The sequence below is a fragment of the Dipodomys merriami genome, unplaced genomic scaffold (genome assembly GCF_024711535.1).
Source record: "Dipodomys merriami isolate MVZ:Mamm:240054 unplaced genomic scaffold, mDipMer1.0.p SCAF_368, whole genome shotgun sequence".
NCBI classification, from domain to species: domain Eukaryota; kingdom Metazoa; phylum Chordata; class Mammalia; order Rodentia; family Heteromyidae; genus Dipodomys; species Dipodomys merriami.
The window spans coordinates 208,161-279,056 of NW_027205248.1; the positions used below are offsets into that span (position 1 = coordinate 208,161).

A 70,896-nucleotide genomic window follows, 5' to 3' on the forward strand; every position below is an offset into this window, starting at 1 on the left:
AACACTCAAAGGCTTCCAGTTTTAAGCAGAAGCATGACGCTTTCGGGGTGGGAAACATGGCTCAGCTGGTAGAGCACTAACCAATGAGCAAAAGCATCAGGTACTGAGTTCAAGTCCCCAACTAGGACCAAAAAGAAAAAGAAAAAGCTGTAACACTTTCAGCAGTAACCTGTCCCTAATACTTGTACAGCCTGGTAACCTTTGCAATGGGGGGGGGGGGGGGGGAAGGGGGACATTTGCCTCTCTGAAGTAGCCTAAGGTCTGAACTGCTGGTGAGCATCAGGAAGCCACGGAAAAGGCCAAGCATTTGTCTTCCCTGTTGCCAGCCTGCTGCAAAAGGACATCTCAGGAAGCAAACTTGCTTCTACCTTCACTCTCCAGCAACAGTATTCTCAGCAGTGATCAGCAGATCACAGCGCTCATCACATGACCCCAGTTCACGTATGCTTCAGTGAGGAGCGAGTGAGAACAAGAGTTTGCCTCGGGACACCCGTGCTTACCACCAAACTTTTTACTTTTGCTTGGTGATGTCTGAAGGTGTCCACCGATGTAAATGATGAGGGAGGGAGCTGGGGAACCTGGGCACTTACACACACACACAATTTTTACTTTTGGTTGTGGGGCTTGAACTTGGCGTCTGGGCTCTGTCCCTGAATTCTTTTTTTTGCTCAGATAGTAAGTACTTCAGCATGTTGAGCACTTCCCATTTCTGTTGGTTAATTCGAGATGTCTTACAGATTTTCTTGCCTGAGCTGGCTTTGAACCACGATCCTCAGTTCTCAGCCTCCTCGGTAGCTAGGATGACAGCTGTGAGCCACCAGTACCCTTGAGGAAAGGAGCTTAGGGACAGCACCATAAATGTATGTATGTACTATACGGTGTAGGTGTAATTAGTTCTACCTAGTAACCTTTCAGAAAATGTAAGAAGCAAAACATGCTCAAAAAATCAAGAGGTCAAGTTATACTTTGGATTAAATCACCAATAACCCTAGAAAATTGTCAGTAAGGGGAAAAAAAGTCACAAGGCAGTATTGAAGTTTCTAAAAGTTTCCTGTTTAGACAACCCCTGCAAGAAGAAATGCAAGCAAAGCCGGGCGCTGGTGGCTCACACCTGTCATCCTAGCTACTCAGGAGGCTGAGATCTGAGGATCGCGGTTCAAAGCCAGCCCAGGCAGGAGAGACTGTGAGACTCCTATCTCCAATAAACCACTAGAAAACCAGAAGTGGCGCTGTAGCTCAAGTGGTAGAGCACTCGCCTTGAGCTGAAGAGCTGAGGGACAGCGCCCAGGCCCAGAGTTCACGCCTCACAGCCAACCAAAAAAAAAAAAAAAAAAAAAAAAAGAAGAAGAAGAAATGCAAGCAGGACACAGCTTTAAGAACCCATCACAGGAGTGACACTGTCCAAAACAGTTACTCATTACCTGACGTAGGCAACGGTAACTTCTGCATACCACCAATCACAACAAAGACAAATTAAAAAGAACCCGCCCTATCCTTTCCCAGTGGACACCTCAAGACGTGTTGACTGGATATAATCCAGGACAAGGGATGTCTCTAACACCCACCCATGCTGCAAACACCCCTTGGCAGTCCATAGCTGACGCAGTAATGGTATGCTTTAATGTGATTTCAGATGGGTGCTGGGGTGCCACCTGTAATCCTAGCTACTCAGGAGACTAGATCTAAGGGGTTAAGGTTTGAAGTCAGCATAGGCAAGAAAAGCCCATGAGACTATCCTGTTAATCACCAAAAAGTTGGAAGCGGAGCTGTGGCTCATCTGGCAGAACACCAGCCTTGAGCAAAAAAGCTAAGGGACAATGCTTAAGACTTGAGTTCAAACCCCAGAACCAGCACACATGCACACAATTTTTTTTTTCAAAGTATACTGAAAGACCTCCCACCAAAGCAACTTTCTATGTATAACTGAAGCTAATGAAGCTTGAATGAACTGCTCAAATTTCCCACAATTGTAATTCACAAATCGCACTCCGATCTGTTATTTTCTCCTTTTTAAAAGCAATCACATTCTTTGAAAGAGAGGCCTTCTTACCTTTTCCTTTTTATCTACCTGTTTATGTACTGGCTGATCTACAAGTGTATCACAGAATTAAAATCCTGACCATTTCTATTTGTATAAGAACTGTATCTAGAATATAAGAAAAAAAAACCATCAAGCCCAGCACTGGTGGGCAACACCTGTAATCCTAGCTGCTTAGGAAACTGAGACCTGAGGATCACCGTTCAAAGGCAGTGGGGTCAGAAAAGTCCATGAGACCTTTTATCACCAAGTCATCACAGAAAAAAACCGGAAGTAGTGCTCTAGTTCACATGGTAGAGCGCTAGCCTTGAGCAAAACGAGCTCAGGGACAGCGCCCAGGCCCAGAGTTCAAGGCCCAGCACAGGCAAAAAATAAATAAATAAATAAAAATCAGCTTCTTAGGTACCTACTAAAAGACAAAAGTCAAGAACAGGAGAGGCTGGGAAGGTGGCTCAGTGGTAGAGCACTCACCTTGTATGCTTGAGGCCCTGGGTTTGATTCCTCAGCGCCACAAAAGCAGAAAAAAAAAAAGCCGGAAGCGGCGCTGTGGCTCAAGTGGTAGAGTGCTCGCCTTGAGCTGAAGAGCTGAGGGACAGCGCCCAGGCCCTGGGTTCAGGCCACACAACCAGACTCCCCCCAAAAAACAAACAAACAAAAAAAACAGGAGTGAAGCTCAGGTAAAACCATGCCAATCCGATGGTGTGCCAGACTTTGATGTCTAGATTGTGCACATCTATCTACCAGGCAGTCAACTCCTGTCTTTATGAGGCACGGGTCTGGCTCAGGCGGGCAAAGCTGGTCTGCACAGCTGAACGAGGAAAAGCTACCCACTAATGCTACACACGGTTTCTGAGTGTGGGGTAAGCCCAGGCTGACGCCACTTTTTTCACCTTTCCATTACCTTTGCCAGGATATGTTTGATGAAAGCGGTGAGAAGCACCTTTGAAAGCAGGTTAAAAGTGCAGGTTAAAACACAGAACTACAGCCCAGGAGATAGGAAGGGAGAGAAACATGAAATCAAGTTTTCACCCTAAATGCCAACCACAGAGAAGAATGGAGTTCACCGTAACCTACTCTGAGTGAAATGCAGCCTTGGTGTGCTCACCAACATTTGCATACACGCCTCATTTCATTCCGCAGCTCTACACTTTTACATTTGTGTGCAGGGGTGTGTGTGCGTGCCACAAACTTTTGTTGTATTCTTCTCAGTCTCGTCCTAACCACTCTGTAAGTTGGGGAATAAACTCACCCTATCACAGTACCTGACTCATGGCGCAGGCGACATGGCTGCTCACGGGTGGAGAGTTTTCCCTGGGTCTCCAGCAGGGAGACAAGGCACTCACTGCAAGCACATGAACCATTCCCACAGCCACCACCTCCGCTCCCTGCCCAGGGGTGGACATCCGAGGGGCCCCCTGGCCGTCCACATGGGTGAAAGGAAACCTACGTTTTAAAAGGTATTCTGGGAAGCCGCCATTTGTTTTTACGTTTTTGAATTTTAAGCTGCACTCCAGCTTTTAAAACTTAACTCTTGGAGTTCAAGGCAGTTGTTTGAATCCTTTTCAAAGACACACAGTGCTTCCTCCGTAACATCAACTACATGCAATTTTTCACTGAGTGACGATAATCTTTTATGAAATCGGCTAGTTACCTCATAATGTTTATTAAAATCCTAAGTCACATACTGAGTTTAGGATCTCAAGACACGCGTGTTACAACTTCTGGGCCTCTCGTAATAGGCCAGAGTATTTAAACTGTTACCTAGCATTAAGGATAGAGTGAATGACAACAAAAAATCAAAATAGGGAGTGTGAACCACAGAAACTGGGTTTTATAGGAGCCTCTTTAGTTTTCATTAGATGTTTTCCGAGTTAAATCTGGTACCCACTCACACTGCGACTGGACAGTTCTTTTCACTTCTAGTTATAAGATACTTCTTTCAAACAAACAGGCAGACAGGCAGAGACTACAATGGGTTCTAGGCCTCCCTCCCATCACCTCCTTTTACCAGGACATGAATTTTAAGTCAAACCACACACTTTTAAACCAAAACAAAAGGACACAGGACAGTAAAGACAAAACACTGTTTTTAGTAATTTTTTTGTCCTTAAAAAACGTTAACCCCCCTCTGACAGTTACATACAGCTCCGACACCTGGAGGAGGAGGGAGACACAGAGGACGCAGCACCATAGTCACAAACATTCACATACGACGGAAACCAGCCAGCAGAGAGGGCTTGGGGAAAGCCCGTTTCCTGCCAGTGACCAGAGCCACGTCCCGCCCGCGCAAACGCAACCATCTGAGCAAAACAATGGGAGACGGAAGATGGGACGGGCGAGGACTGCACCACAAGGAAGCAATGGGATTTACCAAAACAGCAAGACGGAGGAAGCAAGCTCCCGAACCAAACTACATATGCTGCTGGTAACAGTAAATATATATATGTATTTATATATCCGTATGTGCATATCAAAAAAGGAAAAATAATCTATTTATACAACAGTCAGTAGTCATAGAGACATTTAGAAAAAGTAAAAACAAGTCCTTTTGTTTCTTTTTAGAAATGGATTTACTAAAACAACTTCATCACCCAGAGGTACGACAGGTCCCCCGCCCCCCGTCTTCTGACGCAGCCGTGCGTGCCCAGCAGCATCGCCGCGGCCACGGTGAGAAGCTGCGTGCGGTGCAGACGCAGGGGCGCAAGGCAAAGAGCTGCTGTGTGCCGGTCTCGCCCGTGGCCATGCGGGAAGCCTGGTGGTGTGTGACACTTGCGCGTGGAGGTTTCCGGGGAGCATGCATCGCTGAGACTCGATCTGATTACCAGTCTTCTTTCTGGAAGCCTGGACCACGTTTCCGCCCTCCTCTCAAGTGTAGATTCAAAGCCAGAAGCAGGCTCCCTGTCTTGAGATTAAGAAGAACTCGTCTTCCTCGAATCCATTCCGTCTCATTAACACCCCCACTCTGCACGAAGGGAAGGCACACGCTCAGGTCTCGACTGGCGACTGTGCCATGACTTCTCTCAAGAGTCACTTCGGCCCGGTGCTCCTACTTGACCCGGTAAGAACATGAAATGCCAGCTAATGGCAGAAGCCAAGTGGTGCCCTGTCTCCTCTCTGAGAATCCCAACTATGTAGATCGAAGCAACCAGCACCTTGGGATGGTACTGCCGCTTGCCTGCAGGTCTCTACCTAACACCAGCCAGCTACAAGCCACCCCTGCATGTCTGCTAGCACGGCCATGTGCCAGGGCCACCAGCCCACCCGAGTGTTGACCTGAACTCAGGAGGTCACTGTGAGGGAGACGAGCGCTGGACACTGGCTGCTGCACCCTGGGCGGCGCCCTCCACAGACACGCCCCGTGGGGAGGAACGCAGCACTTAGGAGCACTTTCTCTGAAGGCCACTCATCTTTGGAAGCGACATTCCGAGTGGATCGAAACCACTCTACTTGATGACTAAACATCTCAGTGTGGTTCAAGCCCCCCGTGTCCCAAACTAAGCCAGCATCTGCTAACTGGCCTCGTTCAGGTCCTCCATTGGTAATTTGTAGCTCATGATGAAGGCGGGAGGTGCCGCGTGGCCCGGGCTGTCCGGCCCCGGCTTCTTCGCACAGTTTATACAGATGTAATCTTCGCTCTCTGCCATTTCTGGAGACACCCCAGCACACACCTGATGAAACCACTGGTCACAGCCACCGTCACACTGCACCCAGTCCACCTGAGGAAGACAAGAACAAGGGTGGGGAATGTTCCGGTTACACCACAGGGAGCCTAGAACCAAAGCAAACCACAAAGCTTTCTTGGCTTCAATGACAGCAAACAACTGGGATGTCCGCAGACAGAGAATGACTGCTTTGGGGTTATTTTCAAAGAAAGAAGCTGAGAAGTTAACACCCCAAATTATCTTCTACCAAAGTGTGTCCACAGAAGTAGGCCTCTTAGGCACTCCATCACCTCATGAATACCTGGGGCTCCGTGTGCGGCAGAAACATGTGCAGGAGAACTTGACAAGAAGGAAACGTCTAATAGAGCAGCCAAGTAGCTTACTAGTACAAACAACTTCTAGGCTCTAAAGACAATGGAATTATCAATGAAGAAAGGAGGAGGAGGACAACGTGTGAAGGCAATCCTGTGTATTAGCTTTAGTTCAAAGAGGTAAGCCAAAGTACTAAGAGCATTAAATACCTTTTTAGAAAAGCAGTCACAAAGGCCACTTTTAAAACTACTATTTTTTATTCTTCTCTTCTTCTGTTACAAATACAACTCCCTATAAAAAGTTAGCAAAGATCAGAGGTCAAATCTTACAAATTAACCAATCACAAATAGTCAAAGACACAGATCAATCAACACTATAGGTTTACAATTAGTCTGGACAACTGACAGGTGCCAGTGGCCAATGCCAGGCCACGTCTGACCCTTCGGAGGGCGCCACGATGACGAAGGCCTGCAGAGGACTATGGTCTGGCCACTTTAAACCTTGGACCGAGAGCTAGCAGCAAAGTTAACGTTTGCCTATTATATTTGTAAAGTGATTGTGGCAGCTTTTATACCTGTCTGCAAACAAGAACCTTCAAGATGAAAGGAGCTACTCTACCTCTCCCAGCACCGAGGCTGACGGTTCTGCTGGCAATACAGCAGCCACTGACTGCACCTATGTGCTATGCTCAGTTTCGCAGCCAAGGAAGGAGTCTGAGGCGATCAAAGAAGCTCCTCAGGCAGCTCAGGAGAGACAGCAAAGGATGTCTTGGCTAGTTAAACGAGCTTCATTCAGGGAAAGGAATTGTTTCCAAATTAGCTTCTGTGTCCTGTAATACTTACCCAGCATCATGTCAGTACTTCTGGCTTGATAAAATAATAATAATCACTTTGGTTTTGTTTTTTTTTTTAAAGTTCCTATTCTAGAACTCTAGATCTTAAGAGGTCATGTTATAGTATAAAACTGACTGAACTCAGGCAGGGTGCAGTGGCTCATATCTGTAATCCTAGCTACTAAGGAGGCAGAAATTGGGAGTATCCTGGTTTGAGGCTAGCCTCCTTTGAACCAATGACCTGGGCAGTGGTGGAACAGCACCACAGGTACAGTCAGAGGCACAGGTGAGAGGCACGTGGTCTGAGCATAGCCCCAGCAAAAATGCGAGACCCTGTCTGAAAAACAACCTAAAGCCAAAGTGCTGCTGCAGGTGTGGCTCACGTGGTAGCGCAGCCGCCTGGCCAAGAGCAGGCCCTGATTTAGTACCGCTACAAAAAAAAAAAAAAAAAGGAAAAGAAAGAAAGAAAAAGAAATCCTGAAGCCGCCGCCCGAGCCACCGGGCAGCTTCTTTCAGGCAGGCCACGAGACTCCCCGAAAGGTTCCCCACGCACCACACCCTAGAAAGTGCAGACCACCACTCGAGCGAGCTGTGTGCGCGTGAGAGGTGCCCTCCAGACCAAAGGCGCTGTGGAGCGAGCGAGGACAAAGAGGACCGTGACCCAGAAGCCAGCCACATGAGGTAACACAGTGTTCCACAGTGCAGACATCTTCACCCCTGCCTCCTGCCCCCAGTCAACACGGCCCCGTCCATGCTAATCCGGAGGACATAAAGGCTTCAACACCAAACAGTGTCTGCTTCGGAGAGAAGCCATCCCTATGTTTTAAAATCCCAGTTTCCTGAAGTTCCATGCAGTGTTTTGCCTTGGTGGCTCCAGCAGACACCCTTGTCCAGAGCCTTGCTCCCCTCCACAAGACTCTATCCATCTACTGGTTGTGTACAATTCACACAAAGCCAGTCTTTCCCCGCCACGTCCAACTATTAACAATCAAACTTGAGTTTCACTTTTGTCTGAAGAGGTCCAGGATCATACAGCAGGACAAAGCTCAGAACTAGATCCAAAGCTTTGAGACAAGGACCAGGGAGTAGCAAGCTGGCAACTCAAGACACAATGTAGTCAGTTGCACATTAAGTTCTGTCATTTTCCCCTTCGTTATTTCTGAAGTGGCACTTTGTCAATCACAAAAAGCATACAGAAACTTCACAGAGCTGAGTACTGGTGACTCACACTTATAGTCCTAGCTACTCAGGAGGCTGAGATCTGAGGATCTTGATTCGAAGCCAGCCCAGGCAGAGAAGTCTGTGAGACTCTTATAGCCAATTAGCTACCAGAAGGCTGGATGGAAGTGGAGCTGTGGCTACAGTGGTAGAGTACTAGTCCTCAGTGAAAAAATTCAGGGACAAAGCCCTGGCTCTAGTTCAAGCTTTAGAACCAACACTAAAAAACCAAAACAAAACAAACCAAATCCAAACAAAACAAAACGAAAACCCCAAAACACACCTTCACAGAAAGCCTAGAGTCCAAGCAATGTGAAAGACAATAGGGACTGCTTGACCTTAGGAGTGCGCACAGTACAGCAAAACCTCAGCTGTGGCTTATGCCTGTAACTCTAACTACTCAGAAAGCTAGTTATCTGAAGGACTACAATTTGATGCCAAAATAACAGGCAAAAAAGGTAGGGCTGGAGGGGCTGGGAAGGTGGCTCAGTGGTAGAGCTCTTGCCTTGCATGCCTGAGGCCCTGGGTTCGATTCCTCAGCACCACATAAGCAAAAAGAAAAAAGCCGGAAGTGGCGCTGTGGCTCAGGTGGTAGAGCGCTAGCCTTGAGCTGAAGAGCTGAGGGACAGCGCCCAGGCCCAGAGTTCACCCAGGTCCCATGACCAGATCCGCCCCCCCCCCCCAAAAAAAGGTAGGACTAGAGGGGTGTGGCCTAAGTGGAAGGGTGTCAGCCTCAGTTGGAGTACCGAGTTCAAATCCTTAGTACCAACCACCCCTTTCACGCCCCAAAAAACAAAACCCTAAGATATCACCTTTATTCAACAAACGAGCAATCCAATTTTTAACAGATAACAGGTTTTAGGTTTTGTACAAATAGGTTACTGTGTAGGGAAAATGTCTAGCTAAAAGAACAAGACATTGGGGATTGGGGCTGTGCTAGTTCAGCAGTCAAGTAAGGTGTCTGTCTAGTTACTCAAGGCCTTGGATTTTGGTTCTATCATCAGCCAGCCAAGAGAGAGGCAGACACGGGTAAGAAGGCAGGAGAGAGGGGAGGTGTGAACAGAGGAAATGAAGTCAACTGGACATGTGTGTTTTCTACAACTTCACTTCAGTCACTTGTTATCTATTACATTTTGCTCATTCCTAGAGCATATTCCTGCCCTAGGGGTAAAAAGGTCACTTAGCTTGGTGACAAAGGCTGGATTAAGTAAATGGGCAGCACACTCCTGACCAAGTAATATACTCAGTATCGTGTTCAGCATTTTACCTCTAGTCTCCTCTTTCTGTACCAATGTTCCTTGCAAAAGCCAGATCTGAAAATGCAAACAGTTCACTTCCTGAGGCACAGCATGCGTGCATGCACATGTATGTATGTAATTGTGTCCATGTGCTCTCAACATTAAGCAACCAGCTTTCCTAGTCCGCACAGGAATGAGATTTCCCAATGTATGGGAATGTCAGAACTACAACTGGAAAAGCCCCAAGCACACTGGGGCCACTGGTTACCCCATCTCAACACCATGTGTGTGTTACACACTTACTTACTCCAGCATTGACAATCTGTGCTAAAAGCAGCCATGAACCAGCAAATCCACCAATAATGCCAACATTCTGGTTGACGCCATACTACCACAAAAATCATTTAAAATCAGAATGCCTAACTAACAGTAAATGTAAACATGCAAGTTCTTAAGTTTAAATCTCTTAATTTACCATGCCCAACTCCTTATGGGAGTAGTAGTAGTGGCTAAGGAAAAACAGTAAGAAAGAATATGTCCATAAGTAAAATGCGTAGTTATTTTAATACTGAAAAAAATGCAACTTATGTATCAGCCTAATTAATTTGCCCTTTCAAACTGGTTTCACTTAGTACCAATTAGAACCATTGGGCAGACTTGAGAAAGAAAAAGTGTCTAAACTCTAAAACTAATTTTTTTAGAATTCTGTTATATGTATGTGTATGTGTGTGTGTATGTGTGTATATATATATATATATATATATGTTTTTTTTTTTTTGGTCGGTCATGGGGCTTGAACTCTGGACTTGAGCGCTGTCCCTCAGCTCTTCAGCTCAAGGCGACTGCTCTACCACTTGAGCTACAGCGCCACTTCCAGTTTCTGGTGGTTTATTGGAGATAGGAGTCTCACGGTCTTTCCTGCCCGGGCTTGGCTTTGAACCTCGATCCTCAGATCTCAGCCTCCTGAGTAGCTAGGATTACAGGCGTGAGCCACCAGTGCCCTGCTTTAAGTTTCATTTGTTAGAATATTAAGATATGATGTCTTTCCAGGCAATGTAGTTCTCTATATCCTGTATAACCAATGGGACTGCAGATACCTCTATACTGACCAACAACCAACAAATCGATCCCTCATTCTACTACTGCTCCCAAAGGAAGCCCCTCTTGTCAGACCACATGAAGAGCAAAGATTCACATCATCGATAAAACTAATTTTTTTGGTACCACTCCTGTGGCTTGAACTCAGGGCCTGGGCACTGTCCCTTAGCTGTTTTGCTCAAAGCTAGTGCTCTACCACTTGAGCCACAGCTCCACGTTTGGCTTTTTGGTGATTAATACAAGAGTCTCAGACTTTCCTGGTCTGGCTGGCTTCAAACTGTGATCTTCAGATCTCAGCCACCTGAACAGCGAGGATTATAGGCATGAGTCACCAGTGCCCAGCTTAACACTAGTTTCTGAAAGTAGTTCCTTTCTTTTTTTTAACTATCAGTATCTAATTTAGTAACTGAAGAAATAGCTTTTTACAATCCTTTAAATCCAGGTGTGATAGCTCATGCTTGTCAATGTATCTGGCCCCAGGTAAAAACTCAGAAACTCTACCTGAAAAATAACTGGGGGCGGGGGGTGGGGGGCGCGGTGGCGGAGGAGAATGTACGTATGCATGCGTGTATATATAGGTATAAACGTATGCATGAGTACACATTTACATACATTAGCTTGGAGAAAAAGGAATATACCAGCCAGGCAGGTTTGTGCATGCCTCTAAGCCCTGCACCTGAGAAACTGAGGAAGAACTGTGAATTTGATGGTAACTCGAGTTTCACAGTGAGTTCCAAGACAGCCTGGTCTATAAAACACCAAAAGTGAAAATACAGCAAACCAGTGTCAGGAATAAATGCAGAGAGGTCCAGGGTCGTTTTCGGCAATAGCTGCCTCTGCCCTTACGCTGTGTCCTATGGGCCATATGTTGGGATTATTGTGGCTTCCCCTGGCATCACAGGGCACCAGATGGGCACAGGAGGGCCCACGTTCCACTGCACAGCCCACTGGAAGGCAGGCAGAGGACGCTGGGCCCCCAAGCTAGCGAAGGCCAGGGATAACGTGCAACCTGTTAAGAGTGATGAGGAGAAGGGAGAGAGAAGGTGGCAACGGGTGGAAACAGGAAGAGGAGAAAACTTGAAAAGGAAACCATGGCTCTTGCAGCTGGTGTGGAAAGTAAGCACCTGAGAAACAGGAGAAATGGCTGGCAACACTGTGCTGCTTAAACGCATCGGAGAGCGGCAGCAGGCCGCCGGCCTGAAGCCTCTCTACAAACACAGAAAAATCCAAAATGAAAGAGGAGATGTAATTCACACAGATCATCTATCTATTAAAATGCTTTAAAATCTCTTGGTGTGAATATAGAAAAATTCTTTTTTTTTTTTTTGCCAGTTGTGGGGCCTGAACTCTGGGCCTGGGCACTGTCCCTCAGCTCTTCAACTCAAGGCTAGCGAGCCACTGTGACACTTCCAACTTTTTCTGCTTATATGGTGCTGAGGAATCGAACCCACGCCTCATGCATGCAAGGCAAGCGCTCTACCACTGAGCCACCTTCCCAGCCCCAGAAAAATTCTTATTACATGAATAAAGATGCAAAAGTGCAAGCTGGGTGCCTGTAACTCATGCCTGTCATCCTAGCTACTCTGGAGATCTGAGGGTCACAATTCAAAGCCAGCCTGGGCAGGAAAGCCCATGAAATTCTTATCTCGAGTTAACCACCAGAAAACTGGAAGTGGTGCTGTGGCTCAAGTGGTAGAATGCTAGCCTAGAGCTGAAGAGCTGAGGGACATGACAAAAAAGAAAAGATACAAAGTGCACAGACGGTATTACCAAGATATATAAATAATTCATATCATTATTTATAGCTACTGCCCTTGAAAGACTAGAATACAACTGTACTATAGTTCAGTTTCCAAAAATGAATAGCAGGTCTCAAATAAGCCTGATAAAAGAGGAAGGGTGGGTGACTGGCTGCAGGTGGGGTGTCTTACATCTGAATTACTTATTTTTGTCAAGACTGGGATCAACTACGGTGCCTGGTGCTTTTTCTTATTGGCTGTTCCTCTACCACCTAAGCCAATGCCTCCAACACCACATTTATGCATTACTGAGGGCTGGGTATTAACACGAAACCTGCCAGGAACCAGGGAACTGGGATCGACTTCTGGCTGTGCCTGAGTGCTCAGCCACTTGGTCACTTCATCTGTAAGTGTGGAGTCTGGACAGAGTGACCGCTTGGCCCCTTCAAGTATGAAATATGTTAAGTGTATGACCCGGAAGGTTAAGTTGGACAGTGATGGAATTTTATGGATTCTAATTTTCAAACCACGGAGCTACTAAAAGTCTAAATATGAAGTAATATAATGAGCGATTGGAACGGTAAGTTTATCAAGCCTTTGTTTTGTTGAGACAAGGTTTCATTCTGTAGCCCAGGCTGGTGTCAGATGCAAGATTCTTCTGCGTCAGCCTCCTAACTGCTGGGATTACAGGCATCACCACCACACCTAGCTCCTTTGTGATATTCTTGATGATTCCAGAATGTTACCAGATACCTTCAATCAATTAAGAACCGAATTTTTTGGTCATGTCTGTTTTTCTCAGAAGTTCACACCATCCATATTCCCTGAGGAATGACTGCCATCAAATTACTGAAAAATTTGGAGTTGAAAAATTTTAAACTGTACCTTTAAGAATCTGAAATATTTTGTTGGAAAAAAAAAAGTCATGTTCTATTCAGGAGGGTAGACACGCTCGAAGTGTGGGGGAGATAAGGTCTCTGGGGTGCAATCTCACTCAGAAGTGGACCCACGCTCAAGTGTGTGTGGCTGGGGATGCAGCCCAGTGTGATCTGATCAGGTGTTTCAAATGCTGCCAGTGCCACCTGCTTCTGTGAAGCACACGGACTCTGCCGCCCCTCCCGCCCCTCCCGCCCCTCCCCCCCTCCCCCCTCGCCCCTGCGGGAACTCACCTTGTCCTTACAGGGCCTCTGGCAGCTCTGGGAAGCACACACGGCGTTCTCGTCGTCAGACTCCTCCGCCCCGGACCAGTCATACTTGGAAGGGATGTCCAGCACTTTCTTCTCCCTCTTCTTCTCCGTATTCTCCTTCACAAGTTCAACTTTGGCTGTGGCAGCCTTTTCTTTCTTTTTCTTTCTCTCTTCTTCTTTTGCTAGCTTCTTGGCTAGTTTATTCAGCTCCTTTGATTTCTCTGTGTTTAATTTTAATTTCTTCTTTTTAGGTTTGTCCATTTTCTTTGTCTCCTTAGACTTCTGTTTTCCTTCTCCAAAAAGCTGCTCTGCCTTTTCCAGCTTTCGTTTCCGTTTCTTCTCTGAGGAGTCCTTTCCTTTCATTTTTAATGGTTTCTCTTCCATGCTGTCATCCTTCAGAAATAAAGAAGCAATTTTAACATAAGACATGTAAAAAGTGTTACTCTCTTATGTGAGGTGCCTAGAATCACAGAGCAAATCACACGTACATTACAGAGCAGAAAGCACAGGTCTGTGGGGAATAACAGAGGCTAGTTTTATGACTAGAATTCCTATTTGGGCTTAGTAAAGAGTAGTAGAAATGGATTATGGAGACGACTGCTTAATGCTGTAAATGTACTTAAAGCTTAACCGTCTACCCCATAAGGGTCTCATTCACACACACACACACACACACACACACACACACACACACACACACACACACACACACACACACACACACACACACACACACACACACACACACGTGTATGTATATACTCATTCATAAACATTTAATTAAAAGGGTTCTGAAAGCGTATTAAAGATATTTAAGAAACAAACAGTGCTAAATATACAAGAAGGGAGGGGAGTAAGATCCCAAGAAAAAACATCACAAAGCAGAATTATTCTAGCTATGTGGAAGAAACAGCCACGGTAACCAGACTGCTTTTCACTTAGCCATCCCCTGGCCAGCCTGGGCATTTTACATAGCTTTAAACCCTTACTTAAAGGAGCTTGACACCCATACCTCCATGATATGCAAGAATCTGTCTTCTGAGGGTGGGTGTGTGGCCTGCAAAATCCGCCATATGTGTTGTGTCTCATCTAGAGACACTTCCAGAAGGTCTCCGACCATCATGAGTTCTTCCAACTGGGCTTTCGCTCCCGGTGACAGCTCCAACACTGGAGGTTCCAAACTTCGGGGAACTAAGGGGCTCTTCCGAGGTTGCTTTCTTGGGGTGCTCGAACCTTTCCCAAAACAATACCATAAAACAAAACAGTGAAGACTGTGGGCAGATGCAATGCTTCCATTGTGAGTGTAGGAGTATGGGGTCCCGTCCTCTATAGTGACTGTAGATATGTGGGTTCATTACATTAGCATTAAAAAGAAAGTGAAGGGCTTTTCTTCTTGTCTGAGATAGGGTTATGCTACAACTCCTAGGCTCAAGAGATCCTCCTCTCTCCCCTACCTGCTGAGCAGGTAGGAAGACAGGCACACACCCTGCACCGTCAAACATGAAATGAAAAAAATAAAAAACAACAACCAAAAAAAACCCCACAGGACAGACACATCTAGAATTTCTAAAACTGATTTATTTCGAGTTTAAAGATGATTTTCTATCTTATTACTAAATTCCTTAATCCATAAATATTAAGTAGGAAACTGCCCTGTGACAGTGAATGGTTCTACAAAATCCTAAATTTCACTCCAGACAAAAACCAGCCTTCATCTTCCAGAGTAAGCAGGGTGACTTTTTTCACAATTGGGAAAAGAAAAGCAAGTCCTGTGGAGAAATTATTCACCAAGAAGAGAAAGAACTTTCTAGTAATCTCAGCCACTCAGACTCGAGCAGGAAAGTTCTCAAGCAGCTGTTGAGCCGGCAAGCGGCCGTGAGGAGGCAGGTGCACAGCTCACAGCAGCAGCAGCAGCAGCAGCAGCAGCAGGCAGGCCCCGGGGCCTCCAAACTGTCTCATGCGGAATCTCTGAGCGCAACGTTCTCGGGTTATCATCTAATAATAAAAAAACATAGCTGGGCGCTGGTGGCTCACGCCTATAATCCTAGCTACTCAGGAGGCTGAGATGTGAGGACTGCAGTTCAAAGCAGCCCCGGCAGGTAAACAGACTCATTTCCAACTAACCAGCAAAAAGCCAGAAGTGGAGATGTGGCTCAAATGGCAGAGTGCTAGCCTTGGGCAAAAAAGCTAAGGCACTGAATTCAAGCCCCAGAAGAGGCAAAAAGGAAAAAAAAAGGAGGGGAGCCTTTTCTAACCAACACAGCCTTTAAAAATGTTATTAGCATTTCATAGTCAGGCACTGTGTTCAATTCAATGGAGATTCATAGCCAAAAGTTGGTGATTCAAATCTGTAATCTTAGCCAGGTAGAAGGCGCTGAGATTCAGAAGACTAAGTTTGAAGGCAGCCTAGGCAGAAAAATTCAAGGGACTCCATTTCCAAAAATAATCAGAAAGGCCCATCTGGAGGAATGGCTCAAGTGGTAGTGCCAGCCAAGCAAGCAAGCAGAGTGGCACAAATCCTTGAGTTTCAATGTCAGAATTGGGGTCAGGGAAGGGCCAACGTGGGGAGCTTTTTACAGCTTTCGTAATACCTTGTGAGCAGCTCTTGGAAGCAGAAGAATACGCATGCTCCGCACAGAACGAAGGCGCAGTCCACATGTGTGTCACCACTTCCTCAGACTTGATGGGAATCTCTTCATCACAAAAAAGATTGGGCTCCAGACTACTAGAGGACTTCACACTGGCTGTATCCTGAAGGACAAAGAGGGCTTCAGAATTGGAACCGCGGACCTTACACTGTAACGAGGATTAAATGAAGGCTTTCAGCTTTAAAGCTTCTATACATTACAAATAACACTAGAGGGATGGAAATATGGAAATATGGCTTGCCTAGCATGCATGAAGCCCTGGGTTCGATTCCTCAGTACCACATACACAGAAAAGGCTGGAAATGGTGCTGTGGCTTAAGTGGTAGAGTGCTAGCCTTGAGCAAAAGAAGCTCAGGGACAGTGCCCAGACCCTGAGTTCAAACCCCAGGTCTGGCAAAAAAAACCTTAAAATAAATACAAATAACAATGTAATTATATAGTATTACATCTAATTTTAAAAAGTATATTTGAGATAAAAACAGTAATGACCTCAATTTCAAACCCAAAAAGAATAAAGCTAAAAAGTGTATAGAGACAATAAACCTACAATAATTATTACTAAATAATCCATCATTCAGATTCTACAACACATAAACAATTCATCAACAAGAACTGTGGACACTTTAAAAGAAACACAAAATGGACTTTAGAGAGGAAGAAAAGTTTAGATGTGCTATCTTTACACACAACCATTTAATCTCTAAAGGTGTTCAATCCTATCTTGCTGTTCTCAATACAATGAAAAGCCTGAATGACAATACAGAAATCACTCAATTCTGACAGCTCTCATCAGGTCTCAGATAATTCTCCAGGGAATTTATTTCCACACGCTCACCTGCATAGCCTTGGAAACAGAGTGCAATCAGATGGAAATCACACTGTTATTTTAACAGAGAACTCCATACTGGAAGCCAGTCAATTGGGTACTAAAGACTGAAAGGCACCAAGACCTATGACATCACGGGAGGCAGCACAGTGCAGCACAACCCAGGACTGGATGTGTGTGTGGGGGGGTGGGAGGGTGGTAGGGGGCGGGAAGGTAAGAACTACAAGGAGGCCCTGTGGGACTGAACAGACCTCTGAGAGAACTACCAACCAGGCAGGTGTGCTCTTTCCAGCAACACGTATGGCTGGCTTCAGGGGAGGGGATTGCAAGTGTGGAGTTGCTGCTTACGCCAGGGTTTAAAAAAAAAAACAACAAAAAACCCACACAGCCCGGCACTAGTTGCTCACACCTGTAATTGTAGCTACTCAGGAGGCTGACCTCATCTGAGGATCATGGTTTGAAGCTAGCCCAGGCAGGGAAGTCCAGGACTCTTATTTCCAATTAAAAAAGCCAGAACGGGCTGTGAAGGTGGCTCAGTGGTAGAGCGCTTGCCTTGCAAGCATGAGGCCCTGGGTTCAATTCCTCAGCACCACATAAATAGAAAAAGCTGTGGCTCAAGTGGTAGAGCAAAAGAGCCCAGCGGCAGCAGTCCTGAGTTCAAGCCCTAGGACCAGCACAGAAACAAAATTAAATGAAAGGAAACACGTAATAGATGTTACTATAAGAAACAAAGCAAGAACTCAGCAAGTAAGGTCCATACCCACCCGGCCAGTCCCTAATTACCTTTATGTCATAGCCATAAGTCTCTCTAATGTCTTCGTCAGAATCTGTCTCCTCATCGTCGTAGTCCACTGTTTGCCGGGGAGAAGATGATACACTGCTCACCACCCGGTTAAAAGCTGACTGTTGAAAACTAGACAAGTGTCCCTAAACAAAGAATTCCAGGATGAGCAGAGATTTACTGAGTGAACATGGGTACTTAGTATGTGCTAAAATCAACAATTTGTAACCAACTGGTGAAGCGGCTAAAGGACTTCTTCAACAGTCAGTAGAAACTAAATGATTTGATTAAAGCTGCCACGGTCTAGGTGAATGGGACCTGCAAGGAGTATCTCACTAAAATGACTCTGGCGGGTACTCAGAAAATTTTACAGGTCTGTGGAGCAGGATGATGCGTGGGGCTCATGAAACTGCTGACAAGCTATTGTTCTCCCAGTCAGAGAATAGATGGAGTCCATTCCACTGAATACTGATACACACACAGGGAACAGACAGAGAATGTAAACCCTAATCTTGCCTGTAAGTCCGGGTTGGCAGCTGCTTTTTGGAGTTCTGCGCTGATGATCTTCTCGGTCTTTTCCCGAGCGGCCTGCTCCACCATACGCTGGCTTAGCACAGACAGTTTGGCCAAAGCAGAGGACAGTTCATCTGTGGCCAGGGCCTGCCGTGCTCTGTCTTGCCAGCTCATAGCACGTTCCGTCAAACACTGCAGGGCTTCTCCCTCAGGCAACCGTACAGGCAGCTTCTGAAGGGACACCAGGAGTGACAAAATAGTCTCTAGCCTGGGCCTGCGAGACCTCATGCAAAGAGGGCACAGGAATTTGACTTCTTTGGCCTGCCAACTGGAGCCTTTCTTGTGGGAACTTGGCTTGGGAAGGGGAACACAGCTGTTGTGGAACCAGTCCTTGCAGAGCTCGCACTGCAGCATAAACCCACTGGCTGTCTTCCGGCAAATGCAAAACCTGACTTCCTCTGGGCGGCCCGCCACCGTCATCTTGGCTAGGTTGGCTGCCCGGAGGGAGTGCATGGCCTCAATCTCTTTTTGCTCTCGTTCCTTGAAAACTGCCACCTGCACACAAGAAACATTTAAAGGAAGATGTCAGTGCACTATAAACCCCTAAACACTGAACGTTCAAGGCTGAGGGCTCTTTCTCCAAATAGTTGCAAACCATTTCTGAAAATTTGGGGTGCTCGGGCAGATTCCATACCAGCATCGTCATCTGAGATGGAAGGGTACTGAAAGACTTGACAATTCAATTTACGTAGGCAGAATACTTCCTCTGAGCACCCTCCTCTAGGGTAGGAAGAGGGCATAGGCCACCCTGAAGCCAAGCCACCTGGGTACCAAGCCTGGGTTTCAGAGGGCTGATGTGTACAACTCATCTGAACAGTTTTCTGGTGATGTAGCCACATCATCAACTTCATCCTGTTTTAAAAATTAAGTGCCTAGCTTGTACTGGCACAAATGAAATGTTCAATAATCCTTGGATCCATCTTAAACATTAAGTTCTACACCAATACATTTGTCCAGACGGCCTCCCCTTTTCATCTGGAAAGCCTGGTGACAGGTTCAACACTGGTTTATGAAACTCACTCCAACCAAGAAGAGAAAAAACATCCTAAATATTGATGAATCTTCTTTTTAAATTACCAGAGTTGCTCTGAAACGATTTTGAAATAATGTCCAGTTCCACTTTTCTATCAAGACTGATTTGTTAGGCAGGCTCTCAAATTGGATTATTTGTAGAGAGAAAGAAGAGTACACCAAGCTACATGTTATATGCAGTTCTCAACTACTAACTGTCTAATTTTCATTTTTATTCTTCTAGTAATCCTAATTCTTCCCATTCTTTTTTGTTTTTGTGCTGGTCCTAGGGCTTGAACTCAGGACTAGCACACTGTTCCTGGGATTTTGTGCTCAAGGCTCGTGTTCTATCACTAGAGCCACAGCTCCACTTCTAGCTTTTTTGGGTGGACATTCCTGACCAGGCTGGCTTTGAATTAAGATCTTCAGCTCTCAGTCTCCTGAATAGCTTAGTGGCTCACACCTATAAGCCTGGCTGCTCAGGAAGCTGTGATCTGGAGGATCCTGGGTAAAGCTGGACGAGGCAGAAAAAGTCTAGGAGAGTTCCATCTTCAATTAGCCAGCAAAATGCCTGACTAGAACTATTGTGGTTCAAAAAATTATCATAATTCTCACTGCTATAAACACTTTTACTGAATAGTCAATATCCTCCCAAAAGCTAATAAAAGGGAGAGATTTTGAGAGTATCTGGCACCAGTACTCTACTTCAACTGCTTCAGAAAGCACAACAGTATTAAGAGCCACAAAATGCTACTAAACTAATTCAATTTCTAACTAACTTAAAGAACATTATACAGCAAGTTCCCCTGCTTACTTACAACAGAACATTTTTAACAAAGTAGGGCTGAGAGTATGGCTCAACTGGCAGACTGCCTGCTAGCAAGCAAAGTCTTAAGTTTAAACTCCAGTATCTCAGTAGGAGGGAAAAGTAATGTTCTGAGCAAATGTTCTGAGCAGGCTGGGAATGAAGTTCAGTGGTAGAGTGCTTTGACTAGCCAGCAAGAAGCCTAAGTTTGATCCCCACCACAAAGAGAAAACAAAAAGCAGATTATGTCCAACTTTGATAGATATTACACAACAATTAAAGCAATAAAAAACTGGTATGTGGAAAAGAATAGTAAACTTTTTGCACGGCAATTACAAATGTATAGGAAAATAAATCCCTACCTTAATAGTAACAATAAAATTATATTAAAAAAAAAGTCCTAGCCAGGTACTAGTGGCTCATGCCTGAAATCTTAACTACTCAGGAGGCTGAGATCTGAGGATGGCAGTTTGAAGCCAGCCTGGGCAGGAAAGTCTGTGAGACTCTTATCTCTAATAAACTACTCAGAAAAAGCCAGGAGTGGTGCTGTGGCTTAAGTGGTAGAGTGCTAGCTTTGAGAGAAAGAATCTCAGGGACAGCGCACAGGCCCTGCGTTGAAGTCTCAGGACTGACACAAAATAAGTAAATAAATAAATATATATCCTATGACAGAGTACACCAATGTAAAAGCCTACACCTGTTAACATCTTCCCGGTTTCTTACCACCATGGCTGTATCTCTTGTTTCCTCCAGTCCTTCCTCCAAATCACTCAAGGGCTCGAGGTCTAGGTCCTTCTCTTTTTCTTTTTCTATTAATTCTTTCACTTTTTTCCTCCTGTTTTTACCACTCCCGTATATACCAATGTCAGTTCGGGGACTTAGCACCTAAAAAATAAAACCAAAATATAAACTGTAGTTTTCTAAAGTGAAATAAAAGGAAACACATACAGCCGCACACCATGTCCTGGGACCTTAAGAACTTTATGTACGTATCTAACTGAACCTGTGCAATCTTACACATTTATTTCCACACTCTACAAACAAAGGAAATAGATTCATGGAACAACTTGCGCAAGGACACGAGGCTAGCAAGAAAAGAGCCAGTCCTCAAATCTGAAACTGTCCCACTTCAGAGCCTGTCCTCTGACTACCATGATCAACCTGCTCACCATACTAAGGACAAGGATTTAAATCTGTGCTTCTGAGAAATAACATCTGTCAGTGACAGAGTCCAATACCCAGAGATAAGATCAGGCTGACTGCTTTTTCTGGACACAGCACAAGATTATCAGGATATGAGTCTAAGGCTCCAAATTTCAGACTACATCTGATAGGTCTGGGAGGTATCACTAGCTTTAAAGACCAGATTAAACTGGGAACACCCCTCACCTGCGCTACAACCAGCCAGAGGGTTAAGTTTATCAGCTGCTGATGGAGTGCTGAGGAGCTGGACACCAAGGACCCTTGTTACCTGCAGCAGCGTATGGCTGGAATTCTTCTTCAGAAAGGTGCGCCCAGTCCGCTCTCTCCAAGCCCGTGCTGCCGCGACCTGCGACTCCACCTGGGGCAGGGCATCAAGCCGCACAGGGATGGGGCGTCCCTTGGCAGATAAGCTCTCAAGCTGCTCCAAGTAAGCATAATTGCTGCCACTCTGAAATCAGACAGAAGCAGATTCTTAAAACCTCGCTTCTCTTATGGAGCCTGGAACATGTCAGGGGAATGCAGAAAAATGCTCAGATACAGAAAGTCTTACAAACATGAGTACTCTTCCCTCTTATGTCAAATTCATGTCAATTGCCTCCAAAACTCCTTCCAGATAAGTCTTGACTGACCCTCCTCCCAAACCATGCATCCTAAACAAAGCCTTGACTACCATCACAACCTGTCCACTTACTCAGCACCCACATGTCAATACCCCACTGAAGAAAAGGGCCAGAGGGCCAGGCAGAGACACAGTCTTTCCACATTACCAAGGAAACAGACATCAGACGGCCTGTTAGCTTTTCAATCATAAATAGCCAATTAGGATGATCAGAGACCACACTGCCTGGGTAGGATCAGAGACAAAAGAGTAGCCCCGATCAAAACAGAGGTAATAAGAGGAAGAAAAAGCAGCAGGAGCTGAGTCCCAGAAAAAGTGAACTGAAAATTGACAGAGTGGAAGAGGAGTCAATACAACTAGAAAATGTTCTTTCTTGAGACAAGTTTTCTTGGGTATAGTTCTAAAATGAAAGTATATATACAACTCTACCAATATTACTTACGGCTTATTTATTTATTTTTGGGGGGGGCGGGGAGGGAGACAAGATTGCATAATATAGGCCCAGGCAGCCCTTGAACTCTGTATCCTCTGGCCTCAGCATTTTGAGATCACAGGTGGATACTACCACACTTCATGCCAATGGCTTTTAATACTTCAAGCAAAATTCAGCACTGATTTCACTACTGTAAACTGTAAACGTGTTATCTCTTCAAGAAAAATATGCATTTACATCATTTCTCACTTTCCTGTTCCCAAACACCTAAAAAAAATATCAAAGTACTAGGTGCTTCAGTAAGTGCTCATTTCATCTTATTTTTCCACTTCTTATTTTAAAAGTAGTACATGCCTGGGGAAAAAAGATAAAACCCCCCTTCGGTAAGCACTGAATAGCTAATCCCATCACCTTTTGTAATAATAGCTAGTTATATATAAAAGGTGGTTTTTCAATTATAGAATCAGATGGAAGAGCAGGTGAATTCTAAGCACCGATGCTTCATTATGATTTTCTATCCAAAGGAATGAGAGGTTTCAAGGTTCATGCGCGAGGCAGGCGCGACCTGCTGGGCAGGCTAATGCCAGTGTGCTTACCTGAAGAGCTTCCACCTTTGCTGTCCATTCTCGAGCCTTGTGTAGGGCCTCTTTCAGGGACAACACGTTCGGAAGAAAAGCTGGAATGTTCTTGGCTTCATTCACAATGCTTTCTAAACTTGCTACACTGTGCCGTGGTCTAAATGAGCAACAAAATGGAGGAAAACATGAAGAAAAGTGCAAGTACTACCAACATTTAACAACAATGTATTATGTGGAAAGAACCTTCACTTCTGTCACTTAGTTCTCAGCAAAGCAAGCACCACGTTCCGTCTGATAGAGAAAAACTAACTCATTGGTCATTTTGTATAAATAAATTATACCCCCTTGGCTGGGCGCCGGTGGCTCACACCTGTAAATCCTAGCTACTCAGCAGGCGGAGATCTGAGGATCGCAGTTTGAAACCAGCCTAGGCAGCAAAGTCTCCGTGAGACTCCAATTAACCACTCAAAAACTGGAAGTGGTGCTGTGGTTCAAAGTGGAAGAGTGCTAGCCTTGAGCAAAAGAGCTCAGGGACAGTGTCCATAAGCCCCATGATGACAGATAAAATTCTCACAATGTTTTTGCAAAAATGCTTTCACAAAGAATACCAAAGCTAATTACTAGTCAGATTAGTAATATATACATATATGGTATATATCACTACTTATCCTCATTAAGTACAGTGGGATGCCAGTGCTAACGACACAGTCCGATATAAACCTTATCTCTATACAAACCTTATCTCCTATTACTTTCCTAACTACAGCCTCCATTCCAGAAAAACTCAACTTGTCACCTGAACACACCTTACATGTTTCTCAGTTTATCACATTTCCCCCTTCTATTTCCACCCTACTGTTCTTTTTCAAGGTTCTCCATAAATTCTTTTTTTTTTTGGTGGGTCATGGGGTTTGAACTCTGGGCTTGGGCACTGTCTCTGCGCTCTTCAGCTCAAGGCGAGCACTCTACCGCTTGAGCCACAGTGCCACTTCAGGTTTTCAAGTGGTTTATTGGAGATAAGAGTCTCTTAGACTTTCCTGCCCGGGGCTGGCTTTGAACGGTGATTCTCAGATCTCAGCCTCCTGAGTAGCTAGGATTACAGGCGTGAACCACCAGTGCCCGGCTTCATAAATTCTTATTTCTCTGAAACTTCTCAATTGAAGGTCCAAGCTCAACAAACTCCTGCTGAGGCCAAAGTATCCTGTATGTAGTTGGAACCTATCTGAAACTGTCTACATGCAGCCTCATTTGCTATCTTGGTGCTGGTGGTCAAGTTAACCACCTCATGAAAGAGGCCCTTTATTTCCTCCTTCCCATTCTACTTGCTAAGGTTCTCAAAGAGGCAACCGTCACCAAAATGTCTTCACCTGGCCTGCAGGCAAAGCTTAGCCTTTTCTTCCCATCGTTCAGAGACTGTAAGGAGCTCCTGTAGTTCAGCCATTGCTTTCTCCACAGCATGGTGGGGTGCCAGTCCTACACCAGAGTCAATCAGTTTCTTCATGGCATCCAAAGTGACCTGCTGAGGATCGGACAGGGTCAGCCTCACTTCATCCAGCCACCGAGCCTGCTGGAGCTCTTGTTTCAGCCGGGGTAATTCAGGAAGCTCCACATAGAGACTAGAACCCATGTCTATCAGCATCTGGAGTTTGGAAGAATCTGGCGTTTCATCCATCATGGCCTTCTGAGCACGTTCATGAAACTCTTCCACATCATCTAGCAGATTCTGAAAAAGATAAAAAGAAAATTTAAAGGGATAAAGAACAGACATTCTTTAAGTAAGTTTCACATTTATAATACTGGACTCATTCAAAAACTACATAATGACTGCTAACTTAAGACAAACCATACACTCCAATGGCCAGACAGTAAACACGTAAGTGAAATGTCTCTATCAGTATGAGCACTCTGACAACGGGCCAGCACAACAGAGACTGGCAAGAGAGGGAATGCCACAGTACTCTGATATGACAATCACAGAAGATGATGAACCCAAACCACACAGAGACTGGTGGTGGGAGCTGTGAGGAGCTGGGGTGATGGCAGTTAGTAGAAAAACAGGCATTCAGGGAGCGCAGGCCCATACAACTGGAAGAGATGGCCGGACAGGCTGACAAGCCAAAAATGCTGGACAATGAAATGGGGAACAAGAAAGGAAGTCACCTGTTAATGACAAATAAGGAGATAAGGATGCTACACTAAATCTTTGGCACCACAGCTTTATAGGAAATAGAAAGGAAGCCCACCAATCAAGAAGCCATCTTCAAGGACTCTAATTCTCCCTATTTAACACAAGGCCAACCTCTGTACCACCAAGACAGAGCAGTATGTTTGAGATGGACTAACGTGCTATCTTCCCTGCGGCATGTCTATGCCAAATGCTCAGTTTTTTTTGCCACATTTCTTTTCTAATATTTTTACTATCACTTTTACTATATTCAAGTCTTGCCTGAGTTCCTCTCTTGCCAGATGTAAGGAACAGGGTCAACTTAGCTGCCCCACGTTTTCTGTTAAAATTTGGAGCACTGACCAGGAAGCTAGGGATTGATAGGTCTTTTTCTGACCTGGGTTCACTGGACCAAGAATTGAGATCAGGCAGGAACTAACTACAAAATCTTTTTAAAGAAGAATGAGCTTAGGTGGACAGATCAGAAACAAGTAAGTCGAGGAAAGAGTGCATAATGTCTTGTAGATTAAAATGACTAGATTTCTTTCTAATGGCACTTAGGAACCACCGGAGAATTTTAAGCACAGGGAAGTGCTCTAACTTTACTTATATTTGAGATGATCATTCTGCCTTTCCTAACAAAAAATAAACTGGGAGACAGAATAGAAGAGGAAGTAGTTAAGAGGCTGTTATCCACGGGGAATTGTGTGGCACACTCCGAGCATATTTTAAGCAATGGAGGTGGTAACTGGTTTGAGGAGGGATCCATTTTAGAGGCAAGAGCAGCACTTGTTTAGGCTGGGCACAGGGAAATGAAATGAGGAAATCAAGTAGCCTAGGACTTTTTTCTCTTGACTCATTAAAAGTTTTATTATTTATTTATTTATTTTTGCCAGTCCTGTGGCTTGAACTTGGGGCCTGGGCGCTGTCTCCGAGCTTCTTTTTGCTCAAGGTTAGCAACTCTACATTTTGAGCCACAGACCCAGCTTTTGCTGTGTATGTGGTACTGAGGAATCAAACCCAGGGCCTTTTGCATTCTAGGCAACCACTCTTATCACTGAGTCACATTCCCAGCTCCTAAAAGTTTTTTTGGAGGGGAAATGTGGTCATGGGGCTTGTACTCAGGGCCTGGGCAGACAAAGTCTCTAAGCGCTTTTTGCTCAAGGCTAGCACATTCTACCACTTTGAGTCACAGCTCCATTTCTGGTTTTTGAGTGGTTAATTGGAGATAAGAATATCTGCCTGGGCTGGCCTCAATCTGTGATCTTCAGATATCAGATATTGTATTACAGTCAGAAGCCACCAGTGCCTGTCATTAAAAGGTTTTTGAAGATGGCTTTTACTCTGCCTAGCCCATGCAAGACTCCAAGTTCAAACCCCAGTACATGAAGCAAGCAAGCAAAAACATTATACATCTAGATATATGTCTATAGAGAAGGAGGAAGGAAGAGTGAGAGATCTTGGCATCAACAAGATACAGGTGATATTTATCGACAATGGACAAATCAGAGAGCACACAGCTAAAAGGGCTGAGGCTCCTTCGTATTCTACATTTATTAGTCTGGAGAAAGAGCGAAGAGAATTAAGAGCAGGAGAGTACTATGCCACGGATGCCTAAAGGAGAGTCAATTAAGAGAGGGAGTAGAGGCTGGGAAGGTGGCTCAGTGGTAGAGCGCTTGCCTTGCATGCCTGAGGCCCTGGGTTCGATTCCTCAGCACCACATAAGCAAAAAGAAAAAAGCCGGAAGTGGTGCTGTGGCTCAAGTGGTAGAGCGCTAGCCTTGAGCTGAAGAGCTGAGGGACAGCGCCCAGGCCCAGAGTTCAGGCCCCATGACCGGACCCAAAAAAAAAAAAAAAAAAAAAGAGAGGGAGTAATCAACTATCAAAGGGGTAAGACAAGAAAATTATATATAACTGATAGTATATTTTGTAAATTGACAACCTCATCACAAACTGTTTTAGATATTCTGGCCATCCCTAAAACAAACAAGAAAAACATTAATAGTTATGTAGAATAGCACGGTTGATATATACTTTTGATAAAAATGCTAAGCTAAAACAAATTCTCAATTCGTTTTAGGCTTTATTCCTTTAAAAAGGAAAAACCCAAAACAGTGAAAACCCATGACATAGACTGCTTACTAAAAACCTTAAACAGCAGCACATATGTGAGAAAAGAAACAGCAAAAACTAGGGTAGACATGGCGTTCTGTGAGCCCTGAACGCAGTCCCCACCACAAAGACACAAGGCAAGGAGGCAGACTTCACCTTCACTTGTCGAGCTTGGCTGATGACACATGGAAGACTGAAAAGCTGCTGGACAAAGGCCTTCAGTTCTTCTACGGTCAGTTTGGTCCGCGTTCTCCCACTATCTGGGCTCTGTCTGATGAGAAATAATATGGAGATGTTGTAAGGAAAATTTAAGTTATCCCGGTCTCTCGTGGGGCTCCCAGTCTCTGCACAATTCAAACCTCTGCAATCCTGGAATCCTAGCGTCAGAGGAATTCCACTGCAATGGTGATCACTTCAGAATTAAGTTGCATGCTGAGCAGTTAATAACTCACAACACTCAAGTGTCCAAGTCCCAGTCCCTCTAAGCTATGTGTGTGGAACCCTGCAAACATGAAGGAAGTTCACCATGTGGAACAGTAAGTGCAGGAGAAAATGAGCTCTGAGTCTTGGGCACCTCGCTATCAGGAACCAGGAGCTATCACCTGACACAGCTACTGAACCACCTAGAAGTGTTTTAACATCTAGATGCATACTAATTTTTCTAAAAGTTACCTGTACCTATGCTTTTAGTAAATTCTCCCAGAGTCAGCAGCCCCATGACAAGCTAAAACTCCACTGGATAATGTCTCTAAGAAAGGTTTTCTAATAAAATAGATTTAAAAAATTCACATTAGGTGGCAAAGGCTCATTCCTGTAATCTTACCTACTATGTAGGATTATAGTTTGAAACCAGCGCTGACGAAAAGTCCACAAGACTCTATCTCAACCAGCTAAAAAACTGGGCTAAATTTGTGAGTTAAGGGATAAAAGCGCAAACTGAAAAAGTAAAAACCTCTGAACTCAAACCTCAGTACATACAAACACACACATGCATGTGCATGTACAATAAAGTATTTTCAAACCCAGAATAACACACCACTACAGAAAAAGCCATTCATACCAGGCATGGTGGCAAACCCTGTGATGCCAGACATTTAGGAGCTGAACAAAAGAAGACTGGCCACTTCCGACTACACAGTGAGATGTCTCAGAAGACAGGAAGTTGGAAGAGGACAGGGAACAGGGACAAGAGGAAGGTGCAGCCGCAGACAGAGGAATGTGCTGGAATGCCTAAGAAGCAATAATATGCGTAAACTGCATTCAATGAAAGGGACACAGGCCGGGCCCTGGTGGCTCATGCCTATAATCCTAGCTACTCAGAAGCCTGAGATCTGTGGATTATAATGCAAAGCCAACCCAGACAGGACAGTCTCTAACCAGCAGAAAACCAGAAGTGGAACTGTGGCTCAAAGCGGTAGAGCACTAGGCCTTAAGCAAAAGAGCTCAGGACCAGCACCCAGGCCCCGAGTTCAAGCCTCACACTTGTAGGCTCGTAAACCCTGCCTCTTCTACATGCACCCAGATTACTCCCTGCTGCCACCTGCCTTCTGCCTGTGGTATCATCTCACCCATCACCGCACTTATTGATCATGCGCCAACCACGTAAGAATAAGAAATACAGTAGCGAAAAGCAGCCCAAACTACCTGACACTCTAGGTTAGTGTTCATTCTACATTCATGGGGGATGGGGGGGAGGTGACATAAAATCAGAATTAGTTCACCAGAAGGTGATAGGGTGAGAAGATAAAGCAGGAAACAAGAAGACTTAAAACAAGGAACCAACGGAGGGAGCTCAGTAGGAAGCAGAGCACTCTAAGAAAGGCGAGTGTGTGAGGTGCGTGTGTGTGCGCACATGCGTGCACGTGTTGCTCTGTGAGGAAAGAAATTGTGAACTAAGAGCTGTAACCCCCACCCCTTAGCAGATCATAAAGCAAGTGTCACCTGAACTAAAAAAAAAAATCAAGAAAACAAAAAACAAAACACTTTCTCCAGGGCCCCCATTAAAAAATTCTGGATGGGGCTGGGAAGGTGGCTCAGTGGTAGAATGCTTGCCTTGCATGCCTGAGGCCCTGGGTTCGATTCCTCAGCACCACATAAGCAAAAAGAAAAAAGCCGGAAGTGGCGCTGTGGCTCAAGTGGTAGAGTGCTAACCTTGAGCTGAAGAGCTGAGGGACAGCGCCCAGGCCCAGAGTTCAGGCCCCATGACCGGACCCAAAAAAATAAATAAATAAATAAATAAATAAAAAATTCTGGATATAGAAAGTTTAAGATTTAAGAAAGCTTAATTCAGGAACAGCCTGGTTAGTTGTTATCAACTAAAAAAGATGGTCTGAACAAAGGTGAAAACTCACTAAGCTCTTTTCTCAGACACAAGCATTAGATTTCCCGAGGGGCTTCTTCCCTCTATTCAACGTGAGACAGGACATTGCCACTACAGCTTGCTTTCAGTACCTGGAAAAGTAAACTTGTATTTGCGTAAGCCAGGAGACTTGGGTACTGGATTTCAAAAACCTGACTTGAAGGCCTCACTCAAGAGAGAAAGGGGATGCCAGGTGCGACTAAACCGGGTAAACAAACTGGTAGACGCAGTTTTTCCTGCACAGAGGCACGTTGTCTCTCTCCCTCTCTCACACACACACAGTCAGTGTGACCCCCAGTATTATGATTTAAAGAGCTTCCACAATTTCTGAAGATGAATAGAGGAAGGGAGTGGGAAGGCAGAGAGGAAAGAAGACGGAGGCATTCATTACTGGAGAAGGAAGAACCAGCGCTACAAGAGATTAAACCAGCTAAAACGTTCACTTTTATTCTTACCTATGTTTCTGCTTCTTGCTAAGCAGCAGCTGAGCCACAGAAGCACAGGTCTCGGCTTCTTTAACAGCATCCCTGAGTTTTCGAAAGAGATCGTTCTCTGGGTATTTCCTGTCCTCAGCATCTTCAAGCATTACTCTTAATTCAATCAAATCTGTAAAATAATATGAAAAAAGCCACATGCTATGACCAGAGACACAAAGAGCCACTCTAAAACCTCATCCACCTCCCCAGGTGGGTCATCAGCCAACTAGCGGAAATCTCACACAGCGGTGAAAACTCTCACCAATGCAGTGAAAGCTTCTAGCAGGTACCTGAACCCATTCCAAGGCCTGGAGATCATTTCTCTTTCAATAAAGTCTTGAGTGTCAGTCAGCTAGTAGCAAATACACCCAGCTACAAGCTGCCTGTCCCATCTGAGGTCAGCCTGTTCGTTCAAAGAGGACTGCTGCCAAGCACGGCAGCACACAGCTGCAATCCTCACACTGAGCCCAAGGCAGGAGGGTTAGAGGTAGAAGCCAGCCTGGGCTAGAGTGAACTCCAGGTTACGTGAGACCCTCTGTCTCCAAAGACAAAGTTTCTCAAATAGACAATATCCAAGGAGCTCTTCAGTCTCCACTGTCCTAGCAGCCGGGGACAAGGTGAGAACACTACAGTGCAGGCCCACGGAAGAGGAAAAACGTAACCTTTCTTGTGGCTGAGGTTATCGGACAGCGCCTCTGTGACGCGACTGACCCAAGTGTCGTAGGACTGTGCCCGGGCCCCCACACCGCACAGGAGGGAAGGGAGCTCTTCCAGGGGGTAGCGGTATCTACAAAAAACAGAAATTAAACACTTTACAACTTGCAAATAAATGGTGAGAAAATGAAAGATGGTACAGGATTAGGGGTGCAGCGTGTAGTCATTGGACAGTTTCCCGATGTTTATACCATTTTCAAATGGATAGCAGTATCTATTCCCCCCGCCCCCCAAAAAACCTCACCGAAACAAAAACTTTAAACCCAAGAACCACCTGAAAATAAATGAGAAAATGAAGGATGCCCACAGGATTGTGGGTGCTGCTCAAGTGGTAAAGTGCTTGCCTAGCAATAAGGAGGCCGGCCCTAAGCCCAACCCCCAGTATGGGGATGGGGGGGGGGGGTCACGGTTTCAATGTAAAGAGAGAGAAGAAACATCTGGAATTAACTGATGAAGCGAGTAATCACAGTCTCCGTGTTTAGAAACCTAGTCCTCGAGCAAGCAGAAGACAGGAAGTTACTAGATCAGGGACAGGAAGGGAATAATTCAAGATCTGACTTTACTTTTGGATACCTAAGACATTTCTTCTGCATGGGGCAGGGGCACAGATCAGCTGGGTGGTAGAGACACACCAGCCGCTCGGGATTACAGGAGCAGGTGAGAGCCGAAAGGAAGCACGTGGTTCTGCATGCAGAGCACTGTCGCTCATCGTCAGGAACAAGCTCAAACACTTCCTCTTCTGACATCAGAACTCCCTGAAACACAAGCGACAGCACACATCAACGTTGCCTTTTCTTCAAAGCATAAAAAAAAGTGGTGCTGTGGCTCGCCTTGAACTGAAGAACACAGGGACCGTGCCCAAGCCCAGAGTTTGAGCCCCATGACTGATCAAACCACCCCCCCTCAAAAAAAAAAAACTTCTCTCCTACAGTAGGGAATAAGTCAATGGCATGACAAGAAAATATTTTCTAGCAGGAGAGCGATGGTGGCTCATGCCTATAATCCTAGCTACTCAGGAGGCTGAGATGTGAAGATAATGGTTCAAAGCCAGCATGGTCTTTTTGGCGTTTTTACTCTATCACTTGAGCCACACCTCCATTTCCATGATTCTTTAAACCATGATCCTCAAAATGAATTATGAGTGCAAAAAAGGGGAAACTATCCTGAATGTGGGAATCAGTGGGAGGGGAGGGGAGGGTCAAAGTGAAGGTAAAATGATCTAAGTACTTCATTCATACTCAGCATGAAAGCATACTGAAAACCGTTTAGAAGGTAGAGAAAGCCGGGAAATGAAAAGCTAACAGAGGGGATGAATCTGTGTGCACGCTAAAAGCAGGTAAGGAAACATCACAATGAAACCCCCCTGTACAATTAATATATGCTAAAGAAGAGGAAAAAAATCTAGGTGACATCGTTTCCTAGAACTTTTGGAATCTGAAGAAAAACAAAAATAGCAACTACTAAAATACAAAATATTCTTGAAATTACTGATTTTTGTGTTCAACTCTAGAAGAAATCAAAGGTAAAAATTCTGTATGTTCATTTTTTTTCTATATTCCATGAAACAGAAACAAGAGCAGCAACTGGGCTCGGCGAACTCACCATCTGAACAACGGACTCCCTTAATCGCGTTTCTTCTTCAGTCATGAGAGTCAACTCTTTGCAGACCATAGCGGCCAGCCCCACATCCAGGCATTCTGGATCTGCTGCCATTTTGAAAATGAGTTCCTCATGAGAGAAGACACAGTGGCGCTTCAGCCTTCGGTAATGATTTACACACTGACGACCAATGGGCAGCTGAAAACAGGAGATTTCCAAATTAAATTACTTGTTCATAACATCCCAGAACAGAAGCACCACTACCCTCCAGATCTTCCCTTTGATTATCAAGACAGAGTACAAGTCATAGCTGAACCTAAGCGGCTACTGTAAGCATTAACTCTCTGTGGCCCAGCAAGAATTCCACAGGCCCTTCCCAGGGATTTCCATTATCTGAGATACTAAACTCCTGTCCCAAACTGAGTTTGGGAAGATGGAGTTCCTTGGTATATGAGGTGGAAAACTGAGGCCAAACTAACAAAGGATTAGCCATAAAGGTAAAAGATAAAATACTGTTAACAGAAAATCTTAAGCAGGGTGCTGGTGGCTTACACCTGTAACCCTAGCTACTCAGGAAACCTGCTATCTAAGGATCTAAGTTCAAAGAGAACACCAGGTAGAATAGTCCCTAAGACACTTATCTCCAATTACCTAGAAATATGCTAACAAACTGTGATAAAACAGTGCTAGCCTTGAGCAAAAAAGCACAGTAAGAGCGTGAGTCCCCAGGTTCAAGCCCAAGTACTGGCACAAGAGAAAAAAGAAGTTAAAAGTTCCAACTATAGAATGTTAAGTGAAAGTATTTAGCATTCAGAACAAAGAGAATACATTATTAGGGGGGAAAAAAAGGAAAAATTAGGTGAAAGTAATATTTAACCAATATACATTGTCTAACTTTTTCTTTTTTGTTTACAAGAGCTAAATCAAAAATTACTTTAGATTTTAGCTTCCAGAAGCCTTTTCAAATCCACCAGCCTCACAGAAAGAGTTCAAAGAGTGAAATCATAGCTGATAGTTTTCCCTAACTGAACTAAATGACAACCTTCCATAGCCAACAGATAGCTCTGGATGGGGCTGAGGATCTGGCTCAGTGGGGGCGTGCATCATTAGCACCCAAAACCATCATCCAAATAAACGAAGCCATACACTCCCAAGATAAATTCTCACCATTTCTGTAACTTCCAAGCTACAAACCAAATTTGAAAAGTAGCTATATTCTCTCTTTCACACACACACACACACACACACACACACACACACACACACACACACACACACACACACACACACACGGTAAAAGTTGTTTTATTTGAATTTGGAAACTGTAAGGTCAAGAGGAAAAAACACAAAGACAGACCTTGAATAACCTTTGAGAATTTACTTCTGTGCGTTAATAACACATACTAGTATGAGGCTCTATCTGAATCGAGCCATCTTCCATGCTCTTCAAACAGACAATTCCCCTCCAAATATATTTTGAATGCATAATTAGCACTCATCTTGTTTATGAACAATATACAACTCTTTAATGTCCAAATTCTTAAATATTTACTCCTTAAACATTTCTCATGCAGCTATAAAAGCAAGTACAGAGCTAGGAAAGTGGCTTAGTGGTAGAGTGCTTGCCTAGCAAGCATGAAGCCCTGGGTTCAATTCCTCAGTACCACATAAACAGAAAAGGCCAGAAGTGGCACCATGGCTCAAGTGGTAGAGTATTAGTCTTGAGCAAAAGAAGCTCAGGGACAGTGTGTAGGCCCTGAGTTCAAGCCCCAGGATTGGCAAAAAGAAAAAGAAAAAAAAAAGAACAAGTAGAAGAAACCAACTGGTGGGGTTTGCACTTCTTAATCATAACATGTAAGGAAGCCACATAAAATAGAACTGATTATGCATTTTAGCTCAGAAAAGCCCTGCTATAATTCCACAGATAAAGCTGTTCCAAGTGTACCTTTTTCTAAAGAATACCAAGAGCTCTCACCCCAAGTGTTTAACTTTGGGTTGTAAGTGAATCTGTCAGTAAAATGAGGAGCTGCCAGAGAAGGACAGTGGTAACAGTGAGCGGTGGAAGGCAGACAACATTCCTAACCCACATCCACATCACCCTGCTCCCTAGCTTACACCCAGCCAAGTGCGGGGCAAGTCATAAACTCCACAAATGTTAGTTGTTTTAAGAAGGAGAACTCAAGCCCAAGGCAAATTCTAAACTTCCATCTTGCTCATGGTAAACTGTGCTGCTTCCATGAACAAATACAGAAGTGTTAAATGACTGGGTTAAAACAGGAGTGAGTGTTCACAAGCCAGATACAGTGTTTCACACCCGTATGGCTGAGGCAGGAGTCTAGGCAACACTACAAGACCCTCTCTCAAAAATACAAGGCTGTTTACCACACCATCTTAACTTTCCATTTTACTTAGCTTTCTATAGTTAACCATGGAAATTTAAAAAGGTATCCAGACAATCTAAGGTTCAATGGTACTGAAGGATTTCTCCAAAAATGAAGGGGGGTGGGGGACCAAACATCACTAAAACTAAACAACAACAACAACAAAACAAGTCAGTACATATTATGCAGCCTTTTCCCAATCATAACCACTTGCACCTTTTGATATCTACCTCATACAAAAGCAAAATAGTGATCACTGACATTATCATTTACAGATTTGTTCTTACTAGTTCTGGGGTTTGAACTCAGGGCCTTTTATGAATGCTAGGTAGGTGCTCTACCATGTGAGCCACACCCCCAAACCTCCATTTATCATGGTAAGGTCCAAAAGTTCTCAGAGACAATTTAGAACAGAGAAATTGTATTCCACAGAGAAAGAATCAACTAACTGTCCACTGAAAGTTCAGAAAGAATAGGGAAACTAGTGAATCGATGGGAAGAAGAACCATAAAATCTTCCAGAGAAATGTGATGGCAACTCGTAACTTTTTAAATGACAAGAGCCCACCATTCACTACCGTGGAAGTGTTCATGGAGCACTCTTAGAGCCAGCCCAGCACATGTGGCTCCTAAGCTCCTTTTGTAGGGTTTGGGGAGACAGGCAACAGCCACTTGCTATAAAACAGACCCAGTCAGCAGTGCAGAAGTTCACAGCCTCCGCAAAGTTGTAGCCCTGGTTGAATCCAGAGTGGTAGGCGCGAGGAAATGTCACTACAAACTCGCCAGCACACTGATTGGTCCTGTACACCTAAATGCAAATTGGGAACAGGGATTTAAAAGAACAAAACAACAGAGAGAGACAGATTTCATCAGTCAGTTTCAAACACATTTTCTAAATGGAGAACAGTACAATGCTCATTCAGTTACTTGTTTCCTAATGATTAAGACTTTTTCCTAGCTACTCAGAAGGCTTAGATCTGAGGATCACAATTCAAAGTCCATCCAGGAACAAAAGTCCCCATGTGACTCTTATTTCCAATGAACCACCAGAAAATCAGAAGTGGAGCTGTAGCTCAAAGTGGCAGAGCACTGGTCTTGAGGAAAAAGTTCAGGTACAGCACCAAGGCCCTGAGTTCAAGCCCCACAACTGACGAAAAAACAAACAAATAAATACACATTCAAGGGAACTTCTTAATTCCTGGGTTGTAAATAGTGGTGAACAATGAAACTGCCTACAACCTTTGGATACATTTTTATCCAAAATTTTTATTAGTTAATATGCGATATGAAATATTCCCAAATCAATGTTCCTATACCCTGTTCTGTGATAATATCATTTTGTCTTAAGGTGTCAGATTTTGTTGCCACTTTTTGCTGTTGGCAGTACTAGTTTTGAACTCAGGGCCTCAACCTCGACAGGAAGGGTGGGAGCTCTCCCACTTCACTTGAGCCATTCCCCCTGAACAAAGTCACTCTTCAAAGACAAATGGAACACCATTCACCTCACTTTCATTACAGCTATGAGGAAGTGGCAGTGGTGGCCCACACCTGTAATCCTATCATTACAGGGGAAGATATGGGCACAGAGCCTTGGGGTAGAGTACGTGTCAAAGCTCATGCAGGACCTTGGGTTCTATGCCAGGAGTACAACCAGAAAAAAAACTTATTGTGAATTTTTCATCACACAGCAAATCTCTTTAAATTTATACTTTATCATACGGTAGTAGTTTGTTTGATGACTTTTCAAAATTAAGTTGAAAGGAAGAAAGAAATTCACAGTATATCTGTAGTAGTTTGTTTGATGACTTTTCAAAACTAAGTTGAAAGGAAGAAAAATTTATAGTATATTTTTGCTTCATTATCTCATGTATTAAAAACTGAGATACTTATATAAAAAGAAAAAAGAAACATCGAGGGTGGGTAATTTTCAAACACATTCAAAGTAATTATGAAGAGAGCATAAAGAACCACAAAGAAATCTGCTCATCAATAAGGGGCTGGGGAGGGGAGAGAAAACAAGGCTCCGTGGGAGATGGGTACTTGTGAGAGGGAGTCAGGCCAATGAGGGCGAAAGAGGATGAATGTGTGACAAGAACAAAAACAGAACAACGAAACCTCTTGCAACTGTACTAGGATGAGAGAGGGGGTGGGAAAGTGACGGGAGTTTGAGTGGAATACAGGATAAGGATTAGTTATTATAGCTGCCATTTAAAAACCCATTTTTTTTAGTTAAATAGGAATAATAAGGACTATAATATTTTTGTTCCAACAAGAATGTAACTGTTGCGGGAAGGTCATCAGATCAGATTCATACTTCAAGAAAACTCCTCTTGGTCAAGCAAAGTTGTTCTCATTCACCTTATAAATTCTAATTTGGCTAGTTGGTGACATGACCCGTTGCTTCCAGTCACAAAGCAAAGCATGCATTGTGACTGTATTTAATCAAGAACTGAAGTAACTTTAAAAGCACTGAAGAGACACACGGAGACTCACAGGCACCCCATGCTCCATCAGCACATTGGGGTTCATGATGGTGACTAGCTGATGCAGGAGGTCAGGCTGGGATTCAAACAGCTCAGGGGCCAGCTCCCTCATCACTTCCTCCAGCTGTTCTGCAGCATGAGACGGTACTCCATACCACGTCTTTGGCTCACCCCTAGCAAGAGAAGTCATGGTTCAGCTACATAGAAAATGGTACCAATGAGACCAAGGCCCTGACGCCCACCCCCTAAACAGGGACCAGCTGGGCAGAGCCCAGGCCACTCCTCACGGCCATCACTGGTGGTACCGCAAGAGGATAGGGATGGGTACACTGTCGCCATTAGCACACAAAACCAGGGGGGATCAGCAAAAGTAGCTTCAAATAGAGAAAACACTACATAAAAAATAAGCACTGTTCCACAGGACACTGACATACTGCATCACAAACACACCAGACATTCCAATTATCCCCACAAGTTACACAATACCTATGACTGACTTCACTGAGTCAGTTTTCCTATCCAAGGATATAAACCAAGACTAGAAATTACTGAAATCTTGAATATAGTTTTCTATAAACCTTAAGGACCAAGAACAAGACATACGTTGATGAGATTTTAGTAGAATATTTAGTTATAATTTATTCAGGGTTCATTTAGAATACCAAAGTAGCTTATCCCCTAGATAATATATTTGATTAGGCAAGCTATTTATACAATAAAAGCTATACTTTCCAATTTGCCTGAGGTTCACAGGACTCTATACCAGCCAGTGCTGTTCCTAACAGAGTTTCTGATGAGATTCTGTTTGCTGGAAATGCAGTGGCTCCTGATCACAGGCAACTTAGCACCTCATAAGGACAGTGCAATGGCAGCTGCAAGTCTGTAATTCTACTTATACTTAACTAGCTTGAGTAAACACAGAAGCTAGCAGCTACCACACAGCACAGCCTCTTAAATATGATCTTCAATGAAAACAAAAATATCAGGCTGGGAAGGTGGCTCAGTGGTAGAATGCTTGCCTTGCATGCCTGAGGCCCTGGGTTCAATTCTTCAGCACCACATAAAGCAAAAAGAAAAAAGCCGGAAGTGGCGTTGTGGCTCAAGTGGTAGAGCACTAGCCTTGAGCTGAAGAGCTGAGGGACAGCGCCCGGGCCCAGAGTTCAGGCCCCATGACCGGACCCCCCCCAAAAAAAAAAAAAATGAAATAAAAATATCTAGTTAAGATATATCATAATATAGTGGAAAGAAACTGGTTATGTAAGTAAAAACTGTGAGATTAAAAAAATTCAGCAAATCAACTTAAAGACCAAACATAACTTGGATATTTTAAGGGAAAATACTACTGAAAGAAACATTTTAGTGCTAGAGGTGCTCCAAGCTCTGGGACTTCAACCTCAGAAAGAGAGAAGGAAAAAACCAACCTTTTCAGATTTTAAGTGGTGAAGGTTAGTATGGTATTTGCATAAACTTTACACATCTTATTTTTTAATTATTAAGATTCATCTGAATTGGGCTGGAAGCAGGTGGCCAGTGGCTCAGATCCAATAATCCCAGCTACTCAGGGCTGAGACTCGAGGATTACAGTTCAAAGCCAGACCAAACAGTAAAGTCTGTAAGACTCTTACCTACAAAAAACCACTAAAAAGCTAGAAATGAAGTGGTGGCTCAAGTGGTAGAGTGCCACGGAAAAAAAATAAGGGATAGCAGCCAGGTCGTGAGTTCAAGCACCAGTATTAGCATTAACAAAAAATTAGGCTGAGGATGTAGCTCACAGGGTCAGTGTACAATTCCTCTGACAACACACTCACATGCTACACACATGTGCAGGTATGCACACACTCACACACACACACATCACATACTCTAAAACTCTAGACTAGGTTTTGCTACTTGCACATGATTTATAAATTAAGGTGGCTGAGACACTTCTCATCCTTTCCCCACCATACGCTCTTCCTTTTGGGTAGTAAATACTTTTTAAGTCAGTCTCCCTACTATATATAGATGTAACATTATTACATATTCAAAAAAGACCAGAGGTCAGTGGTAGAGCATATATTCAAGATGTGTGAGACCCTGGATTCTATCCCCAGCACCAAGAAAGGCCTCTAGATGCACATGCTACACAGAGAACTACACCTACCAGTGCAAGTAGTTAATGGAGTAGCTCCAGTGATCTTCAATGTGCCAGCAGAAAGAAGAGAAACACATGCCCACATAGAGCCAAGGCACCTTCATGCCAGAAATGTCCACATTAATGTGCGCGAGAACGGACTGCTCCAGGACGGGCGTGTTGTTCAAATTCCAGCCCGAAAGCGCATATTCCTGTCAGAGGGAAGGAGGGGCTCAACACACTCTACTCCATAGATTTTGGTTGACTTGGCAGCTAGCTGAAGAGTTAAGGTCTATATCAAAGTAATTATATAATACATATTAGTTTTAAATATAGTTTTGCAGTAGAGCACACGTTTAGCATGTACAAAGTTATGGGTTAACTCGCCAAGAACCCAAAAGAATAAAGTCTGGCAGGTCAAAGAGCAGAAAGGAGAGTCTATACTTCAAAATATAGGAAACAGTAGCCAGGTGCTAGGCTCATGCCTATAATCTTAACAACTAAGAAGGCTGAGAAGATCACAAGTCAAGGCCATTGAGGGCAAAAAAGTACGTAAGACTCCATCTCCAAAACACTCAGTAAAAAGCAGGCTTAGAAGTGTAACTCAAATGGCACTGCATCAGCCAAGCAAGCAAGCCAAGCAAGTATGAGGCCCTGAGCTCAAACCCCACCACCGCCAAAAATACATGTATACATATGCACACACGAAAGAAGTTTTAAAGCAAATTAGCTTTTAAAAGGCAGTCATTTTTTAAAAAGTATTTTGCCTTGTCCATAAGACTGAAGACTTTTGTTTGAATCATACATCTAGGATTAGAGGAAGGTAGGTTTCTACACACCTCTTCCTCTGGGAACATCTTCCTCCGACCATCCTTGACGGGAAACCCGCTTCCGAAGTCCTTGGAGGAGATGTCGGCACCGTACTCTACAATAACATCTTCCTCGATGCTGCTCACCAGCCTCCAGAACTCCTTCTCCACTAGCTCTGTGGGCACCATCTACACAGGCCAACAGAAACGACACGCGCTGCCGACCCGCTGGACCCGTCCCCAGCCCAGCCCAGCCCAGCCCAGCCCAGCCCAGCCCAGCCCAGCCCAGCCCAGCCCAAGTGGGCACAAAGCTTCACACCTCCCAGGCAAGACGACCAGGGCCCTACCTTCACACAGCGACAGCAGGGAAAAGCTAAAGATAACCTTTACATTCAGAAATATAATGAATCTGAATTGCCTTTTTCTGGAAAAAGCTGCTTCTTTCTTCAGGACAAAGATGAAGAGAACTTCCATGTGAAGCACGGAAGTGACAAAGCAAGGCTGAGCCTTACTTCTGCCAAAACTTTCAAACAGGCCCAGGATCCATTAGGGAAAGAAGCAAACCCCACGTGACAAGTAATGATAAACAGCACCAGCCAAATACTTGTTTTTCAGTAAAGGATTACTCACAGAAAGCTTACAGAACAGACATCAGAAGGGTTTCATAATAAGAGAATATCAAGTACCATATAAAGACAACAAAAGATGCCAAACCTCTTACTTTTATATTTGTGCAGGTCCTAGGGCTTGAACTAAGCTTCTTTTGCTCAAGGCTAGCACTTCACCATTTGAGCCACACATAGCTTCACTTCTAGCCTTTTTAGTTTACTGGAGATAAGAGTCTCAACAGAATTTCCCTCCCAGGCTAGCTTTGAACTGAAATCCTCAGATCTCAGCCTCCAAAGTAGCTAGCTGGTAACTAGGGGCTCAAGCCTCTGGCACCTGGCCCAAATCCTTCATTTTAAGATTCGATGTTCTCTCGTCTTTTGCACTTGGTCCCTGTTTCCCACAAAATATTAAAAATGATCAACTAAGGTTCTATTTACACTTTGAACCGCTCCAAATGGACAGAAAAAAACAGTAACTTACATGGACTGGCATATTGAAATAATCAGACTTGAAGTTATCTGCCATCTCCCCAAAACTCTGAAGCGTGTATTCTCGTACAGCTTGTTCAAATCCAAAAGCTTCTCGGGGTTTGTTGCACTCCTAGACAGAAAAACATGTCTAAGGTTAACTCCCGGAGACCGTACTGACCAGAGTACCACTCTCAGGTAGATGACGCAGGAATGCCACTCCTGGGCACAGGACACAATGAAGGCACCTGCATACCATACAGCACTATTCACCATGGCCAGAACGTGGGAACAGCCCCGATGCCCTATACCAGAAGAATGGACCAATAAAATGTGGTATACGTATATATGTGTACACACACACACACACACACCCTCCAAAATAACCAGCACAAAGCAGAGCTCAAGTGGTAGAGCACCAATTGAGCAAGTGCAAGGCCCTGAATTCAAACCCCAATACTGGTAGAAAACACAAACAAAAGCTATAATGTTTCTTCCTCTTTAGTGTTGCATTATGAACTATCCAATCACAAGTCTCCCTCAACTGAAGAATATATAGAATGATGCAGCCAGGAGTCAGAAAAAGCTTTGGAGCCAAGCTGCCACACGGCTACCTTCCCAGCTTTAGGAGTGTATTTGCACACGTCACATGCGTTACTGCTCCCAGGCCCATACCTCAGCAACGCACTTAGGACACCTCCAATCTCCCTTGGGCACATCGGGCAGCGGTGGAATGAGACAGAATGTGTGATAGCTGTCGTCACATCCGTCACACAACAGCAGCCTGTCCTCGTTGTTGCCCCGACCACAAAACATGCACACGTAGAGATCAACCTGTTAAAATAAAGACCCAGTCTACTTTCCATGACAGAAAACACGGCTTTTCCACAACCTGTTTTGTTAAAATGTACACTAGAAGCAAATGTAACTTAAATCCTGAAATCTATTTCAAACAATACTTCAACATTCTTTTAATAACACTTCCTAAATTGACCTCTAGGACTTCTAGCAAATACAAGTAAATCAGGTCATTAGAATCAAGAACGCAAATCGATTTGTTTTAAAAACACCATTCCTTTTCCTGTATACGAATACGTTTGGTACAGGAGGAGAACTGCGAACTGCCTGGAACACTGCTTTCCTAGACGTAGCATGAGAACCTTTGGTATCTACAGGATCTGTTCCAGGCCCCCACCCACCAGTCCCACGGATACCAAAACCCGCCGATACTCAACCCCTCATCTAAGCTGGGGCAGGATGTACGTAAACAGTGATGCACACCCTCACATTTATACTCAGTCACCACTAGATCATTCTTAATAGCAAACACAGCTGAGCTACTACACTATTCAAGGAATAGTGATGACAAGTGTAGATTTTCAGTCTACACTCGACTGGTGCCACAGAGGTGGACGCTGGGCTCCACAAGAATGGCGGCCGACTCTCCACGGATTTCTATCACCTTCTCATTTATTATCACCCACAGGTGTATGAGTCAGGGCAGACAGTCTATACGTACACGAGACAAAGCAAGGTTACATCACACAAACACCGAAGCTCTAGCTCTGTTTTTGCCACCAGGTCTCGTAACCACATGAGCTAATTAAACAGCACACCAGGATTTATCAAGATAAAAAGAGCAAAACTGAAATGAAACAAATCCTTTCCCTCCTGACACATCCCAAAGCACTTACAAAGTTAACAGACAGAGTTCCTTTCCGTTGTCTCATGTGCATGTTAAATGCGTCTGACCTGTTGGTAACTTTTCGTCTTCGGGTGACCTCATCTTGAAATAAAAAGTTATATAGTAATAGTAAAAACTAATGTTGAGAGCTTACTATGGACCAGACACTATTTAAAATTATTTCAGTTAATCTCAGAACACTTGAGCTAAATTATCTCAGGTTAAAGGTATACAAAAATCACATAGGTGCTAAAATCACACAGCCAGCTGGTGGTGGGTTTGGATTCTAATCCAGACAACCAAGCCCCAGCTAGTTTATCCACCGGTGCTGCACTGCAGCATGTGTGCAGTGGGCAGGTATGCGGCACCTACACACACGTCCACACTCACAACTCAAGGGATTCACAATCATTTGTGGGATCACTGCGAGCCAACACAGTAACCACAAATGACAAAGGAAGTGTACTTAATGCTCAGAAGGGCCACAAAAACCATTATAATGTACTTAGCAAATTCTACCACATTAAACGTTCTGAGTGTGGAACAGCATTATCTGATCTTCTACAGTTCTGTTCACAATCTGAATTATATGATTTGACTTTTCCTATCATAAATGCCTAAGAGATGCGATTAGGATTTCATTAATCCTTATAATTGTAAGTCAAAACATGCCCAGCTGCTCCGTGTTGAACGAGCTTTTACACTGACACAGCACATAGGGAGAACAGGAACTTGATTTCTGCATTAGCAGTTCTACTCACAAAAGTTTCCAACATGCAAAGCTGAAAAGAACTAGGCATTTCAAAGAAAACGAGTAAATGGTATAATTTATCAAGGGCAATCAATTATTTTTTAACTTGAATGATGGTTAGAATTTAAAAGCTACAAGTTCTTCCCTGTATTAAGTCTATTTCCCGTTTTTTGTGTTCTTTGTTTTTGTCAGTCGTGGGGCTTGAACTCTGGGCCTAGGCGGTGTCCCTCAGCTCTTCAGCTCAAGGCTAGCGCTCTACCACTTGAGCCACAGCACCACTGCCGGCTTTTTTTTTCCTGCTTATGTGGTGCTGAGGAATTGAACCTAGGGCCTCATGCATGCGAAGCAAGCACTCTACCACTGAGCCATCTTCCCAGCCCCTCTATTTCCCTTTTAATTTGAGCCTCAGATCACTAGGTGATCTGTACCTTCACCATTATGGGTGGAACTAAACTAGCATTTTAAAGCTGCAATGAATTCGTTGTAATATTACACATGGAGAAGGAAATTCTAAAACTGTAAAAATTCAACATGCTAATTGCTCTTCACATCTTAACATCAAGGTATTTGCTGTAAAGAAGACAGTTTACCTAGAAACCATGTCTCAAGTTTACAATTCTGAATTCCCAGCACAATCTGAAATGCAAGTATCATTTGAATCTTTTTACAAACATATTGTTGTACTTCAAGACCAATAACAGACTTTACCTTCTTTATCTTTTGCTCCCATTGCTAGACCCACAACTTTGGGTCCAGCTCCAAAAATCTGGAGTTTCTTCAGTTCTGTGTTTTTATTCACATCTCCAGAGTCTGACTGAAAAATAAAAACAAAACTCATATCAGCACAGTTATCTAATTCATTCATTTTTCTTTTCCAAGATAAAAGTTCTTGCTGTCTTGCTGGGACCTTGAACTCCAACAGCTAGGACAATTTTTCAAAGTTGAGCCACCAAGTTAAAGAATATAATACTGTGTCTTGGGTCCTGTAATTCAAATGGCAAAAATTTCTGGCTCCCAGTTAACTTTGGTCTCAGGGGAAGCTGATTCCATTCTCTTCTCCTGGACATATTCTTTCTTTCCTTTTTGTTTTCTATGCTACAGACTGATCACAGGACACAATACATGCAAACAGGTCATCTGTTCTGAGTGAGCTGTCCTCAGTGGCTTTCAAGAATAATTCTAGTCCACCTGGTGAGGTGCTTTACACCTGTTATCTTACCCAGCTACTTGGGAGGCAAAGATCACAAAATAGCTTAATGCAAAAAAAGGGGTTGTAAGAGCATAGTTCAGGCAGCAGAGTTTCTGCCTACCAAGTATAAGGGCTTATGCTTAAAAAGAATAATTCCATTCCATTACCAATGACTTATTTGATTATTGGTATGGCCCTCTATACAGGCTGAAAAGTACACCGTCAGCTACTGAGAAAGTTCTTTCTTGTACTTAAGAAAAGAGAATGCCGGGAGAGGTGGCTCACACCTATCATCCTACTCAGGAGGCTGAGATCTGAGGATCACAGTTGCAAGCCAGTCCAGGCAGGAGAGGTTGTAAGATTCATCTCCAATAAGCCACTTAGAAAACTGGAAGTAGGGGGCTGGGAAGTTGGCTCAGTGGTAAAGCGCATGCCTTGCATGCCAGAGGCCCTGGGTTCGATTCCTCAGCACCACATAAGCAAAAAGAAAAAAGCCGGAAGTGGCGCTGTGGCTCAAGTGGTAGAGCGCTAGCCTTGAGCTGAAGAGCTGAGGGACAGCGCCCAGGCCCAGAGTTCAGGCCCCATGACCGGACCCAAAAAAACAAACAAACAAAAAAAAAAAGAAAACTGGAAGTAGCACTGCGCTGAAAAGCTGAGGGATAGTGCCCAGGCCCAGAGATTCAAGTCCCACAACCAACAACAACAACAAGAAAAAAAAAAAAAAAAAAAGGGAAGAAGGGAGGGAGGGAGGAAAAATCAAGATATACCTAGGAAAGCCATGTTTTATCCCTCTTTCCTTTGATACTTTCCTTCTATAATATACAAGTTCTACAGGTCAGTATGTTGTTTACCTTTTTCCTGAATTAAATAATACTTTTGTTTATTAAAATAGCCTTAAGGCTCAGCAAATTGGAATAAATGGGATTGCATCGAACTAAAAAGTTTCTGCACAGATAAGAACAATTACTAAGTTAAAAAAACAGTCTACTGTAATTTTTATTGTTAACACTTAATGAAATATTAATTATACTTTAAAAAAAAAAAAGACAGTCTACAGAACAGAAGATCTTTACCACCTATTCTTTTTTTTTTTGGTCCGTTGTGGGCTTGAACTCTGGGCCTGGGCGCTGTCCCTCAGCTCTTCAGCTCAAGGCTAGTGCTCTACCACTTGAGCCACAGCACTACTTCCAGCTTTTTCTGTCTATGTGGTGTTAAGGAATCAAACTCAGGGCCTCATGCAAGCAAGGCAAGCACTCTACCACTGAGCCAGCTTCCCAGCCCCTTTACCACCTATTCATATAAGCGCCTAATATCTAACTAGAATAAATAAGGAGCTCAAGAAAATACCTCCATACCAAATCAGTAGCTCAACTAATAAATGAGCAAAGGAATCAAGAAACTTCTCAGAAGAAAAAGCAAGAATGGCCAATAAACATTTGAGAAACTCCTCAACATCTCTAGCTATAAAAGAAATGCAAACCAAAACAACACTGAGTATGCAAAATGAACTATATAATTTGTGGGCAGAGACAGGAGGGGGTAACTAGGGGAAAGTGAAGGAAAGGGTGACTCTGTCCAAAAAAAAAAAGAAATATATTCTTTACATGACATATAACCGTAACTCCTCTGTATATCACCTTTACAATAACAATTTAAAAAAAAAGATTGTCCATCATGAAGAATGCAAACAAGAAATGCTGACAAGGATGGGGGGAGTGGATAGAGGCAGGGGAGGAACTCTATTACACTGTTGATGGGAATGTAAACTAATGCAACTACTCTGGGTGGAGGTTTGGAGACTCCTCAAAATCTAAACACAGAACTACCCTATGATCCAACACCACCACTTCTGGGCAGCTACCCGGACTATTACAAGTCAGAATATGGTAAAGACACCTGCACATCCATGGTCACAGTGGCACTAGTCATGAGCCAAATTACAGAAACAGCCCTGATGTCCTAGAACAGACCAGTGGATCAAGAAAATGTGGTATACATAAAACGGTATTTTACTCATCTAGCAGGAAGAATAATGTCATTTGCAGAGAAATAGGTAAGACCTAGAAAAAAATTACAATATACAAAAGTCAGGCTCAGAGTGACAAGGGGTGTATGTTTTCTCTCGAATCTGAACGCTGGATCTAAATACAAATCCACAAACCTATACAGGATCATATGCACACACACACAAACAAATCTGCTAAAGAATGGTACACTTCAGGGAGGAGTCCAGTAAAATAACTCCTCTGAACAACTAACAAACCACTTAGCAAAATGAATACTAGGAAGCGGAAACATGTTCAGGGGAAGGGGAAAGGAAAAAGACTGGTACATGAAGGGGAGTAGGCAAGCAAACGCAGTCATTCTATACAATGCTATTTTGTAAAATGGGACTGAGTGATGGGTGGGGAAAGCTGAGGGGAAGGATGGGGGATGACACTGATCAAGGTGATAGCCTGACTTCTGCAGCTGACACTCTTTGTACAGCTACTGAATAAAAATAAATACTTAAGAAAAAATTCTTAGACAGGCTCATGCCTGTAATTCTAGCTACTAGGGAGACTGAGGTCTGAGGATCAAGTTCAAAGCCCAGGCTGGCTTTGAACCTTAAACCCAAACCTTAAAAAGTCTGGCATGCTGGCACACACATATAATCTCAGCAATCACAATACTAGGCCGAAAGACCGTGAGTACACAAGGTTAGCCTGGGCTACACAGCAAGTTCTAGGCCTGTCTGGATTATATAAAGAGGATGTCTCTAAACACATACACATATCCTTACATAAACACATGTGCATACTTATATACACACATATATGCATATCTGTGTGAGATTTTAATATCTGGGCGTGTGACCTCAATTAGAATAAGAAAAAAGAAATGCAAAGATGAATGAATGGAGGATGTGTCTTCAAGGCTAAAAGCGTATGAATGGTTTCCCTATGTCCACAAACCTCCTGTTAAGCACGGCCCAGAGCCACGCACTGTTGGCTGGCACCTGTCATCCTACTAATGAGGAGGCTGAAATCTGAGGATCAAGGTTCCAAACCAGCTCAGGCAGGAAAATCTGCAAGACTCTTATCTCCAATTAACCACCAAAAAAAGTTGGAAATAGAGCTGTGGCTGAAGCTGTAGAGGACCAGCCTTGAGTCAAAAAGCTAAAGGACTGTCAACAGGTCCTGAGTGCAAGCCTCAGTACCAGCACACACAAACCATCACCACAACAAAAAATGTCCTATGCATGTTGATACCTGGGACTTGACACGTCTTGTTCTTTTTGGCAGGATGTTCATTCTTGCTCCCGACTCTGGGGAAGTCTGAGTATCAGGGCAGAGGACCTCAGGTTCCACTTTCTCCTTCATTTCTAAAGTAGGCATCTGCACACCCTAAAAGGTCAGATTACAGAAAAACAGCAGTTTTCACTGATAAGAGACCAGGCTTGAGAAACAGTGAAGAAGAAAACAAATTTCCAGCTGGGCGCCAGTGGCTCATGCCTGTAATCCTAGCTGCTCAGGAAGCTGAGATATGAGGATCGCAGTTCAAAGCCAGGCTGGACAGGAAAAGCCGTGAAATTCTTATCTCCAATAAACCTCCAGAAAACCAGAAATGGTGCTGTGGCTCAGGTGGTAAAGCCTTGAGCTGAGGGACAGTGCCCAGGCCCAGCGTTCAAGCCCCATGACTGACCAAAAAAAAAAAATTTTTCCAGTAACTTCCTATGCCTACACGAAATCAAATCATCATTCTCCCTTGAACTGAACTATCAAAACCCAATTATTTCTATAGAAACTGAAAGCTGACTCTAAAATTTATGTGAAAAGTTACAACTGTTTGGAAATTTTGAAGACTTGAAAAAATTAAGGGGGCTTAATTATTGAGTATCAAAATTTACTATAAAACTACAATGCACAATATGGCCTGGTATTGGTTCTAGGGCAAACATACATGACAGTTTCTCTGTGTACCTGAAGTCTAAGATCCCTGAAGATGCCAGAAACATAGAAGTACCACACCCTATACATCCCATGATTCTTCTACACATGCATATCCATGATTAGGTTTAATTCATATATTAGGCATAAAAAATTAGCAACAATTAACAATACTGAAACAAAACAATTACAACAACATACTACAGTAAGTCATGTGAATGTGGTCTCTCTCTCACTCCAAAGCATCTCCTGGTCCTTTCTCCTCTCCACCTACACTTTGAGAGCACCGTGCAGCTTCTCTGCAGCAGATTTGAATTCCAGCATCACTATTCTCAAATTTGGGGCCATTACGTAGTAAAGTGAAGGTGATTTGAACACAGCACTGTAATAACACCAACAACAGATCTAAAAACTGAGATGGTTACTAGAGACAAAGAAATGATTCACAACTACGGCAGAAGAACACAGATTTCATCGTGCATGCAATTTGAAACTTATGAAGTATTTATGTTTGAAATTTTCCATCGCATATTTTCAGAGCAATTACTCAGTGAAAGTGAAACCAGACCTGGGGAGTGGGGGCCTACTATAGATAGATCAATGGGACAGTGAAGTCCAGAAGTCAGTCTACACATTTATAATCAACTGATACTGATACTTCACAAAATTAATAGGTCATTTCATTGGGAAAAGGATACTCTTGTAAAATAGTGCAGAAAGAAAGAAAGAGAGAGAGAGAGAGAGAGAGAGAGAGAGGAGAGAGAGAGAGAGAGAGAGAGAGAGAGAGAGAGAGAGAGAGAGAGAGAATTTACACCCTTACCACTCTATTCTGCCTCCCCAAAACTGACTCAATACATCATGGACCTAAGTACAAAAGCCAAAATTACAAAACTACACAAAAACAAAGAAGAAAATCTTAGTGATCTAGTGTTAGGGAAGGACTTGTAAGTAGGAAACCAGATTTGGGCATGGTAGCATAGGCCTATAATCCCAACATTTAGGAAGCTGAGGGAGGAGGATCACAATTTCAAGGTCAGCTAGGTGCCAGTGGCATATGCTTGTATCTTAGCTACCCAGGAAACTGAAATCTGAAGATCACAATTCAGAATCAACCCAGACAGGAAAGTCTGTGAAACTCATCTCTAATTAACCAACAAAAAGCCCAAAGTGGAGCTATGATTCAAGTGGTGAAGCATTAGCCTTGAGCGAAAGAGCTCAGGGACAGCCCCCAGGCCATGAATTTAAGTCAACACTCTCTCTCTCTCTCTCTCTCTCTCTCTCTCTCTCTCTCTCTCTCTCTCTCTCTCTCTCTCTCTCTCTCTCACACACACACACACACACACACACACACACACATACACACACACACGACAAGCTCAAAGTCAGCCTGGGCGATGAGCTCCTGTGAAATAAACAGGAAGAAAATTTCAAAACCCTTAACACATGAAGGCTTATAATAAGAAAACATCCTTCAATTCCCATTGCTTTGTCTTGTAAACCACGAGAAACAGCTATTATTTTTAACTACTACTCTTTGCTCTCCAAATGCTGGAACCTGGAGAAATCTATTCCACCTTGTTATGCATCCCACCTGACTTGTGGAGAACATAGTCTAAATTTCCTACTTGATCTATCCTGGATCTATCCTCTAGGAACAATGACGCATCTCACCATAAGGCTGACACCAGACTGGAATAGCTCATAGGGGTAGAGAATTCTTTCATAGTGGGACTTCAGAAGAGATCCAGTTCCTTTTCCTGGTAAATATCCCAAGCGGCTCCCAACGTTAGACCATTTCTTCTCCTTGGTGACCATTTCAAATCCTCCTTCACTGGCAACGATCTGAAAAGGAAACAGAACTTCAGTGAAGGAACAGAGGTAGATTCCAGCATAATACATCACGTCTGTTACATATAAAAGCAATTCTAGGCTTAGGCTTCAAATTCCCTTTCAACTAGTATGTGCTACTACTTAAAGTAGACACAAAGGTTTTGGAGATTTTAAACTCTAAAATTTCATCAATACCACTGTCCTAATTTCAAAAAAAAAAAAAGATATTAAAGGACATTTAGTAAAGATGGGCACCTATAATCCTACCTACTCAGAATGTGGAGATCTGAGAATCATGGTTTGAAGCCAGCCCAGCCAGACAAATCCTTGAAACTCTTTTTTTTTTTTTTTCCCTCACTCTGGGGGCTTGAACTCTAGGCCTGGGCACTGTCCCTGAGCTTCTTTTTTACTCAAGGCTAGAACTCTATCATTTGAGCCACAGCACAACTCCCAGCTTTTTTTGAGTAGTTTATAGGAGATAAGAATCTCATGAACTTTCTTGCCTGGGCTGGCTTTGAACCGTGATCCTCAGATCTCAGCCTCCTGAGTAGCTAAGATTATATAGGCATGAGCCACCAGTGCCTGGCTCCTTGAGACTCTTATCTCCGCTTAACTCCATGTCACAAGTAGAGCTGTGGCTCAAGTGGTAGAGCACCAGGCTTGCACAACAACAAAAACAGCAGGAGCACACGGACATGAATTCAAGGGTACAATACTAAAACCACAAAAAAAATTCATTTGTACTCTGTACAATACACATGTGAGAAAGCTAAGCATATGCACACAGAGAGGAATATTACTCAGCGTATTGGTTATTTTCAAGAGAAGATCTTGCTTTAAGCAGCCTGGACTACGGCCCTCCCATTTTTATGTCCCTTTGCTGCTGAATGTGGGTTTGTGCCATGTGCTTGAAGCAAAAAGACAACTGAGCATTTGGCAACTGTACAGTTATTACAGAGGTAAACACAACAAAGGCTAGAGGGACATGACATCAGAACTTAGAAAACTGCAAAGGCAAGAAGCTACAAGACTGGAGCCTAGCAAGTGTGCATGTGTGTGTTTTGCAGGTTATAGAACCTGGCATTTCCTAAGTACGCCCTCCACCAATAAGCTACATTCCAGCCCCTTGCTCACTTCATAAGTAAACACAAGTCTTACCTTGCTCAATGCATAGAGGTCTAGGATTTTTCTTTCCACCACAGGTATCTTTAAATTAGATCCTTGAAGTTCCCAAAATTTTGCCAGTTGATCCAAGAAATCCAGTCTCACTCTGGTCATTGCCTGAGAGTAGACAAGTACAGAAATTAGAAATAGAAACTGTAATATCTGAAAATAAGTGAGCCTTAACCATGCTAAAGATACTCATTCCTGTAAAGAAACTCAAAGGTTTCATTATTGCTTAGTCTAAACAAACCTCCCACACCATCACCACCACCACCAATAGTAAAGAGGCAAAATACTTCTAATAAAACTTTACTCATTCAGGCAGTTCCTTAATAAATAGGCAGCCAGGCCTGTGAAATCCTAGGTACTCAAAAGAGGTTGAAATCTGAAGATCACAGTTCAAAGCCAACCTGGGCAGGAAAACCCATGAAACTCTTATCTCTAACCACTGAAAGCTGGAAATGGAGCTGTGGCTCAAGTGGTTAAGCACTAACCTTGAGCAATAAAACTCAGGGACAGTGCCTAGGCCCTGAGTTCAAGTCCCAGTACTAGTAACAACAACAAAAAGAAACTTTCATTAGCAATTCAACATTTAGTTAGCTTAACTCTGTGGTAACTGGAAATTTTAGTCAAATTATTTTCTAAACATTTTCATCCTGTGACATTCTCTAGTACATACACATGGTATAGAAACTATCTAACTGATAATATGCTTAATATTTAATTACAAGAGACAAACAGAAAAATCACTAACAGCTCAGGAATTTTATTTATTTATTTTTGCCAGTCCTGGGGCCTGAACTCTGGGCCTGGGCGCTGTCCCTCAGCTCTTCAGCTCAAGGATAGTGCTCTACCACTTGAGCCACAGCACCACTTCCGGCTTTTTCTGCTTATGTGGTGCTGAGGAATCAAACTCAGGGCCTTATGCATACAAGTAAGCACTCTCCCATGGAGCCACCTTCCCAGCCCCAGGAAATAAATATTTTAAGACCATAGAGGAGACCAGGGTGCCAGTAGCTCATACCTGCAAATCCTATCTCCTCAGGAGGCTCAGATCTGAGGATCTTACCTCCAATTAACCAGCAAAAGGCCAGAAGTGAAGATGTGGCTTAGTTGGTACAGCCTTAAAGGAAAACAAAAGAAAAAAAAAAATCCAAAACACCTCAGGGACACTGCCCAGGCCCTAAATTCAAGCCCCAGAACTGGCACCAAAATAAATAAATAAATCCCAGTTAACCCATATTCTGGGCCCTGACACATGAACTTCTGAAAGTTCTCTCCCTAGAGCTCTAACACAAGGCATCAGAAGAAGACATGCCAGGCTGCAGGTCAGCAGTAAAGAGTTTGCTTAGCATGCATGACAAAACTTAGAAGCAAAACTGATGTTGCTATACTCACCTCAAGTTCATTCAGTCGCTGGACTCGAGGAGTAAAACGGAAGGATTTTACTTCACATGCAAACGGAGGCTGCCAATCCTAGACAGAAAAATTTTTCTATATGAGCAAGGAGTCCGCTATTTATTCCCTTTAATAAGGGATGAGTTGCGACAAACCACAGTGACAGCAGATTAGCATATATGTCTTCATTTTTTACTACTACACTTGAGGAAGCAATCCTACCAGTCCTGCTATTTACATTCCACAATTATGCTTTCCAAAGTTACTCAAGAAGAATGTAATGAGCTCACGTACCACAAGTGTCCAGCAAACCAAAAGAAAAAAAAATGTTTTAAAAGGACAAAAGTTAGAAAGAAATGTTTTGAAGGTATTTAGACTTTTTAGTATTTATAAATATATTACATTCTATGCTAAACAAATGTTATGTTAAAAGGCCAGCTTCTGGGCACCCAAATATATTCTCTGAAAGGGAACGGACCCTGTCGGTGTCTCCTGTCTCTAATCCTAGCAAGTGTGGAGGCTAAGAACAATGATTGATGCTGTAGACCAGACTGGGCAGCAAGGTCAATGAGACCCCTTCTCAACCCACAATCTGGCTTAGTGGTGTATTCCTGTCACCCTAAACTACTCGGGAGGTAGAGACTGTGGTGCTGCAGTTCCAGGACAGACAGGACCGAAAAGGTCACAAGATTCCATCTCAATGTTGGGAAGATGGATCTGGGTGTTGTATACCTGTCACCTAGCAACTACAGAAGTCTGTAATAGGCAGACTGTAGTCCAGGAGAGCACTTTGGCACAAAGCAAAACCTTATCTTAAAAATAACTGTTGAAAAACAGGGCTGGAAGCATGGCTCAGTGGTAGAGCACCTGCTTAGCAAGCAAGAAACCCTCAGCTCAAATTTTAAAACCTCCTACCCTCCAAAAAAAAAAAAAAAAAAAAAAAGCAAGTCCACAGACCAAGGAAACCTTCCAGATTGTGCTACAACATCATGTATTTGAAATAAGGTTATAAAGCCAAGTGTAGTGACTCACATCGGTAATCCTACCCACTTAAGAAGCTGGGATTTGAACCACAAGTTTCCAAAACTCCATCTCAGCCAAAAATACAAAGCAATGAGCTATAACAGGAAGCTGTCATCCAAGCTGCTCTGTCATCCCAGCTATTCCAGGGAAATCTAACTAAGCTGTGGGATCACTCAGGCAAAAATGGAGCCACTATTTGAAAAATAACCAAAGTTAGGACTAGGGGTCACTGAAATAGTAAAGCACCTCACTGATAAACCAAGACCTTGACTCCAAACTCTACTACTACTAAGAAGAAAAAACCAACCAACAAACTTGATTTGGACTATTAGTAACCCATTTTAAAGATGTAAGTATGGGGCTGGGAAGGTGGCTCAGTGGTAGAGCGCTTGCCTTGCATGCCTGAGGCCCTGGGTTCGATTCCTCAGCACCACATAAGCAAAAAGAAAAAAGCCGGAAGTGGCGCTGTGGCTCAAGTGGTAGAGCGCTAGCCTTGAGCTGAAGAGCTAAGGGACAGCGCCCAGGCCCAGAGTTCAGGCCCCACGACCAGACCCAAAAAAAACAACAAAACAAAACAAAACCCAAAGATGTAAGTATGGATTGGTAAAATTAAAAAAAAAAAAAAAAGATGTAAATATAGGAGAAAGTGAGGGAAAGGGTGCCACTGTCCAAAAGGAATATACTCTTTATTTGACTTACTGCCAATGTTAAAATTAAACTCTGCTTATAATCAAGTTCAATAATGATGTAGCCTATAAAGAATACATTATTAAACAAGCCATATGTGGTGTATGCATATAAGTAGGCCTGGAGAAACCTGAGGCAGTGATATTCCAAGTTCACAGCCAGCCCAGGATACACAGTGATAATTATAACCTTTAAAATGAAAACATCTAAAAGAACCTTTGAATAGAATTTCTAACAAGGAAATGCATTGGGAGGTAGATGAAAATACAGTTTGAGAAAAACTTCAAGGCTTAAGCTTCTGTCCACATGAAGGTGGTGACAGAGCAAAGTAGAAGCTTTTGGAGGATGGTGATGCATACCATTGCAGCAACTATGCAACATTTTGCTGGTAATCCATGATTTGAAAAGGCATTCAGCAAACCCATTCCAGGTAGCAACAGCACAGTGGGAAGAGCACAGAATAGATTCAAGAACATGAGGTTCAAGACCCACTTTGCCACTTGCCCAAGGTAACACACCTGGCTAGTGTTTTAACTTATGCAGACTTGACTCTTCTGTAAAATAAGAACTTTATTTACAAGCTAGGCTTTTTGAAGATTAAATGAAACAATCCAAAGGTGCTAGATCAACTCCTCTCAAGTTTTTCATTCACTATGGTATGTATTACTGTGGCTATCTGGTAGGGAAGACAGTTTTTAGAAAGCAATACTGACCACAGCACTTATTTCTATCTTTGCTATAAAAGCAATAAAGGACATTGTCTTAAGCAGCACTGTGTAAGGCAAAGATAGGCTCACAATCTTTCTCATCTGTATCTAGTCATCTGAAGCCTGGCATGGTGACACGCAACTGTAATCTTAGCCCTTGAGAAGGTGAGGCAGGAGGGTCACAAGTTTGAGGTCAGCCTGAACTACTTAGTAAGACCCTGTCTTGACAACACTGGTGAAAAGTCCATAAACTCCATCTGCAGAAGTTGATTCCACTCTTAATAAGGCCCAGAGATCTGCATTTTAACAAGTATCCAGCTGATCTTAATGCATACTGTCCAGCAGTCCAGTGTGGAAACAAACCACCTTTTTTGACCTTGAGTCTATCATCCAACCTCAAGTTATTAACTGTCCTCATCAAAGTGAAAAACCTACTTAAGTTATTATAATTAATCAAGCTGGTACTAGTGGCTTACATTTGTAATCCTAGCTACTCAGGAGGCTGCGATCTGAGGATGGAGGTCCAAAGACAACCTGAGCAGGAAAAGACCACAAAACTCATCCAATTAACCACCAAACAGCAGGAAGTAGAGCTGTGGCTCAAGCTGGTTGAGCCCTAGGTAACCTACTGTAGAAAAAGCTTAAGGGACAGTGGCCAGGCCCAAGACCTGCACACCCACATAATCAGTTTTAAGTAACCAACATGCAGACAAACCTAGCTATTGGTAATAATTATAGTTCTGACATCTTTGCTCCTTAGTTCCTTATACCAAGGTATTTCAACGTGTTCTCTCCCCCATCTTCATTACTGACCCATTCTTTCTAAACCTCTAAACTTAAAAAAAGAAAGGCAATACTTTTTTTTAATCTTCCCCTGGTCTTTCTCATTGCAGCAGTAATTAGCTTGGGGCTACTATCCGGGGAAATAGGGGAAAGGAGAGAGGGGAGCACAACGAAACCTTGGGCTACACGTGTGTGTGTGTGTGTGTGTGTGTGTGTGTGTGTGTGTGTGTGTTTTCTTTAAGAAACTCTTGGGTTGGGATGTATAACATAGCTCAATGGCAAAGTGCTCGCCTAGTAAGTCCTGGGTTCGATCCCCAGCATCAAAAAAGGAAAAGAGGCAAGAGAGGGAAAGAAGAGAAACTCTTGCATGCATGCAAGCAGTGTGGCTACTACGCTCAGGGCCTGGACACACGGACAGCCGACGGACTAGGGAACCCCAAGGAGGGCTGTCTGTCCTTCAGGTGCCTTTTGATACTCTTTCCCCCCCAACCCAGAGACAGGTATCCGTGTCCGAGTGTTACCCCCCCACCCCCACCCCGACACCGTCAGAACCGTCCAGAAGGCCTTTCAAAGCCCAAGCTGGCCAGGCCCTGTGGGCGCCCCGAGATGTGGGGACCTGAGGGGACGGTCTCACGAGGGGCCCGCCCGGCTCCCGTCTCCCCCCCCCCAGCCCCCCACTCCCGGGGCTCCTTCCTCCCCGGTTACCTTGGGCGGCCGGATTTTGCAGATGCCGGTCTTCTCGGCCAGAGGCCGGATGCGGCCGATGAAGCTGAGCGGGTCGGTGAACTCCTCCCAGCTGGGCTCGAAGACCGGGCACTCCGGGGGCGGCACGAACTCGGCCGCGTAGCCCCCGGGCCCGACGCCCGCCATGGCAGTCACGGGGCGGGGGGGGGGGCGGCGGGGGGGGGGGGCGGCGGAGGGGGGGCGGGGGGGGGACGGCGGGAGGGGGGGCGGAGGGGGGGCGGGGGGGGCGGCCCGCGGGCCTCAGGGCCGGGCGCCGGCGGGCCGAGGACCACCGCGGCCTCTCAGCGGCCCGGGCCGGGGCGCACCGCCTCAGAGGACGAGGACGCCGCCGCCTCCGGCCGTTTGTTATGGTTTCCTTCAGGGCTTTTCCTCTCAGAGCCCGGACTTTCCGGAAGTGAGAGTGCCCCCCGCAAACCCCTCCGCCACGGCGTCCCGGAAGTGAGCGCACACCACCCCCCCTCCCCAAACCCCTCCGCCGAAAACAGAGTCCCTCCGCCGCGGCGCCCTTTCTCCTCCCTCCTCCCTTTCCCAGAAGCCCTCGGGCGCGGCGTTGCCCGAACCTTCCGGAACCGTGCGCGGGGAGACCGTTTCCCCCCAACACACACACACAAAGGCGAGCCGTGAGGGGCCGGCCGAGAGAAACAAAGGGGGCGGGGAGCGGCCGGAAGTGGCCGGGGCGAGGCGGCGCGCGCACTTCCGCCCGGCGCCGAGGGCCGTGCGCGGCCGCCCGGGAGCCCAGGTTCTGCTTCCGGCGTGGAGGGGGCCGCTTCCGGCGCGACGCTCGCGCTTCCCTTTTGTGCGTTTGCGGGGCGCGGAAGCGTGCGTGGCGCGCGGCCTGGCCCGCGGCGCGGGTTCCCGAGGGCCCGGCCCGGCCGGCTTCGCGCTCCCCCGGTGTTCTCGTCCTTTCCGTGGGCGGAATCGCCTCCCCGGGCCGCGTGTGCACCTGTCGCTTCTCCGAGACCTGCTGGGCTCGAACCGCGGCCCTCGGATCCGCCACCGAGTTGTCTGTCTGTCTGTCCTCCTCGGGATTCCACGGCTCCTGAGCGTGGTTTTCTAGCCATCGGCCATGGTTTTCGCACACCCACTAGCACACGCGCGTGTGTGTGTGTGTGTGTGTGTGTGTGTGTGTGTGCGCGCGCGCATGCGCGTGCTGGAGCTTGCACTCAGGGCCTGACTCTGTGCCTGAGCCTTTTCCACTCCAGGCTGGCGCTCTACCACCTGGGCCACACCTCCCCTTCCGGGTTTTTGCTGATTTGATTGGGAGAGATCAGAAGCTCCTCGACTTTTCCCTGCACCGGCTGGCACTGAACCGCCATCTTCAGACGCCAGCCCTCCTGAGTAGTTGGAATTCCAGGCGTTGAGCCACCAGCACCCGGCTGGTCAGCGGTTCATGATTGAAAGCCTTAGCAGGCCCGTCCCGTATCCACCGCTTCCTCCGCTTCTACAAGTCGCTGTAGGACCTGCTGTAATAGGGAGTTGTTTACTAAATCTCTCCTAAAAGGATGGATCAGTTCACCTAGTGAGAGAAAACATAAACAGTGGTTCTCACCTAGAATCTCAGCTACTCAGTAAACAGCTGGAGGGTCATGATTCAAGGCTAGCCAGGGCGAAAAGGCTGTGACTCTCTCCATCTCAAGAGTAGAGTGGGTGTGGTAGTGTGCATTTATAATGCCAGCTACATGAGAAGCATCAATAAGCAGTTATTGTCTAGGCCATCCTGAGGGGGGAAAAATAAGAAACCATGGAAAAAAGAAATCAAGCAAAGGGATTGGGACACAGGTCAACTGGTAAAGTGCCTGCCTAGCAAGTGTGAGGTCCTGAGTTCAAACCCCAGTATTGAAAGTTAAAGGGAGGGCTGGGAAGTTGGCTCAGTGGTAGAGCAATTGCTTTGCGTGCATGAGGCCCTGGGTTCGATTCCTCCGCACCACATAATCAGAAAAAAGACAGAAGTGGCGCTGTGGCTCAAGTGGTAGGGCACTAGCCTTGAGCTGAAGAGCTGAGGGACAGCTCCCAGGCCCAGAGTTCAGCCCCCACAGCAAAAAAAAAAGAGAAGAAAGTTAAAGGGAAAAAAAAAACTTAAGATCCTTAGCTTGACACCAGGCTTGATGACACAGGGATTCTCTGTCTCAGAAAAAATAAAAATAAAACATGGAAGGAAATAGATTCTTTTCTTTGGCGGGGGGGGGGGGGTGGGGGGGGGGGGTGGGGGGGGGGGTGGGGGGGGCGGTCATGGGGCCTGCACTCTGGGCCTGGGCGCTGTCCCTCAGCTCTTCAGCTCAAGGCTAGTGCTCTACCACTTGAGCCACAGCGCCACTTCCGGCTTTTTCTGTTTATGTGATGCTGAGAAATCGAACCCAGGGCCTCCTGCACACAAGGCAAGTGCTCTACCACTGAGCCATCTTCCCAGCCCCGAAATAAAGATTCTTAATGGCTGGAGAGAGAAGAGTTGGGAAACCATGGCAGCTTTCATTTAGATATCCTCAAGACCTACACCACAAATAGTTCCTGCTTTTAGCTGGCCCTGTAGCTGGCTTTTCTGGAGAGGTGACCATAATTGGGGTTGAATTCGTTTATATGATTTATGCCAGTGTCTTGCACGCTTGGAAAAAGGAGGCAGGGACCTGTAGGATAAACAAGTACACCAATATACATGTATAAATACATGTCCAGTATATAACCCCCGATTAGAAAAAAGGCACTACCCTGACCCTATCCAAGTTGTTGGCTTAGAGCCTGCATCTGAGACAGGTTACACACACACCCCCAAGTACTCCTGTGACCCACTCCATGGTTGTGCATCGAGTTCCGCAGCGATCGCCTAACAGCAGAGTGGCTGAGCTTAAACCTCAGGTGCTGACAGAAGGCCGTGAGCAGAAGAAAACTACAGTTCCCGGCAGCCTCGGCGCGGCCAGACGCCTGGCGAAGTGGGCGGTGCTTCCGCGCGAACGGCTTTCCTATTGGCGCAGCGTCCAAACGGCCGCGTAAGCTCGCGAGCGATTGGGCGGGTTTGTGGCGCCGCGAAGCTTCCTGATTTTGAGTTTTGCTTTTTCGGTTGGGGGGTCTGCGTCGCGGAGTGAGTGGAGGGTTTGGGGGTGTCGGGGACGGGGTTCGGGAGGAGGAGCCCGGCGGGTGGGTGGGAAGTCACCGAGTAAAGGGCGCGGAGGCGGGAAACGTAGCCCCGAATCCGGGGTCTTCAGGCAGGCGGGAGGCCGGAATCTGCCAGGGGAGAGGTGTCGGGATTGGGGGGGACGGGGCGGGGGGAGGGGGGCTTGTAGCCCTGGACGGGCCAGAATGAAATGAAAAGGGAGCGCAGGATCCGACACCCTGGGGCTGGGCCCAGCACCCCCTCGCCCCACACTGTGGGCCTCAGTTTCCTCATTGGCACCCTAAGGAATAATGAAAATACTAAGCAGAGTTGTGTGGGGTGGAGAGCAAAAGGCCGGGAGGAGGTGTGACCCAGGGTGTGACCCCAGCACAAGCAAAGAGAGAAAAATGGTTTAAACCCTTCTGGGGTGTGTGTGTGTGTGTGTGTGTGTGTGTGTGTGTGTGTGTGTGTGTGTGTGTGTGTGTGTGTGTGTGTGTGTGTGTGTGTGTGTGTGTGTGTGTCATTGTGTCAGTCCTGGGGTTTGAACTCAAGGCCTAGGCTCTATCCCTGAGCCTTTTTGCTCAAGGTTGGCACTCCACCTCCCGAACCACAGCTCCACTTCCGACTTTGCGCTGGCTCATTAGCGATATTGAGTCGTGGACTTTCCTGCCTGGGCAGGCTTCAAACGGCTATCCTCAGATCTCGGCCTCTTGAGTAGTTTAGGATGACAGGTGTGAGCCACCAGCTCCAGACCAAAATAAACCTGTTAGTTTTTGTCAGAAGCAAGGGCCTTGATCCTTTGGGAGATGGACAGTAGATGAGTGATGACTTAGAGCTGGGGGTGAGGGTTGAGGCACAAGAGACATAGCTAGAGGGTGTGGGAGTCTCCATGTGACAGAATGTTCTAAAATTCACCATGATGACATGGCACACACCTATGACTAGGTACAAACCCTTTCAGTGGTAGAGTGCCAGCCTGTCCTGCACCAGGGACTCACCGAGTTCAAACTCCAGGACCACCAGAATTAAAGCCTAAGAGCCATGGAATCGACTGGGAGTGTGGCTCAGTGGTAGAGCACTTGCCTAGCATGCATGAGGCCCTGGGTTCGATTCCTCAACACCATATAAACAAAAAGCTGGACGTGGGTGCTGTGGCTCAAGTGGTAGAGCGCTAGCCTTGAGCTGAAGAGCTGAGGGACAGCGCCCAGGCCCAGAGTTCAAGCCCCATGACTGAGAAAAAAAAAAGAGTCATTGAATTATACACTTTGAAAGAGTAGATTTTATGGTATATATGAAGTGTGTCACCAAAAAGGGTTCTGTGGGTGTTTGAACCCAGGCTTTTCTCCAGCTTGGGATCCTCCTGCCCTACCTCACGACAGGATTACAGACGTGCATCACTTTTCCTGGCTCCCATGAAGCTATTTAGAAAGCATCATTTATAATCCTACCGTATCCACTCAATAGCCTTTTTTGTTTGTTTTTGTAGGTGGTTTTTTTGGCCAGGAGCAAATCGACCCGATTTGGAAGGAGGTGAGTATGAAGGAGTGTTCATTACATAGTGTGACCATCTCAGAAAAGAAAGGAAAAAAAAAGAACACTCTAAGTTCATAAAATATTAGGAGCTGAAGCTGCTTTAAAGAATAATACATTTAGCCGGGCGCTGGTGGCTCACGCCTGTAATCCTAGCTACTCAGGAGGCTGAGATCTGAGGATCGCGGTTCAAAGCCAGCCCGGGCAGGAGAGACCGTGAGACTCCTATCTCCAATAAACCACCAGGAAACCGGAAGTGGTGCTGTAGCTCAAGTGGTAGAGCGCTCGCCTTGAGCTGAAGAGCTAAGGGACAGCGCCCAGGCCCAGAGTTCAAGCCCACAACCGACAAAAAAAAAAAAAAAAAGAATAATACATTTAGGGGCTGGGAAGGTGGCTCAGTGGTAGAGCGCTTGCCTTGCATGCATGAGGCCCTGGGTTCGATTCCTCAGCACCACATAAGCAGAAAAAAAAAGCCGGAAGTGGCGCTGTGGCTCAAGTGGTAGAGGGCTAGCCTTGAGCTGAAGAGCTGAGGGACAGCGCCCAGGCCTAGAGTTCAGGCCCCACGACCGGACCCCCCCCCTAAAAAAATAATAATAATACATTTAGGTATAGCACATTTTCTTCCAGAGTATTTTTGCTCCATTCAGGGGGCAGATATGATTATTGGAACTGAGCACCAATAGTTCATACTTGTAATCCTAGCTACTCAGGAGGCTGAGGCCGAGATCTGTGGAAAGAGGTTTAAAGCTAGTCTGGAAAGTCTGTGAGACTCTGATCTCCAATTAACCAAAAAAGCCAGAAATGAACCGGGCACAGGTAGCTCACGCCTGTAATCCTAGCTACTCAAGAGTCTGAGATCTGAGGATCACGGTTCAAAGCCAAGCTGGGCAGGAAAGTCCGTGAGACTCTTATCTCCAATAAGCCACTAGAAAACTGGAACTGGCACTGTGGCTCAAGTGGTAGAGTGTTCGCCTTGAGCTGAAGAGTGCAGGGACAGCGCCCAGAATGAGTTCAAGCCCTATGACCGACAAGAAAAAAAGCCAGAAGGGCAGCTGTGGCTCAAGTGGTAGAGTGCTAGCCTTGAGCAAAAAAGCCCAGGCCCTGAGTTCAAGCCCCAGGACCAACACACACACACATGAAATATATATGTACTATTGTGTTTTCCTTATCCCTCATTGTGTATTTTCATGTATTTGTTAGGTGTGAATAAGACAACATGAACTTTACCCCAACACCTACCCCGATCTGCAAAAAGTAAGACGTGTGCTTGTTTTTAAGTTGTTTAAGACTTCTTCAACCTTAGTCCAAGGCTAGAAAATGGGAGCTAGAAAGGCCCCTCTTCAATCTTGACTTGAACTATAGTAGATCTCATTTCTCTAGTCTTATTCAGAATTTAGATCAAACACAAAAACAAGGGATTGGAAGGGTGGCTCAGTGGTAGAGCGCTTGCCTCACATACATGAGGCCCTGGGTTCTGTTCCTCAGCACCACATAAGCCAAAAAAGCGGGCAGTGGCGCTGTGGCTCTAGGGGTAGAGCGCAGCCTTGAGCTGAAGAGCTGAGGGGAATGCCAGGGCTCATTGGGACCAGCCACAGGGAGCCGCCAGCGTTTGAACGTGACACCGGCTGGCCTCATGCTCCTCACCGCCGTATCACCGGACTATGTTTTCTGGTTACTAGGTCATCTTCCTTCATTTACATTCTAGTTTTTCAAGTGATCTTTTCAGTCTCTCACATGCATTGCATCCAGTCTTAAACCACTGTGCTAGAAGACGGTTCATAAGTGAGTTTGAATCCATACGAGCCCTTGAAGCTACGCCGCTCCCCACTTACCTGTGCAGTGATAACACGTCAGCGCTGTGACAACCCCGCTTCCCCATCGCCCGCAGAATAACCAGCTCCGCCCATCGAGACATGGCGTCCGGCGTCAGGACCCCTCCCAGATGGAGGGCGATGACGGACTCCGTGGAGTCAACCCCCTTGCCTTCAACCAAAGAGCGTCTGGCCGTCCTCTGCCCTTCTCAGGAGCTCCTGGAGTATTACCAAAAGAAGATGGCCGAGTGTGAGGTGGAAAACAAGGACCTACTCAAGAAGTTGGAGCTCTACAAGGAAGCCTGTGAAGGCCAGGTAAGAGACGAGGCCCCGGCGCTGCGGCTTCCGCCTCCCGAGCAGCAGGGAGACACTGCGCCTTCTCCCCGCGGCCAGCGGCTTACCTCTGATCCTCCCCTGACAGCTAACTACTGGGCAACACGATTGCCTCCACGGCTTCTTGTTGGGTTTTAACTCAGGCCCCTTGCGCTGGCCAGGCGGGTGCTCTGCCCTGGAGTCACGGCCTCCAGCCCTTCTTGGGCATCTCTGACTGGTGACCTGCCTGGTCACTTAGGGGAGGGGAGATCTCCCTGTGAGCGGCTCCTCCGTCCCTTGCCCTCTGGATCACATAGCATCACCAGACATCACCAGGAGCATCAGCAGACATTGACTGCTGTGTCTTGGGCAGGCTGGGGAGGGCTAGAGGTAGAGGTGTGGATGCCAAGCTCCCCATAGTGAGAACCCTTCCAGAAAGGCCTGTCACATTCTAGAGTAAATCGATGTTACATGTTCAGCCATACTCAATCACTACGTAACTGTGGCTGGGGCCCCTCTCCCGCTCCTCCCCTCATGTCTGCCACATGAAGCCCGCCTTAGCCCTTCTGCCAGCCCAGATTGGGCTTCCTAGACCCACAGGATGGATGAACTCAGATGCCGGTCCTCACAGCCACCTACAGCCTTGTCTCCGTCTGTCTGTCTCTGGGGAGAGCACCTCAAGCATGCTAAGCATGTGCTCTATAACTGAGCCACACCCCTAGCTCATCCTTTAGATCCAGGGCTGGGGGTATGGCTCATGTGGGAAGGCACCTGTTTCATAAGCCCAAGGCCCCGAGTTCAGACCCCTAGTGCCATGAAAAAAAAATTCAAAAATTATAGAGAGTAGCCAAGTACTGGTAGCTCACGCCTGTCATCCTAAGCACTCAGGAGGCTGAGATCTGAGGATTACAGTTCGAAGCCAGCTCAGGCAAGAAGGTCTGTGAGAGTCTTTATCTCCAAGGAACCACCAGCAAATCTGGAAATGAAACTGTGGCTCAGGTGGTAGAGTTCCAGCTTTGAGTGAAAGAGCTAAAGGAAAAGGCCCAGGCCCTGAGTTCAAGTCCTAGTATCTATGTGTGTTCACACGCATGTGCATGCATGCATACACACAATTAAAAAATAAAAACCTAGTACTGTTGAATTCTGTCCTAGCGAACCCAGCTCTTGAGAATATTTCCACACCAATGGGCTCCTCCATGCTCCTTTGAAACCCTCCCTCCACTCCCCTTACCGGTGTCTTGCAGCATAAGCTTGACTGGGGTTTGCAGCAGAGGGAGGAGGAGATTGCCGAGCTGCAGAAGGCGCTGAGCGACATGCAGATCTGCCTCTTCCAGGAGCGGGAACACGTTCTACGCCTCTACTCGGAAAACGACCGGCTGAGAATCAGGTATAACAGAAGGAGGGACGTGTCAGAGGAAAGAGGCTGAATTACATTGGAAATGGTGGCCTCGTCCCCAGCCGTTTTCTTGCGTTCTGACCCCCCCTCCCGGGAAACAGACTCTGCAGGACAGTTCCCCGGCAGGCTTTCAGGAAAGGCACAGAACGCATTCGAGAATTACGAGCGCCGCTCAGTGGTGATGGAGGCGGAAGTGCCTCTGGGAGGCGGAGCCTTTTCCCTCCCCACACTGCCCAGTAGTGGGGCCTGAGGCTGCTGTCCTGGGCAGACGTAGCAGCGGAAGCCCCTGAGCCGAGCGCCGTCCTCAGGAAGGGCTCTGCCCGCTGGCGGTGGATGTGGCGACCCTCGGAGCCATGCACACACCGCTCTGCCTTGGGGGTGGGAGGGTGGAGCGTAAAGCCGTTCAGCCAGTGTGAGTGTTGGATGGCATTACGCACATCGCCACTGTCTAACGGCAGGATCTTCTCCTGGGTTCGCCTTCCGTGGCAAGGCCCCACGGCCCCTTCTCCCAGCCCTGAGCATCCGCCAGTCAGCACTCTGCTTCTCCGCGTTTGTCTGTGACGCCTTGTTAGCCGAACCCTGCAGTCCTTTGAGTCTTAGCCTCGCGTCAGCATGTAGCAAATACCTTTTTTTCTTTTTCATTTATTATTTTTTTTTTGCCAGTCCTGGGGCTTGAACTCAGGGCTTGGGTGCTGTCCCTGAGCTTTTTTTGCTGAAGGCTAGTACTCTACCACTTGAACCACAGCTCCACTTCCAGCTTTTTGGTGGTTCATTGGAGATAAGAATCTCACTTTCCTGCCCAGGCTGGCTTCAAACTCCAATCCTCAGCTCTTAGCCTCTTAGAGAGCTAGGATGATAGGCATGAGCCACTGGCCCCAGCCTAATTTACCCCTAGTAGTGTCCGGTCTTCATTTGAGGTTACTGTGGTTTCAAAATTAGTCAGAAGGGAAATCCTGTAGAAGGACGAGGGTCACTGGGTGTGTGGCACATGACGTGTGCTTGCCTCCCGTGAGAACGGCAGGGAGCTGGAAGACAAGAAGAAGATCCAGAGCCTCCTGGCCCTCGTGGGAACGGACAGCCAGGAAGTGACGTATTTCTACAAGGAGCCTCCCCACAAGGCGAGTACCGCGGGGGTGCAGGGCAGGGCGCGCCACAGTCAGCCTGAGACAGCGCCCAGAGGCCCCGGCCGTCCCAGCCCCTGTGTATGAGCAGTTTTCAGAGCGTTTTCCTTTAAACCCTTGGAATAGCACGGGGACCCCCATCCCACCCCGTAGAACTAGAAAACGCACAGCCGCAGGTGGAGAGCTCACCTAGCTTATGTGAGTTCATCCCCAGCACCACAGAAGAAGAGGAAAACAGAACCAAAGCCCCGAGGGGCGGGTGGCAGGTGCTTAAAAACAAGAGGCAGACTCTGCCGAGAACACAGCTCAGGTCTTGAGTCCGCATTTAAAATCTCGTTTATGCAGACTACACATGTATACACACACAGGAATCCATTACATGAAAGTGTCCACTAACTCTAAACCCCAGGCAGACCGTTCTTAATAGTTTTGTTCTACTCAGAAATATCTGTATGTACGTATCTGTGTGTGTGTGTGTGTGTGTGTGTGCGTGTGTGTGTGTGTGTGTAGTGTGTGTGTGTGTGTGTAGTGTGTGTGTGTGTGTGTAGTGTGTGTGTGTGTGTGTGTGAGTGTGTGTGTGTGTAGTGTGTGTGTGTGTGTGTAGTGTGTGTGTGTGCGCGTGTGTGTGTGTGCGTGTGTGTGTAGTGTGTGTGTGTGTAGTGTGTGTGTGTGTGTGTAGTGTGTGTGTGTGTAGTGTGTGTGTGTGTGTAGTGTGTGTGTGTGTGTGTAGTGTGTGTGTGTGTAGTGTGTGTGTGTGTGTGTGTGTAGTGTGTGTGTGTGTGTGTAGTGTGTGTGTGTGTGTGTAGTGTGTGTGTGTGTGTCTGTGTCTGTGTGTGTGTGTGTGTGTGTGTGTGTGTGTGTGTAAAGTGTGCAGCCCAGGCTGGCCTCGAAGCCCAGGGCTTCCTGACACTGCCTCTCCCACGCTGAGGTGGGAGGTGCGTGCCGCCACGCCCAGGCAGCCCTTCACATCCATTAACAGTTTCTCAGGAGTTTGGTTGTGTTTTTTGTTGTTGTTGTTGTTGTTGTTGTCGGTCATGGGGCCTGAACTCAGGGCCTGGGCGCTGTCCTTCAGCTCTTCAGCTCAAGGCTAGCGCTCTACCACTTGAGCCACAGCGCCACTTCCAGCTTTTTTCTTTTTGCTTATGTGGTGCTGAGGAATCGAACCCAGGGCCTCATGCATGCAAGGCAAGCGCTCTACCACTGAGCCACCTTCCCAGCCCTGTTTTTATATTTTTGAACACAGCTACATCAGTACCTGCTTGCTTTCTGTTCTTTTCCATAAGGACTTTGTTAAAGAGTCCTTTCCAGACCCATTTGAGAGAAACATTATTTATTTTAATGTATTTATGCATTCAACGTATTTATAGCTTATATATATCAATAGTATGTTAAACGCATAGTAAGCATATATAATACGTATTAAACACATACTAAGCATATATAAATACGTATTTATTGTATTTATTTTCATATGCGTGTGCCCATCCTGGGGCTTGAATTCAGGTCCTGGGCACTGTCCCTTAGCTTTTTCTACTCAAGGCAAACACTCAGCTCCACTTCTGCTTTTGGAGTTTATTGGAGATAAGTCTCATGGACTTTCTGCCTAAGCTGGCTTCAAACCTCAATCCTCAGATCTCAGCCTCCTGAGTAGCTAGGATGACGGATGCGACTCATCAGTCCACTATTCATTTGTCTCCTCAGCACTAGTCTTTAATCCAGAAATCTGTTGCTCCGCCCACATGGCCTGCGGCACACCCGGCTCCTGATGCGAGTGTGGCCAGCAGGCCCTGCTGGGCCAAGCACGCCCATGCTTCCGACTTTGACAACCCTCCACCCTCCTTTGCTGCTTCAGGTCAGCATTCCCCAGAAGACCCTCCAGCCTGTGGGTGCACAGGAGCCGGAGCGGCCTTCCGAGTGCAAAGCAGGTAACCACGCGCCCTTGCCCCGGCCACCCAGACTCTGTCTACCACGCAGCAAAACCTCCGGCGCTCCCAGCATCCAGGGCCACGTGTGATTCAGTTCCGTGTAGCGCAGGTGTTCTTTGCTTTTTGTCTTTGTTGTTGTTTTCATGCAGCTTTCCCTATTGATACGTGATTATATCCACCCGTCCATGGGAGCGGTGTGGCATTTCAGCATTGGCTACGTGTGTCAGGAGCGTGGCATCATCACAGTGAACACAGCTGTTAACTCACACAAGCACCTTTGTCTCTTCCATTTCACTCTCCCCCATTTCACTTAGGTTTATTTTATTTCACTTAATTACTTTGTTTCACTTCAGAGGTGCATCTTGGGTGCTATGCACCCAAGCTGTTTACTAGCAGTTCTCAAATATACATTTATTTATTGTTAATTCTTTAGTGTGTGTGTGCGCGTGTGTGCGTGCGTGCATGCATGCATGGGGCCTGAGCACTGTCCCTGAGCTCATTTGCTCAAGGCTATACCACTTGAGCCACAGCATCACTTCAGGGGGTTTGGTGCTTACTGGGGGTGAGGTCTGCCTCCATTTTCCTTCTTGTTGTTGGTCCCCTCCAGTTACATAGTTTAACTTTTGCATAATTGGCATTGAACATTGTGACTGCATCTGCTTGGCCTCCCTCCCCCCATTCTTGGGGTCCATTCCACAGCGCCGTTCTTTATGAAGACTATAGATCCAACTTGCTTCATCTCTTCAGGGTCACCGTGGTGTCCGGGGAAAGTCCCACCGAGGTCCCTCGCTTGAAAGATGCAGCGATTCGGTTAGGGCCATTATGTATGATTGCTGCTGTATGTTTTCCTTTTCTCCTCTGCACACACACCCAGTGCTGGTCCTTGAATGGCGGCGAGAAAAGCTGAGGAAAGTTCTTGATGCCATGTTGTCTTGTATTGCAGATCCTAAAACAAGCAGGAAAAGAGCCGCGCTGAGAGAAAAGGAAGCCAGTGCCGAGCACCACCAGCAGGACGTGGAGACGCTGGCCCTCCAGGTGACCTGCGTGACAAGTGTCCCCCGCCCCTGGCCCCGGCAGGTGGCACGCGAGTCAGGAGACCGAGGCCACTGGCTTCTAAGCTCTTCATGTTGTAAAACCCTGAATTCTCGACGTGAACATTCTAGAACCTCTCAACCTGCAGCCCACACGCTAAGCCCTACCCCACAAAACCATCCTAAAGTGAGAGTTTGCCTGGTGGTTGGCCTCGGAGACAGGCAGAGTTGCAGAGGGAGCGGGTCTGGGCTGGCGATCACCGTGCGTGACCTCACGGGTCGCGAGGTCCAGGAAAGCAGCAAATCACGTCTTGTCCTCCTGTCCTCGGTGGAGTGCCGGGACCAGGATTTTCACCTGTGGGCGGGGAGGTCTGCTGGTTTAAACGACAGGTTCTACCTTTGGCCAATGTCTCTAGAGTCATGACAGCAGACTCGGAAGGAAATTCTATTGCATTAATTTACAGGGCCTGGGGTTTGAACTCAGGGCCTCGAGCCCTGCCCCCAGCTTACGTTCATTTTCCTTTTTTTTTTTTTTTTTTAGTGCCAGTCCTGGGGCTTGAACTCAGGGCCTAGGCGCTGTCCCTGAGCTTCTTTTTGCTCAAGGCTGGCACTCTACCACTTGAGCCACAGCACCATTTCCGGCTTTTTCTGTGTGTGTGGTACTGACGAATTGAGCCCAGGGCTTCATGCGTGCTAGGCGAGCACTCTGCCTCCGAGCCACCTTCCCAGGCCGCTTGCTCTGCTTTTTGAAACCCAGAAACTAAGAAGAGCCATTCCGATTCTGTGCAGTTAGGGCATCTTCAAAGGGCATCAGTCCTAAGGGGCAAAAGGAGGCCAGGCCAGGCCAGAGTGCGAGTGAGGGAGAGGGCAGTCTGTCATCTTGTCTGCGCGACACAGATTTGGAGCTGAATGTGCAGTCAACCCCATTCCTAAGACCACAGGAGCGTTAGAGCTCTAACAGCTCTCCTGCTGTACTTCTGGGCCTCCTGTGGCTGGGTTTTCCTTCTGGCCTCGAGCTGACATGGACAAGGAGTGATCAGCGCCCCCTGTCGGCCTGTGTAGGTAGAAGCACTGCAGGCCCAGCTGGAGGAGCAGACCAAGCTTTCCCAGGAGCAGGTGCACGGACTCATGGAGGACAGGAGGATTCACATGGAGGAGATCCAGGTTCAGCAGCAAAGAAACCAGCTCAGGATCAAGGAGCTCACGAGAAGGTGAGTGTCTCAGGCTCTCAGCCTTTCCCTCGAGGCTGGTGCTCTACCACTTGAGCCGTGCCTGCAGTTCCTTGCTGAAAGGAACTGTAAAAGGAGTCGAGTGAGCTTTTCTGCCCAGGCAGGCCTTGAACCATGGTCTCCCTGCGTCTGCGTCCCGTTCTTCCAGTGTTCGTGCAAGCTGTTTCCTTAGGTTATTCCTCCCGCTTCTCTGGGGTTGTGTAGCCTTCCCAGTGCTGCGAGTCCTCCACGGATGTCAGACAGCCACCATTCCCCGCGCCAAAGCGCTGACATCTCGGCATCAATTATGAGGGACCCCATTATCTGACTCTCGGCCCGTATTCACTGTGTGCTTCAGCCAGGCTCAGAGCAGCAGCTGGGGTGGGGCGGGCGCTGGCTGGTCCCCTTCCTCCACGTCCCACCATGACGCGGCCCCTCTGAGGACCCGCCCCCACCTGACAAAATGCGTCTCTGTCCCCGGCTGTCCCCGTGGGGCCTCTGTC

General features: G+C 45.8%; 2 protein-coding genes across 4 annotated transcripts in view; one reads left to right on the top strand and one right to left on the bottom strand.

Moving 5' to 3' along the window:
* Positions 1 to 3,668: 3,668 nt before the first annotated feature.
* Positions 3,669 to 57,101, bottom strand: Kdm5a (lysine demethylase 5A). 2 transcript variants are annotated; one of them, XM_069988836.1, is made up of 28 exons: positions 56,936 to 57,101; positions 53,031 to 53,108; positions 51,627 to 51,749; positions 50,310 to 50,480; positions 47,961 to 48,095; positions 44,229 to 44,334; positions 42,780 to 42,871; positions 41,761 to 41,919; positions 41,099 to 41,218; positions 40,040 to 40,198; positions 39,231 to 39,412; positions 37,098 to 37,260; positions 35,293 to 35,412; positions 32,228 to 32,422; positions 31,199 to 31,380; positions 30,574 to 30,698; positions 29,891 to 30,041; positions 27,233 to 27,347; positions 24,169 to 24,524; positions 22,820 to 22,958; positions 21,440 to 21,619; positions 20,692 to 20,853; positions 18,096 to 18,647; positions 17,582 to 17,725; positions 15,916 to 16,075; positions 14,337 to 14,557; positions 13,307 to 13,717; positions 3,669 to 5,754 (listed from the first exon to the last, which is right to left on the bottom strand). In XM_069988836.1, the coding sequence occupies exons 1-28, from the start codon at positions 57,098 to 57,100 to the stop codon at positions 5,548 to 5,550; spliced, it is 5,073 nt and encodes a 1,690-aa protein (XP_069844937.1). In that variant the 5' UTR covers position 57,101; the 3' UTR covers positions 3,669 to 5,547. The 2 variants fall into 2 exon arrangements, with proteins under 2 accessions (XP_069844937.1, XP_069844938.1); XM_069988837.1 differs by lacking the exons at positions 53,031 to 53,108; positions 56,936 to 57,101 and adding an exon at positions 52,657 to 52,675 and having other exon boundaries at positions 3,670 to 5,754.
* A 2,866-nt stretch (positions 57,102 to 59,967) lies between these two features.
* The window catches only part of Ccdc77 (coiled-coil domain containing 77), a 15,680-nt gene continuing 4,751 nt past the window's right edge, over positions 59,968 to 70,896 (top strand). Inside the window, exons 1-9 of one of the 2 annotated variants that reach the window (XM_069988863.1) lie at positions 59,968 to 60,047; positions 61,546 to 61,589; positions 62,790 to 62,843; positions 63,478 to 63,715; positions 64,957 to 65,099; positions 66,130 to 66,226; positions 68,082 to 68,154; positions 69,098 to 69,189; positions 70,248 to 70,396. In XM_069988863.1, coding sequence (XP_069844964.1) covers positions 62,806 to 62,843; positions 63,478 to 63,715; positions 64,957 to 65,099; positions 66,130 to 66,226; positions 68,082 to 68,154; positions 69,098 to 69,189; positions 70,248 to 70,396 — 830 coding nt within the window. In that variant the 5' untranslated portion in view covers positions 59,968 to 60,047; positions 61,546 to 61,589; positions 62,790 to 62,805. Of the gene's footprint in view, positions 60,048 to 61,545; positions 61,590 to 62,789; positions 62,844 to 63,429; positions 63,716 to 64,956; positions 65,100 to 66,129; positions 66,227 to 68,081; positions 68,155 to 69,097; positions 69,190 to 70,247; positions 70,397 to 70,896 lie in introns of those variants that run through there. The other variant, XM_069988864.1, reaches the window with a different exon arrangement.

What these genes read in the sequence shown, in the direction of transcription:
- Kdm5a (XM_069988836.1), bottom strand. Translation starts at nt 57,100, where the DNA reads ATGGCGGGCGTCGGGCCCGGGGGCTACGCGGCCGAGTTCGTGCCGCCC. An exon ending in GCCAAGCTCGACAAGTGAAG is followed by an intron (nt 24,525 to 27,232) that starts GTGAAGTCTGCC and finishes TATCTTTTTCAG; the next exon opens with AATCTGCTAGATGATGTGGA. An exon ending in AAGCTTTGCCTGCAGGCCAG is followed by an intron (nt 22,959 to 24,168) that starts GTGAAGACATTT and finishes TTGCTCATTTAG; the next exon opens with ACCACGGCACAGTGTAGCAA.